This window comes from Equus przewalskii, chromosome 26, assembly GCF_037783145.1.
Source record: "Equus przewalskii isolate Varuska chromosome 26, EquPr2, whole genome shotgun sequence".
NCBI lineage: Eukaryota > Metazoa > Chordata > Mammalia > Perissodactyla > Equidae > Equus > Equus przewalskii.
In genome coordinates, this window is record NC_091856.1 from 37259315 (window position 1) to 37327101 (window position 67787).

The window sequence follows — 67787 nt, forward strand, 5'->3', positions numbered from 1 at the left end:
CGGGGCTCACCGTCAGAGCTGACGGACATCCCGACCAGAGGGACAGGGCTGGACTCAGGGCCCACGGTCAGGTGGGGACAGCACCATATTCAGGGGAAGGGCAGAGCCCTCCCCACCTGCCCCCTCCATCCTTCCCCAGCTCCCGCCCCCCAGCCTGTCCCCCTCACCGTCAGAGGCAGGTCGTTGGCCTTCGCATGGAGACGACACCCCAGCCCTGGCCCCCCGCTTTAGGGCTTGGTGCCTCTTCCATCCCCAGCAGTGAGAGGCAGGCCGGGGGCAGTCTGCTGGCCTCCAGCCCCGTCCCGTCCCGCTGGCTGGCCTGGGGAGCCCTGGGGCAGCTGACTGAGACTGGATGCCAGCTGGGCCAGAGGAGAGGTGGCCTGAGGAAGAGCACTGACAGGCCTGGCCTGCCCACGTCTGACCCTGGGCTCCAGCACCTGCGCCAAACTCTGGCTCTCGCTCGTAATGTGGGCCAGGGACTGGGGGTGTCCCCTCGCTCTTTTGGGCCCTGTGTTCCTGTCTGTCCAGTGGCTGGGTGAGGCCATCTCCGGGGACCCATCGGAGACCCGGGGTACCAGCTGATGATATAGGAAGGCTGGCAGGCCTGTTAGGGGGCCAGGCTCTGCGGCTGGAGCTTAGACGCATGAGCCATGGGCACGAGAGGCCGTCCATGGGGACTGCTGGCTCAGGGGCCCAGCTCCTCTGGGAAGGTGAGGGGCCCATAGAGAACGGGCCCCACCCCCAGGGGCCTCCAGCTCCAGCTCCTCCTGGGGCTTTCTCTCCCTGCTCTGTCCGACAGCACCGCCCTGACCCTCTGTCATTCGCTCTGTCCTTCTGTGTCCCAGGCCAGACTCCCTCTGGGGAAGAGAAGGATCACGCAGGGCCTCATTCTGCCCCTCCCAGACCCTCCCCCAAGCCTTGTGACCCAGGAGCTCCGGGCAGTACATCCAGATGGTGATTTCCTATTGGGCCCTGAGCCTGGGCCACATGTCACCAGCTCCACATGCCCTGGCCAGCAGCCCCCAGAGCCCTGGCCAGCCAGCAGTCCTTTGCCTTCCTTCCCTGTCTCCCTGGGGAGTTTGTGGTCCTGGCATCGCCCACTGCGGAGACCTGGGAATCGGGCCCAGACACCACACCTCATCTATTTTTAAGCACAAGCCCATGAAAGATTCACAGGCTGCTTTATTTACAGGTGGCGGGATGGCCTCTGTGCCTTGTGGCACACCCACCACGAGGTCAGAAAACATGTAGGCTGGGCCAGCTCTGCCTGAGGGCCCCAGGGCAGCCTAGCCCGCACGCAGGCGCCGCCCCTCCGTGCAGGGCCTGACTCTCCTCGCTGCTTCCCTTCCTCCTGTGCAGCCTCCACATCAGCCTCCTGGAGATGCCCCAGAGCGGGCAGAGGCCTCATGGGGGGCTCCTCCCCCGCGCTCCCTGACCAGCTTTGCAATCAGCTGCTCCCCGTCCACACCAGCCATGATCCTTCAGCATTGCTGAGACATTCTCCCCTCCCAGGCTTTCATCCTGGTATTTGTCTCTCCAGGGCCGGTTCGAAGGGAGAGGAATCCTCCTTCTCCTGATGCGAGAGACAAAGTCAGGAGCAGGCCTGGGGCTGGCATTCTTTCATCTCAGCCACACTTGGTGAGATAAGCATCCCATTTGACAGATGAGGAAACCGAGGCTCAGGTGCCTTGGGCAACTTGGAGTTTGAAGCCAGATCACTGGACCTCAAAGGCTGGTTGCCCGTCTCTGCCCCTAATGCCACGTGCCAGGGAGGAGTCACACAGTTCTGCTTTGTCTCAGCTTCCAGAAACGGGGAGTCTTGGCCCTTCCCTCCAGACACCCAATCTAGCCCCAGAAACATGAAGACCACAGAGCCCCACTCCGACCCCGGCCGTGGGAGGCCACGGGTGGACAGGCAGGTGGGCTGGTCAGCCTCTGCCTGCTCTGCCGCCAGAGCCAGTGTGCCCTGTGCCACCAGCTCCCAGCGCCCAGTGACATTTCCCTCCCCTTGGCTGTGGGCTCCTGCGGGCCTCAGGAGGTGGTGCCAGCTCAGCCTTGGTTGTGTCACCTGGTGTCACATGCTGTCTGGCTGGGTCCCGGCAAATGCGCAGGAGGGCCCTCAGCTATTGTCCAGCAGGGATGGGACTGACTCAGCATCAACCCCACCCGGCACCTTCCCTGGGTAGCTGTGGGGACTCGGGGCCCTGAGAGGTCAGCCAGGACGCCGGCACCTCCCCGCCCAGCAAACCAGCACCTCCCTTCTTCCCCCGGGCCCTTGGGAGGAGCCGCGTAGGACCCGTCCCAGTCCCTACTTAGTTGAGAATCACTGATTTTAGAGAAAAATCTCTTCTCTCAGTATCTCCAACCCAGAAGACTTTCTGAGCTTTCACGTTCCAGAAACAGAGAGTCTTCACTAGCTTTCCAAACAGGATATTACCATAAAATAGTAAATATTTGTTTTCACACCCGTGGAGACTGACGCCTGTCCACGAGCTGCTCGCCAGCCCCCAGCCGCCCCCCTCCTCCCTCTTGGAGGAGGAAAAGCACACATTTTCTTCCAACGCTTCCCCAAGAGGAGGCCGGAACTGGGAAAGAGGTGGAATGAGGTCACAGCCTCCCCATCTGCCTGAGGACGCAACAGTGTCGTCCTGAACCACGGTCCCTGGGAGCAGGAGGGCAGGGCAGCCCGCCCAGCACCAGGCAACCTTCCCACGGCAGCAGGTGGGGGATCCAGTGACCGAGGTCAGCCTCCTCCCCTGTCCCTTGCTGACTGGTGACTCTCACCTCTGGGAGCCCCACTTCCCCATCTGCAAAATGGGGAGGCATTTGCTCTTGAGAGGTGCCAGTCGTTGTTCCCAGAGCTGGTCACACAGTGAATGGAACAGGCCAGTCCCAGTTGAGTGGCCGTTCCAGGCTGGGGGAGAGGACAGCGGACACACAGCCTGCAAAGGTGTGACAACGTGGGAGGAAGAGCGAGGAAGAATGTGAGGCAGGCGAAAGGATGTGAGTGATGGGTGAGGCTCCTTGGAAAGGGAGGGCAGCCGGGAGCGAAAGGACCAGAGCCCAAAGGCAAAGCAGCCCTTTCTGCCCAGCACTCAGGTTGTGAGGACTGGTCTCCACTCATCCCATAAGGACCCTCTCAGGACCTCGGGCTGAAAACATCGCCGACCCGGCTCTGAGAAGCCCGCCAGCCCGGTGACCCGCCTGCACCCGCCTCTCTGCCTGGCTCCCTCCAGCAGCACTGGCTGTAGGGCATCCACCTGCCCCCACCAACGTTCTCTCCCGGAACCTTGCTGTCTCCACCCACAGCAGCACAAGCGCCCAGTCTCCTGGGGACTCTGGGGAGACCCCTGCAGAGGGGTGGCAACATCCTGTTCAAGGAGTAGAAAGAGCTGGTCTATTTAAACTGATGCAAGAAGATGGCCAGACGGACTTGGAAAAGACTGGACTGGGGAATGCTCTGATAGCTTTCATTGTAAAACGCCCGCTGGTGTAATGCAATGAATGATGCTCCACTTTCCGGAAAACCTGACAACACCTGTGATTGGGCTACTAAGCCATGCAGAGAAACCTCACCTCCCTCAGGGCCAGAGGGCCCCATTCGTCTCGGGAACGAAGTTTTTGTATTTATCAGCAAAAACAGAGCAGTTTTGGGTGGCGTCAGTGAAGTATTTCAGTAACAGGTCACCTCTGCATCTGTAAAAACGGAGAGGCCAGTAACGTCACTCTTAACGCCCTTAGGAGCTCCAGACATAGGTGGGCATTTGTAAATTGCAGCAAGCACAGGACCCCTGCCCACCAGGTGGAGGACTTGCTCAGAGAGAAAACTTGGTTTTACACCCTGGCTCTGCTTTGAGACCTGAGAGCTGCCCCCCCAGGGGATGATCTGGAACACCAGACCTCCTCCCCACCAGGCCAAGCACACCCCTGCCCTGATAGGCTGCTGGCCCACGCGCTGAGCTGATGTGAACACAGTCGCCTGATATCTGCCGCTGGCCCCACTCCAAGACCAGGGACATGCTGCTCCTGGCACCCCCCAGCCACGCCCAGAAACACGCCCCATTCCTTCCGTCCCCACCCCAGGAGTCCAGTGCACCCACTAGGCCCCGCAGGGCAAGGTGGCTCGAGGGCCAGTTGGATCTCCCCGCAATTGCCCGAGGGGACCCGAAGGGACAGGCTGCCGGTCCAGGTCGCTCGGGCGCGGTTCCATGGCCCCTTTCTGTGGTGACTGGGCTGGCACGGGCGGCCGCGTCCTCGGGCTGCCGTCGGAGCTGTGGTCTGGGCTGAAGGGTGGCGGCCACGGCGGGGGGACGGCCGGAGGTGGGGGACATGGGCCGGGGCGAGGAGGCCCAGATTAGGGGGGCGGTGCCAGAGCCCAGGCGACCTGCCAGTGAGGATGCACGGGCTGGAGAGGGGCGCGGCGCCAGAGGCTAAGGGACCTGGCGGCGGGGGGAGGAGTGTCGCGGGGCGGGGCGGGTGACACGGGGCGGGGCGGGGCGGCGCCGGCGCGGGGAGACCGGCGGCCGCGGTGGGCCAGACGCGGGGCGGGGCGCGCCGCACCTAGCCTCTTCCTTGGCGCGAGCTCCTCGCTCCACCCCGGCCGCCCCGCCCCGCCCCTCCGCCCTCGCAATAAGGGGCGCGGGCGGGGCCGGGCGGGGAGGAGGGGGAGCTGCCGCCAGTCGGAGTTCGGCGGGGAGCCCCAGGCCCGCGCCGTCGGGGCGCGTCCGGGCCATGGAGCTCTGGCCGTGGCTGACCGCGGCGCTGCTGCTGCTGCTGCTGCTCGTGCAGCTCAACCGCGCGGCCAAGTTCTACACGAAGATCACGCTGTACTGCGTGCTCTGCTTCGTGGTCTCCGCGGTGGCCTCGGTCGTCTGCCTGCTGCGCCACGGTGGCCGGACGGTGGAGAACATGAGGCAAGGCAGCGGGGCAGGGTGGGGGAGCGCCTGGCGGGGGTCGGGGGGGCGCCCAGGCTTGGGGAGAGCGCCCGCGGGGAAAGCGCCTGGCAGGGGTCGCGGGGAGCGCCCGGGTCGGGGTGGGGGGGCGCGCGGAGGGAAGGGGCCTGGCGGGGGGCGGGGGCGCCAGGCGCCGGGCCGTTGTGGGGGGGGGGGCGGAGAAGCGCCTGGCTGGGGTTCGGGCAGCGCCCGGGTTCGGGGGTGCGCGCGGGGTGGGGAGCGCCCGGCCGCCGCCCGCTTCCGCTTCCCTAACTTTTGTTTCTCCTCTCCCTCTTTCCTGCCTCTCCCGGCTCGGGCGGGCGCGCGAGGGGGGAGCGGAACTGAGTGCGCGGCTGGGTTGGGCAGAGGTCCCCGGGAGCCGGCGTCACAATGTCCCTGCGCCCTTGCCAGGAGGCCCCGGCCCAGGGACAGACCCTCAGGGATTTAAGCTGGTCTCGGCCTCTGGCGCCGCCGCGTCCCTGCGCCCAGCGGAGGGCGTGCCGGGTGGCGGATGGCCTAGCGGCTTTCCGAGAGGAAGGGGACTCGGCCGAGCTGGGAGAGGCTCAGTCCTGCTTCACTCTGGGGAAACCGAGGCCGGGAGGGTGGGGCTTGCCCCAGGGCCGGCCCTGCCGGAGCACCGCCCCCCCCGGGCCGGGCGCGCTGGGGCGTGGGGCGTCCCTCTCTGCTCTCCAGCCCCCCTCCCGCCCACGCGCCAGGTGATGGATGCACCTGTGTTCAGGCGCGCGGGCAGGTTCCCCCTTCCCTTTCCGCCGTCTTCTCGGGAGGGTGGGGAGACTCCGTGCTCCGGAAGGTTGGTGGGTTGCCCGATGGGGGAAAGAAGTGGGTGGTGGCTGGAATGTTCCTCGGGGTGCCTCCCGGCGTGGCAGAGCTCTGCGTTCTTAGGCCGGGCGGGGGTGGTAAAGGGGGGGTCAGGCTGGCCTGACCAGAGGGTTGGGGACCTCTCCGAGTCAGAGGCTGGGGGGCGTGGCTGCCTGAGAGGGGGCTCCTTCTTACCCTTTCTCCTAGTTTTGGACCTCCTGGGGGCTGTTGCTAACATTTCTCTCTGTGGGTTTTGCAATGGCCTCTTGGCTGTGGCCTGGTGTGGGGATGTTGTAGTCCCTGAGGCCCCACCATGCATGTGGTTCAGGGCAGCGGGTGAGGGTTCCTGGTTTTCCACCATCTCTGTCCTTGCCCGGCCCAGCTGGCTGATGCTGCTCGGACTGGCCCACACTTCATGGGTCCTCCAGGCCCTGCCTTTGGGGTTCGTGGCTTCCTGTGGCACCAGGAGTCGGTGTGAGTGAGGACTCAGATTGGAGGGCCTGGTAGGCACTGGATAGGTCTATGGTGCCCCCCCATCCCCCCAATGGCCCAGGCCAGCTCCCCGGGGAGCAAAGACCCAGGGGCAGCTAGGTGGTGTCCTTCTGGCAGTCTTGTTAATGGAGTGCCCCCTGGGGAGGAGAGGGCCTGTTTCCAGAAATAGGGAGTCTTCAGGGCTGGGTCCCGGCTGCCCAAGGATAGGGATGCCTGAGTCTAAGTACATCTCGGAAGGCCTGGCCTGAGATGAAGGCCCAGGGACTCCCTGCAGGCAGGAGCCTTCCTCAGCCAAGCAGGGGGAGGTGGTGGTGGGTTCAGGGAGCAGCAGGCCAGGAGGCTCCTTGGAGGGGCTTCTGTCCTCCCAGAGCCAAGCAGGAGGGTGGCATGTCTAGTTCTACGGCAGTAGGCAGCCCTGGGCCTGGCTGTCTTGAGCTGCAGGCGAGTTTCAGCGGGCGTGAAAGGAGGCCACCCTGCCCCTCCCCAGGTGGCCTCCTTACAAGTTGCTTCCTTGTCTTTTAAAAGGCCCAACTTGTTCTTCAAGTGTTGCCTCCTGGACTTCAAAGCTGTTTCCCAGGGGTCAACTCAGAAGGTCCCAGCTGCCCTTCTGCCTTTCGGACAGGTGGCTGGACCTGGCAGGCTGGTCACACTGGCTCCTGCCGGCCTTGGTCCTCTGGCCTCTGCCGGCCTGGGCTTGCTCTTCTCAGCCCAGAGCCGGACTCAGCTGCCAGCCTCACCCCAGATTCTGGCCAACAAAGCTGTCTTCTGAACCCTGGAGGCCCTGAGGGTGCTCAGAGGGCAGCTGCCTGCTCCCCTCCCCTCCCCGGGGCAGCCCCCAGACTCAGGCTCCGAGAAGGGACTGCTCTGGATGTAACAGCAGGAGCTCTGTTCTCCCCAGGGAGAAGGTGGGCCTGGGGGTCCAGGGGCCCACAGCTTCCTTCCCCTGCACTGCCAGATCCCACAGGGGTGGGTCACAGCGATGCCTCCCAGCCATGGCTAAGAATGGGGTTAGGGACGGCAGAGTCGAGGTGGGGCGCACTGTGAACATGTGAGTTCCCTGAAGGGCGTGGCCGTGGGGGACGCTCAGAAATGCAGAGAATGCAGAGGCACTGCATCACTCCAGTCCCGAGGTGCAGGGACAGGACCCAGCGGGACCGGGGTGACCGTGTGGGAGGAGGTTGAGCGGACAGGCTCCCTGGCCCCTTGTTTGAGGCCCACCCTGGGCCAGGATATGCCAAGTTGGACCAGTGTGTCCTGGGATGACTGAGCACCCTGGCTGCCCACCTGCTCCCCTCTCCAGTCCCACCCTGACTTCCGGAAGGACTCTGCTTGCCATCCTTTGCCTATGATGCTGTTGTCTCCACTTCCGTCTCCTGCGCACCTACTGTGCGCTGCAGATGCCTCAACCTTGGGAACAGGAATTATTATGTGTCCTGTTTTGCAGATGAAGAGGCTGAGGTTCAGAGAAGCAGCTTGAAACTAAGGCTTCCAAGGGCGGGAGGAGGGTCCTAGAGCTGGGACCTGGCACAGCTCGGATGCAGACCTACTGAGAGCGAGTGCAGAGCGCATGCTTTTCCTTTTTCCTCTGTGCCCACCGGCACCGGGGGCTGGAGCAGCACCGTGGTCACCTCAGGCGGCAGAGCAGGCCTTGGGCAAGCCTTGAGCCCTGGGAGGAGCAGCCCTGCTCTCCCCCTCCCCTGCTTTCCCATCTTCCCCCTGAGCAGTGGCCCCTCCCCTTGGGGCTCTGGGCTAGCACCCAAAGAGGCTTTTGCCGTCTAGACCCGGCTTCTGAGTATGTAGGAAACGGTGATGGGAACAGAAGAGCTGAGGCCGACTCTGTTCTACCCAGGCTGGGGGCCTGATACCAAGGACCCTCCCAGGCTGTCAGTGCCCTGTGCGCAGGGCTAGGGTAGGGTGGCAGGCCACGTTTCCTCATCCCAGGAGGCAGATGCCCTTATTACCCCGTTTGATAGAGGAAGGTGAAGCCCAGGGAAGCCATGTGTATTAGAATTCGGTTTGGCTGCAGGGTTAGGAAACCGTAATAATAGCGGCTTAACCAACAGAGTTAACTTTTTCATGCACCAAAGGAGACCAGAGCTGGGGGGCCCAGGGCCACAGAAAGCTTTTTGCTCCTTGTCCTGTGGCCCCATCATTCTCAGGGTCCAGCGTGCCACCGTTGTGGCAGGGCCTCTGAGGGTTGGACTGCGTGCTTCCGCATCCGTCCTAAAGGCCGGGACCCAGATGGCCAAGCTCTTAGCCGCAGGGGAGGCGGGGCAGAGAGGCACCCCATCTGTGTAGCCCGTGCCCATGTGAAACATCGAGGAGGGAAGACTGGGCATTGTTTCGGCCACAGAGACGGGGGATTTGATGCTGCTCAGGGTTTGAATCTGGAACGGCCCAGCCTCTTAGCCAGAGCTGCCTCCACTCGTGGCCCTGGGGGATGCGTGGATGCAGACACACTGCCGCTGGGGCGCCCCACAGCCCAGAGGGGCTGGCCTGGGGCCCTGGTCTTGAAAGAAAGTCTTCCTTGCTTTGCTTGGGGTGGAATGGTGAGGGGCAGACGCGCTCCCCTGGGTGTGTTTTGCACACCCGGAGGCCCGGAAACCAGAGCTCCAGCGAGCCCGGGAGTAAAGCTCATTAGTGTCCTCATGTTCACCCAACTCCTGCAGTCCCTTCCTAACCCCTCTGGCCACCTTTACAGGCTGGAGGCCCTCCCTCCCCTCGCCCCCGCCCCGCCCCCTCCTGTGCTCCCACTCATATGACACTTGTTGGAAACTTGTTGGACAACGCCCGTGCCCTGACAGGTGGCCTCGCTGGGCCTGAGCAGATCGATGGCTCTTGTGCTGCCTTCCTGGCAGGACTGCCCTAAGGGAGCCCTACCAAGCCCCTCGCTCCCGGGACGAATCCTGTGGGATCTGTCTGAGGACTGGCACGCCTCGGCCGAAACAGCTGTCCCAGTCTCCTAGGAGCCACCTAGCGGGAGTCCAGGTGCTAAGGGCAAAGGTCAGCAGGTGGCCCAGGCTGCGCTTTGAGCTGCCTCCCTGCTGCCTGGAGCAGGTGTGGCTGGAGGAGGGGTGGGCGGGTCTAGGGGCCTCTTGGTTTCATTTACTCTGGATTCTTCTCTGCTGCTTGTGTCATCGTCATCACGTCTGCTGTTTATGGAGGGCACTGGGGTCCCGCAGGTTTCATGGGGCGTCCCAGCCTCGTCACACTTAGTCCCTCTACAGCCTTTCCATTTCACAGGCAGAAACGGAAGCTCAGGGAGGTCAAGTGTGTTGCCCAAGGTCGCAGCATGAGAAGAGAGCTGGGATTCAATCCAGGCAGTGTGACCCAGAGCAAGGGAGGAGCCCAGACGTCCTCAGCCAGCTGCCAGGAGCATCTGTGACGTTTATGGTGCTCACTTCTAGGCCGGGGGTCCCCACCTGGAGTTAAGTGGAGGGCTCCTGAGAACGGCCCAGGAAGGGCCGGTACACCTGCTCTGCTGGAGGAGGCACGCGGAAGGGGTCTGCTCCCAGGCCGCCTGCCTTGCCATGGAAAGCTGGCACCAGTCACCCACCTGGCAGCTGGCAGCAGTGCTTCCAGAGCGCCAGGCGGGGCACCCAACCCGGCCGTGGGCCACTGGGGCTTCAGGTGACCTTGGCTCCACCCCTCCTGGCTTCCCCCAGGTGGTGGGGTCATGCAGTGGGGGCTGCAGGATGTAAGATAGTGGCCAGAGCTGTGTGACCTTGTCCCAGGATCAGCGCTGGTGACACCTGCCCCCAGCTTTGGGGCCCTGGCTGCTATGGGGGAAAGGAGGGGCAGCCCTTGCCCCCTGTGACTGGGGCGAGGGCACTTCGGTCAGGTGTGGGGTTGGGGCGCGGGAGGGCTGGCACTCAGGCCCAGGCCTGGGCTGGGTAGCGGGCAGCCAGGCATGAGGGCTGCTTTGAGCTTCCAGCTGGGGGAGGAGGACAGAGCGGCTTCCAGCCCTGCTGGGGCTCGGCTGGGGCTTCTGGAGTCCCCGGGGGAGGGGAGGAGGCCTCAGAATGAGCTCCTGGCGTCTTGCGGTTCTGAACCCCTATACCCCCCGAGCCCTCTCTCGGCCTCCACCATGCCCTCTGCCTGGCATTTTTCACACGTTTTTCAAAAGCCAGGTGAGAGGTGGGCTCCAGCCCATCCTGGCTTCCCTGCTGTGTGACCTTGGGCAAGTCACTTAACTCTGCTGAGCCTCACTTCCTCATCTGTAGGGTGGGTATAATTCGTGCGTGGACCAGCGTGGTTGTTGTCGGAACAGAAGGCAGTGGTTCATGTGCATCCCTTGATGCATGGTAAGCATTCAGCAGATGTCAGGGGTGGGGGCAGGGGCGGGGGATTCCCTCCTGCCTCTGCTGTTAGAAGCGCGCTCTGCTCTGCCGGGGCAAGGACCGACCGGCTTTCTCTGCCCGGGCACCGGGTGCCTGGTGGTGCACGCTGGGTGCCCGGATATGTCTGCTGGCTGCAGGAACCCCTGCAAAGCTGGGTTTACTTCCTTCCTCTTTGAGAAAACACTGTCAGAATGATAGTAGTCATGTGTCTGTTAGTGACGAGGAGACGTTCTGAGAAGTGTGTGGTTAGGCAATTCCGTGGGCGTGCGAACATCATAGGGTCTGCTCACTCAGACCCGGATGGGACAGTCTGCTGCACACCTCGGCTCCATGGTCCTAATGTTACGGGGCCTCCACTGTAGACGCAGTCCGTCGTTGACTGAAGTGTTACGTGGCATGTGACCCATAAAACAGAAACCAGGTTAAGAGGCAAAGCGTTTATTTGGGATCAAAGAGTTGCAACTCAGGGAGCACAGATTCAAGTGGGAACCCAAATAGGGTCCCGATTGCAGAAGAAGGGCTCAGGGTTTTTATGGGGAGAGAGGAGGGGGAGGAGGTGGGTTGTATTAAAGAAGAATTCATTGGTGCTGGATGAGGCGAGGCTGGGTTTGCACTTCTTAGATTGGCCTGAGGATCGATCATCAGGCAGAAGGCCAGCCCTGTCCTTCGTTGATTGGGTAGCAGTGTGGTCGTCAGCAGAGTCCACTTCCGTCTGTCCTTGCAGACAGTACTCTCGTCCTTACTGACTTCTTAGAATGTTGGTGGTTTGGTACAGTTTGGAAGATAAAGAAAACAAGACATAAGGCACTTGCTCTGAGATGGCTCCTCCCGCTCTGTTTTGATATGGATCCACTCAGGTCATCTTCTGCATTTTCTCCTGTTGATCAAGGTCTTTCTCTGAAAGCATCACTCATCAAACTCTGGAGAGCATTGCTGACCGACTATTGGAAGGCATTGCTGTTCAGCCATCAAAGCCCCGCTGGTCCCTTGTGGCCAGGAAGGCCCATTCCTGTATGTCGTGTCCCGTGTCGGAGGGAATGTGCCTTCCTCAGGAGCCTTCAGGCCCCATTTGAGCAACAAGGGCACCAGGGCAGAGAAAGGCTCTGCGTCCAGTTCTTTCAAGGGCCAGTATCTTCTGCCGTTCCGTGAAGTCTCACCAGCCTTAGGAGTCATTTCAAAGTGCCAAGCGCTCGTTATGTAAGAGGTGTGGTTAGGACATCGAGCTGTGCAGTGGGGACAAAGGTTTACAACAATGAGAATTCCTGTACAGACAAAGCGCTAAGTCCCAAGTGGAGATAGACCTGCACCAGGAGGCGATGCCTGAGGGCAGCCAGCTGAAGAGATCCCTGCAGCTGATGGTTCGGCTTGTGCTCAGATGCCGTCTAGTTCCGTCTCTGCCTTGCCGGAGGTGTTCCCCTGAGTTCAACAAGAGGTATTTACAACAGTGGCCCATGTTCCCTCTTAAAGCTCTGGCGGTGTGGGTGACTAGGCAAGATCTTCTGGACACTTAGCATGAGGAATGAGGGAAGAAATGGTGGAGAGATGGTGGTTAAATGTATAAGGTCTTCTCTATGTTCCTGCATGGAAGGGGGCTTCTGATGACAGACCCAAAAGTCAGGACGAGTTCCCCCTTTTGTAATAGATTGGGAGACATGGATGAGAGTATTGTCTTTCCAAGAAAGAGGAAGAAATAAGGTAAGAAGCAACAGCGAGAGAAAGGTGTTCAGGCCTGGGCCTGTCATCTTGGGAGCGCTGCCTGCCTCGGACGTCGGCTGCTTCTCTTCCCAGGCAGTTGGAAGTGGAGGCCTCCGGCGTTTGCACAGGACAGGATGGCAGGTGCGGCCTACTTGAGCTGGGAGATGTATCTCCGAGCGTCAGTGCCTGCTAGTCCTGCAGCTGTGTCAGTGGTCAGGAGCGCCTGGTCAGGTCCTTTGCAGTGGGGCTCGAGGGCTGTCTTTCCCGGATGATGCTTCCAGAATACCGGTCACCAGGCTCTTGACTGTGACCAACAGCACCCTTTAGAGTGGAATCTGACAGGGGTGCTTCAACCTGTTGATGAGGGGCCTGAATATTAGAGACTCACAGTGGCTGGTGGTACTCAGATAAGACAAGAAGGGACCAGCAGAAGGGTGTGCACCAACAGACGCTGATCTGCCGGTAACCGTCCCACGTGAGCTCAGTTCATGTTTTCCAAAGAGGACGTCGCAAGCAGTCAGCATGACTAAAGGCAATACCCGAGGCCAGGGGAGCCCAGTCCACAGGTGTATAACAAAACCTCAAAGACAGTGCACAGGACTAGAATCCAGCGTCTACAAAGGTGCAACGTAATGTTTCTCTCCACAATGACCCTCATTGTTTGCCAAAGATGATCACAGTAATACTAATTTGTTTATGTTAAAAACATGGTCTGATTCTTTATATAAGTGAAAATAAGAATACTCACTGAGAGTTTCTGAATTCTGGAGGGATCAGGTAGGGAGAAAAAGGAAATGATTCGTTTTTGTTCACAAAGGTATATCTTAACAAATTGATGATAGCTTAAGAGGAAAGATTTTCTTAAAATCCCGGTCAGTTTTGTGATCTGAAATTTCATCAGAAAACTATTGTGGAGTAGGTGTCAGAGTCCTTTCCATGAATCTCTCAGAAGATGAAACATTTTTGCAAAAGCATCAGAGTAAAACAAAAACTATCTATAGATGACAAAAGACGTAAAGTGGCATGGTTAAATATCTGATAATAATGCAATTGACAAGGAAATTTGGTTATTTCTGTAACACATATTTTAAGATAATGAGTAGAATTATACCAGGATATATGAGATTTTTAGGAATTTCATATAATTTTTAGAACACTTATATTAATATTTACCCATGCAGTATAACCTAAGAAGGTTTACCATCATTTATTTGACTATGCTGCCCATGCAACTTAACATACGAAATGCCTAATTCGTTTAGTATTTCCCTCTTTATGGGAAGAGAGAATTCTTTGAGAAGTCCCTGGGTCCCACTGGAAATTCTCAAAGTTACTTTCAGGTCAAAAGAAAGATTTTATTTAGGATTTGAATCTTGGGGAAGTTTGTCAAAAATATCAAAATGTTTTAAAACGCTTAGCCAGATAGGGTCATAGGTCGCGTGAAACAAGGCTTCACTTCCATTTATCCAAAGTGGCAGCAGAAGATGGGAAAGAGAGGCAATCATGGAAAGTCAAACAGTTAAGAAAAAAACCCTAGCTCTTTTAATAGAGACCTCAGCTTTTTGAACCTAGAAAATTATTTTTACAAAACATAAGATTTCTGCCTTTTAGGTAGACTTACTCAAGTAAAGAAGGAAATCTTTCATAATCTCCTTATCAAGAGCAGACTAAAAGCCCAAAAAATTATCCTTTTAAGAGAGGGAAAACCGGGGCTGGCCCGGTGGCGCAGCGGTTAAGTTTGCACGTTTCACTTCGTCAGCCCGGGGTTCGCTGGTTCGGATCCCGGGTGCGGACATGGCACCGCTTGGCAGGCCATGCTGTGGTAGGCATCTCACATTATAAAGTAGAGGAAGATGGTCACGGATGTTAGCTCAGGGCCAGTCTTCCTCAGCAAAAAGACGAGGATTGGCCGCAGATGTTAGCTCAGGGCTAATCTTCCTCCAAAAAAAAAAAGAGAAAACCAAATTCTAATTTTTGCACTAGCTTCCTTTCGATATTAAAGCCCATTTACTTAATTAAGTTCATTTCAGTCTTGGCCAACTTGACCAGGCACAGGCCTCTTTCTTCAGTTTTCCTCTTTCCTCTTCCACAGACCTTCTGTAACTTTCTCTTTAACTTTCGGAATTTGTCTGATGCCTTCCCTCCTTCCTAGTATTTTAGGACAATTTACTTTCTTTTTTTTCCTTCTTCTCCCCAAAGCCGCCGGTACACAGCTGTATATTCTAGTTGTGGGTCCTTCTGGTTCTGCTCTGTGGGGCGCTGCCCCAGTGTTGCCTAATGAGCAGTGCCATGTCCGCGCCCAGGATCCAAACCAGCGAAACCCTAGGCCGCCGAAGCAGAGCCCACAAACTTAAATCATTCAGCTATGGGGCTGGCCCCAGGACAATTTACTTTTTTAACAAAACAAACAAACAAAAATATCTCCACTTCTTATCCCTCCTTTGATGAAGACACACGTCTTACTTTCCTTGTATACGAGATGGGTCCCTTATTCTTCTACCTTAGCATCCTGTGGATTGGCAGACTTATAAGTACTGTCTAGAAACGTGCTTTCTCATAGGAAATTTCTCAGCACGGCACAAAACATGTTTATTAATAAATCCAGTATTATTCTAGTTTGTTTGTAATAAGAAGCCAAAGGTAGGGGCCGGCCTGGTGGCACAGCGATTAAGTGAGCACGTTCCGCTTCAGCAGCCTGGCGTTCACCTGTTCGGATCCCGGGGGCAGACATGGCACCACTTGGCAAGCCATGCAGTGGTAGATGTCCCACATATAAAGTGGAGGAAGATGGTCACGGATGTTAGCTCAGGGCCAGTCTTCCTCAGCAAAAAAAAAGAGGAGGATCAGCAGCAGATGTTAGCTCAGGGCTAATCTTCCTAAAAAAAAAGAAGCCAAAGGTAGGTAAATCTATGTTTAGTAATTAATGTCTAATATTTTATCTTATGTGGAAATGACCTAGATACTCAATAAATTTCCATCATTTAATTTAACAAAATTCTAAGGTTTCAAGTTATCAAAAGGTTTTGAAGTTACCTTTAAGTATATATACCATAACACAAAAGTATTATTAAAAAGTTCACCCCAAAACTTTTATCTTTCTTGGCTCTATTTACTTTACTTGTTCTCAGTAAGGCTGCTTAGATTGCCTCCAAAAGCTTCATGAGATATTAGGCAAAGTTAGCCATCAGTTTTTTCCTCCCAAAGCCCCAGCACGTAGTTGTGTGTCCTAGCTCCTTCTGGTCCTTCTGTGTGGGACGCGCCTCAGCACGGCCTGATGACCAGTGCATAGGTCCACACCCAGCAAACCCCGGGCCACCGAAGTGGAGTGTGTGCACTTAACCACTCACCCACAAGGCCGGCCCCTAATTTTTATTATATTTAGAAATTATTTAAGTACTTTCTTTAAGCCAATTAATAGAGTTCTTTTAGAAATTATACCATCCAGAGGTAGCAAAATATCACATATATATAATATTCATATGTAGAGACACACACCTAGAGACCCCATAGCTATTGTTTTAAAATTACTGTGATGGGGGCTGGCCCCGTGGCCGAGTGGTTAAGTTCGTGCACTCCGCTGCAGGTGGCCCAGTGTTTCGTTGGTTCGAATCCTGGGTGCGGACATAGCACTGCTCATCAAACCACGCTGAGGCAGCATCCCACATGCCACAACTAGAAGGACCCACAACGAAGAATATACAACTATGTACCGGGGGGCTTTGGGGAGAAAAAGGAAAAAAATAAAATCTTTAAAAAAAATTACTGTGATGCATCAGGTACAGTAATACAGAGTTCACTCGTCATGAAAGACTGGTCGGATCCAGATTTTGTTTCTGACAGATTGAATAAATTAAGCTTACCTGCTTAGATGTCTAAAGCTTTTTTCTACTGATATTTGTGGAGAAGACACTTCAGATGCTAGATTTTGGATAAGGGAACTTCTATAGCTGTTTTTCTCTTTTTTCCTTCAGTCTTAGGAATTGGTGAAGGTCTGGATAATAGTTCCCGGAGAGGTTACAGGCTTTTTGAGATAGATAGGGGAGGTTTTGGGGATTGGTGAAAGCTGCAGTTCCAGTTTTGCAAAGATTTGGAAGATAAGGATAGTCGCTCTCAATTCCTCAGAAAGTCAGTCAGTTACAGATTAAGTTGTAACTTAAATGACGTCATAGTTCATCTGCCTGTTCAACCGCATCGTCCCTAATTTGCTTCTTTCCCTCTGGGCAATAGTTTTACTTTACCTTAGGGGAAAAGACCTATAAAAAACAATCCCCGTCAGGCTCTGAATATCGGCTTCCCATTTGGCCAAATTTCTAATCATAAGTTACTAAATTCTTTCAGATATCTTGTCAGGTTTTAGCCGGGACAAATAGTAAATATGCCTGGCAGTATGAAGCAATTTAAATAATTTTTAATTTTAGTTTACCTTTGACTGTTTAAGGGAATCACATAGCAATTTCTCCGGAAATCTCTCAGAGTCTCATTAACTCTGGGAGGAGCCCATGTGGGGGCTCTCCTTCAAATGTAGATATGGGGGTGTCTGTAAAGCCATTAACAGACTTTTAAGTATCTCTTATATCTTAATTTTTCGTTAGTTTTTTACAACAAAACTTTCAGTCATGCTATTTTGGGATTTTGAAGGCTTTACTTTAAGGTGAACTTCTTAAATGATCTCATCTCGTTGAAATGTGCCTTCTGATGGCCAGTGTGATTCCCCTGAGGCTGGCTGCAGTTTGATGGGGCCACACCTGCCTATGGAGTTCAGCCCGTGTTTCTGTCCAGCCATCTCTGACTGCAAGTGGGGTGCAGCCACGTTTCTGTCTGACCGTATTTTGCAGTACCCAAACCAGTGGTTCCCAAGCCAAGCTCTCAGGACACCAGACAAGCTTAGTAAGATTTTGCTGTTACTTGTAAATATTTACAGCTTCCCAGACCATGGCTTTTAAGCAGGTGTTCTGGAAGGTGGTGCACTCGACTCTTTAGAGATTGAAGATTGCATTTAACTTGGTCCATGGTTCTCAAATCTAGCGTGCAACAAGACAAGTTTTGGAAGCTCAAAGGAGCCCCAAAGTGGCTGCTGTAATTTGAAATCATCTTTAGTATTATCGGTCCGCTTTTGTAAACAAAAGTTTACAAGAGGAAGGACCACGGTCCTTAAATATAAAACCAGCTGGAGTTCCCAGGGGAGGAGCTTCTTGGAAAACTCTCAGGTTAAGAAAAGCGTGCAAATAAAAATGACATTAGGAAAATCTCTTACTTTGGTTAGGACTCACTAACCAAGGAAAACTGCTGAGGAAGGCCCCTCCTGCAGCAATGGCCGTTGTGCTGGCACTGAGACAGTGGTGTCATGGGCGGTTGATTCGACCAAAAAAGGCACTGACCTCAACCAAAAGGAGGGAGGTCTGAGCCCGAGAGGTCACATGAGCAGAGGAGTCAGCCGTCCATGGAAGTGGGGAGCACACAAGCGGGCTCGTGTTGGTACCGAGTCCGTTTCCAGAGGACGCCAGTGTGCAAAGGCGAGAGCATTTCAGATCCCACTTCTGACACCGTATGTCACCCTACAAAAACAGAAACCAGTTCAAGAGGCAAAGCGTTTATTTGGGGTCAAAGAATTAGAATTTGGAGAGCACAGGTTCAGGTAGAAACCCAAACAGTGTCCTGATTACAGGAGAGGGGCCCAGGGCATTTATGGGAAAAAGGGAGGCGGAGGTGAGTTGTGTTAAAGAAGAGTTCATTGGTGCTCATGAGTGAGGCTGGCTTTGTACTTCTTAGAATGGCCTGAGGTTTGATCATCAGGCAAAAAGTCTAGACTTGTAGTTTATTGATTGATTATCAATCTGGTCATCAGCAAAGTCCAGGGCCATCCATTCTTATAGACAAGATATTATTCTTGTTCTGTTGACTTCTTGGAATGTTGGCAGTTTGGTCCAATTTGGAAGATAAAGAAAACGAGACATGAAAGCAGTCCCTCTGAAATGGCAGCGCTGGCTCTATTTTAAATGGGTCCACTTGTGTCATCTTTCACAATATTTTCTCACCACTTTTACAGAAAACCTTGAAAACACGGGACATTAGGAGAAGGAAAAGTGGGTACCCGCGTGTACGCCACCTGCAGAGAATGATCCGTCCCCTTGAGGACATAGCTGTTGCCTTTTTCCACTCCCGGGGTGCACCTCTCTCTCACAGCTCATTGTAATCACACCGGCTGCTGTATTTCTTAGTTTGTATGAGTGCAATTATTTGCAAAAATGCAGAGAGTGTGCTGCCATGGGGGCCTCTGATCCCTGCAGCTCCTGGGGCAGCCGGGGCTGCCTCTCTGTCCCTCCCAGAGCCTTTGGTCCTGGTAGCACTGTCTCTGCCAGGCCACCTGGACTCTGGGGCAGGAGAGGCCAGAGAAGAAGTGTGGAGAGGACCCCTGCTCAGCTCTGCCTACTGGCTGAGGTGTGTACACAGTATCTTTCGTAGTTTAAAAACAACAACAGGATGCAATCAACCCTTACATTAGATACAGAAAGAAAACAGAGGAAAGTCCTGGGGACAGATGCTGGGGATGGCTGCACAGCAAAATGTGAATGTACCTAATGCCACTGAACACTTGAAAATGATAGAATGATAAATTTTATGTTGCATATATTTCACCAGAATTTAAAAAAAGAAAGAAAGAAAAACCAGAGCCAGAAAATGCCACCACCAGAGAGAATCACTGTCCCTTTCCAGATGCAGCTGAGGCTTTTTGCTCTGCAGCCAGATACAGAAACACGAGCCATAGGTGGTCACTGCTAGAAGTCACAGGAGTGTCCCTCGCAGTCAGTGACACAGATCTTGGTTGTCATTTTCCTCTGCTGCAGCAGGGTGTGAAATGAACCCGAATATACTTCTCTTCTACTAACTGGAGGGTATTTAGGCGTTCTCAGATTTTTGTAATTCAGACAACACGTGAGTACTGCCACCATCCTTGGAACTGCCTTAGGATACATTCCTCAAAGAGGACTGCGAGACAAAGGGACTGGGTTTCTTAAGTGTTTGTGTTTTTTAAGTAATTAATTTTGAGGAAGATTAGCCCTGAGCAAACATCTGCTGCCAAACCTCCTCTTTTTGCTGAGGAAGACTGGCCCTGAGCTAACATCCATGCCCATCTTCCTCTACTTTATACGTGGGATGCCTACCACAGCATGGCGTGCCAAGCAGTGCTATGTCCGCCCCCGGGATCTGAACCGGCGAACCCCAGGCCGCTGAAGCGGAACGTGCTCGCTTAACCGCTGCACCACCGGGCCAGCCCCTCTTAGTCGTTTTTGCCAGGTGCTGCCAACCTGCCTTCCAGAAGCATCTGTGTCTGTGCTCTCATTTTGGCCTGCAGTCCTTGGAGCTGTTCCATTCTCTGGGCCAACACCTCCTGTTGTCACTCTTTTTAATTTGTGCCAAGCTGAAGATGAAAACGGTTTCTTGTTTCAATTTGCATTTCTTTGATGGCTAGTGAGATTGAATTTTTTGATGTCAATTGGACAATTACGTTTCCTTTTTGTGAATTGCCTGCTTATGGCCTCTCCGTGTCTGCTGCAGTCCTCACAGTGACCCAGGAAGCTGTCTTTTGCTGATGAGAAAACTGAGATTCCCAGAGGTGAAACAGCCAGTCGGTTCTCCCAGCGAGGGTCCGGGGCCTGCCAGCCTGGCCGGCCCCTGAGTGGGAGGGGACACGTGGCCAGGGCTGGCCCCAGCTGGCAGATCTGAGGAGGGAGCAGCTTCCAGATCTGGGGACAGATCGCTGGTCTAACCGTGACAGCAGCCCAGAGTTAGCCACTGCGCCTCCCCGAGCCTCAGTTTCCCCGTCTGCAACATGGGATAATGATACTTCCCAGGACGCAGGTTCTGTGAGAGGTGCGGCTGGATAGGAATCTGATTTTCTGACACAAACAGACGAATCCTCTAGGCCTCCACTCATGTGAGGGCCCTCGAGGGATCACATCCATCGGGACAGGCTGTGGGATGGTGGGGGGGGTGGTGAGTCTTTAATGGGGACAGGGTTTCGGGCTGGGAAAACGTTCTGTGGATGGATGGTGGGGGTGATTGCGCAACAACTCGAAAGCACTTCCTGCTTCAGTGCACAGAAGTGTGCGCTTGAAAATGGTTAAGATGGTAAACTTTATATTATGTGTATTTAACTGCAATTCAAAGAACCCGAGTCTGGCTTTGAGTCAAGGCTCTGGCCCTGAGTCTGCTCTCTTGAGAGCCGGCTCTGGGATCCAATGGCCTGGGGGTGTCGGGAGGGCGGGTGCACAAATCCTCTGGGAGAAGGGGGGCAGTTCTGAGTCTGAGATGGCCCTCGGGCGGCACATCTGCACCCACCCACTGGGGATGGGAGGACCCAGGGGTCCTGCAGGGAGCTGCGGAGCACTGAGCGCACACCTCAGATCCGTCACCTCGTGGGCTGACCCCTCCTGGCACCTGTTCTGTCCCAGATGTGGGCAGAGCATCCCCGCAGAGCAGGGGGTGGAGGCCACGCTTCCTCCCTCTGCTCTCCGTGCCCAGGCAGTGCCTACAGTCCCTACGGACAGTTAGAGCGCGAAGCCACAGTGCCCCTGGACACAGCTCGTTGTGCCCATCGCGTGCTGCTTGGACGAGGCCCCTCAAGGGCACGGGTGCTCCGGGGCAGCCACCTGCCAGGAACAGGGGCTCGGAGGCCGTGGGCTTCCAAGTCAGGAGTCCCGGGCCCTCACACATCCTGGCTCCACTCCCTTCCCTCCGTGAGACCCTGGGCAAGCCATGAGCCTCTGCAGGCCGCGTCTCGATCTGGGACCAGGGTACACTCACTGCTCTGTGGGATCAGGCGAGGAGTGACAGCAGCCTCGTCGCCGTGCTGCCTGGCCGTGCTGGTCTCGTCGGCGGGGCTCTCCCATCATTCTGGAAGCAACCTTTGGCTCCTTGCAAAAGTCTCCCTTTGGTACCAACCCTTTCTTCCCAGTGTGGCACTGCCTTAGGGGATGGTCACTTCTGACCGGGTCTCCTCCCCAAGCTGTGTGGGTGGGCGCCCAGCCTCCTCTGCAGGGGCGCACCGACCTCTCTCTCTCTGTGTCGGGTCCGTCAGTTGCCGTCACAACTGAGCAGCAGACCCAGCTGGGCCCCCCACTTGGCTGAGCTAGCAGGGGTGTGAGGGAGGGCCCGGGATAAGGACAGGCCCCTGGAATGTGGATGTGGAAGGCGCCCTCCCCCTTGCCAGGCGTCCGGGCCCTGGAGGCTTTGCTCCTTCTGTTCCTGATTTTCCCGCCGGCCGCAGGCTGGGGTGGCAGGAAGCAGGGCAGCAGTCCCCATCTCCTTGAGGGACAGGATCTGAAGGCTCCTGGAGGGGAAGAAAGCTCAGGGTCACACAGCCAGCCCACAAGAGGGTGGGTGTGGGCTCCATCTGCTGCGGGGCTCTCTGTTGTGTTGCTGTCTCTGGTTCCTCCCCAGGCCTTCAGGCCGGGGCCGCAGGGCAGTGGGACCTCTGCTCACTGGTGCCATCTTCCCTCTTAGCATCATCAGTTGGTTTGTTCGGTCCTTCAAGTACGCATACGGCCTTCGCTTTGAGATAAAGGGCCGCGGGAAGCTGGAAGTCGACCACCCCTGTGTCATCATTTCTAACCACCAGAGCATCCTGGACATGATGGGTAGGCTGGGCCAAGAGGGTCTGGTGGGAGGGCTGGCCCTTCCCAGCCACGGGCTGGGCCCGGGACACCGGCCTGGTCCCCGGGGAGGGGGCATGGGGGCTGCTTCAGGGAGGTAGAGGCTGGGCCAGGCCAGGGGGCCCTGTGCCCCCCTCCAGCCACAGGTAATGAGGGACCAGGTCACATGTGCCTGGCGCTGGGCATAGGGCTCTGCGGCTCCCCGACAGCCGGGAGCTCTCTTAGAGCACCCTCCCTTTACGGGTGGGAAACCGAGGCTTGGAGGCCAAGTGACTTGCCCAGGTGGCCAGCGGGAAGGCGTGACTTGGCCAGGCCTGTTGGTGGTCAAGGTGCAGGGCTGGCTCCCTCTTTGGGGAGGTGGCCACCCGGCTCTGAGCCACCTGCTCGCTCTCTCTCTCACTCCGTCTGGTGTCCGGTGGCTGCCCACAGGCCTCATGGAGATCCTGCCCCCGCGCTGCATTCAGATCGCCAAGCGGGAGCTGCTCTTCCTGGGGCCCCTGGGCCTGATCATGTACCTCGGGGGCGTCGTCTTCATCAACCGGCAGCGCTCCAGTACCGCCATGACCGTGATGGCTGATGTGGGCGAGCACTTGGTCCGGGAGGATGTAAGTGCCCGGGGCGTGGGCCTCCAGGGAGGGTGGGACGGCAGGTGTCAGAGCAGACCTGACGCGCACCTTGCTTTTGGCGTCACCCCCGCACGCCCGCAAACCGCATGCAGGAGAGTCAGGCCTCAGCTGTTAGCGGGGTCTCGGCTGAGAAGTTGGGGCGGGGGTGAGGGGGGCGCCCCACGGGTGGCCTCAGGGCTGTGGGGTGTATCCCTGTGGCAGCTGCCTCCTCTCTCCTGCAGCTCAAAGTGTGGATCTACCCTGAGGGCACGCGGAATGACAATGGAGACCTGCTACCTTTCAAGAAAGGCGCCTTCCACCTGGCAATCCAGGCCCAGGTGCGCAGGCCTCACCCTCCTGGGGCAGCAGGGGGTGGGGAAGCAGGTCCACGTCGGCCTGAGGCTGAAGGTGACCCTCCTGGCCAGGCAGGGGCTGCTGGCGCTCACGGCCCACCTGCCATGGGGCAGGGTCCCTGGTCCCTGACCTGCTCGGAGGGCAGTCCTTTGGGCCCCTTCCCGCCCTAAGCGTTAAGGCTGGCGCCTGATGAGGCCCAGCGGCCAGCGGGCAAACTCAGCTCAACGCAGCACGTGCAGCTCCAGCACCCCCTTTCCAAGTGGCCAGGGGAGAGGCCCCCCCCCCGAGGGAGCCCAGGGCTGGGTTAGAAGGCGGAGGCAGCAGGCTGCTGGCTGAGCCCTCTCGGGAAGGCTATGCTCAGGGCCTGTTCAGTCCCCCGGCACCCCTGGCTGGGCGGGAGTGGGCAGTGGGCTGAACCAGCAGTGCCCACGGCTGGGGGTGGGGTGGGGGCGGAGACGGGCCTGGGGAGAGTGGACTGTGAGCTCCACCGAGGGACATTGTACATATCTGGTCCTCGGCCTCCAGGGGTGCAGTTGTCCTAGAGATGTCCTGGGGTCTGGGGGTGATAGCAGGAGAGGCAGGGGGCACACCCGTCCAGGGGCAGGGTCTCCTGGTGGGTGAAGGGCACCCTGTCCCGCCCCTGGTACTGTGCTGGGAAGTTGGTGTAGGGGAAAGCCATCGTCGGGGTCAGGGGACTGGACTTGCATCCTGCAGATGGAGCTTGAGTGGCAGCTGGGCAGGGATCTGCTTTGCGCCTGTCCTCCACCTGTGACATGTGGCCTCTGGCGCCCCCTGGTGCCTGGCCCTGAGCAAGACCTGGGGAGCCCTCCCTCCAGAGGCTCCCAGTTGATGCCATGGGGGTATGGGCGCTGGCAAGCTGCGTGGAGGAGCCTGGAGCCGGGGGCGGGAGCCTGGGCTCTGATCCCAGGCCTGCCCAGCCCACACAAGGCTCTCCCATGCTCTGGGCCTGCGGCCACTCTGGCCAGGAGGTGGAAGGCACTCCTGCCAAGCGCCTGGGGCTAATGCCACTTTCCCCTGCCGGTCGCATGGGGAAGGGGTCATGGGAGAGGAGAGGGGAGATACAGGTGCCTCTTGGGGGGCTGGGGCAGTGGCGGCCTCAGCCAGCAGACGACATCATTTCCTGTCCTCTCCCCGCCCCCTCCTCCCCATCTCCCACCAGCACCTGCCAGACTGTAGCCTGCCTGGGCTCTGAGCCCCTGCCCCCAGTCCTCTGCTGGTCCCGGGGTTCATGATTGCCCTCAGGTGCCCTTTACAACGCTGGAGTCACCACTGGACTGTCTTCCAGGAATCCCAGCGGGCCCTGCCCCTCCCCTGGCTCTGCCCCGGCCTCCTCCCAATGGAGGAAAGCTTGGGAAGGGAGGGGTGGGCGGCAAAACCTCAGTCACCTCCTCCAGCTGAACTGGACAGCGCCCTCTCCCCTGGGCAGTCCTGAGGACCCAGCGGGGGACACAGACATGAATCAGATGGACATGGGCCAGCCCAGGAAGGCTTCCTGGAGGAGGGGATGCTTGAGTGAAGATGTGCAGGATGAGTTTCAGGAACTCTGGGCCCCTCAGGGCATGAACGGTGTTCCAGGCCCAGGGATCAGCGTAGGGAAGGGCCCTGAGGCAGGACAGTGTGCCCGTCCTGGGACCTCTCCGGGTGCTGTGGGCAGCCCCAAGGTGGGGGCAGGCGGGTGACCAGGCAGGGCTCCCCCCACGAGCTTGCCCTTGGGGATGAGGGTGGGCTGGGGCGGGCTCTGGGTCCTCAGGCTGCCCGCGTCCTCCTGTCTGCAGGTGCCCATCATCCCCGTGGTGTACTCCAGCTTCTCCTCCTTCTACAACTCCAGGACGAAGCTCTTCACCTCAGGTAGCGCCCCCACCACCTGCGCGCACACACGGGACTGGCGGTCCTTGGTCACTGCAACACCAGGCCCCCCATAGAATGGTTCCCATTTCTGGGAGGTTGCTGCCACTCAGCGACCATGGGAGGAAGGAAAGGAGGAAGGAAGGAATCCAGTCCCAGCCAGGGCCTGTGAGGTGGGTGCTAGTGAGCCCATTTCCCAGATGAAGAAACTGAGGGTCCCAGAGGCCTGGGGGACTTGAGGCTGGCGCTTCCTGTGCCGAGGGTGGGCTTCTGAGCCAGTGCATCCAGGCCTGAGTCCCAGGGGAGCAGCCTCCCAGGTACCCCCAGGCCCACCAGCCATGCAGCTCGGGGCCTCTCCCCTTCCCCCTAGACCCTGCACGTGGCACTTGGTGCCCAGGTGGGAAGGTGGGGTCCAAGGTTGAAGGACAGCAGGGGAGGAGCCAAGCTGTCTCCCCCACATCCGAGACCCCGCAGCTGCCTAGACCTCCCTGGAGGATGGAAGTGGAATGGCGGGTGAGGGCTGCCTGGAGGGACATTTTCTGGGGGAGGAGGCGTTCTGTGCCTTGGGTGGTGCTTATAGGGCATACACAGTCGTTCAGGCTCACCAAGTACAGGCTTAGGAGCTGTGTGAGTAATTGTGTCAATTATTCTCAATTAAAAGCAAACCCTCTGAGACCAGGTTCCCAGGGAAGAACCCAGCCCAACCTGGGCCCAGGGGAGGGGCCCTAGGGAGAGGGGAGGGGCCCAGGGAGAGGGGAGGTCGTGCATAGGGGCCAGGGCAGCAGGCACAGGTGGGCCTCCAGCCCCCCAGACTGTTGATGCCACTCGACCCCCCAACAGGAACGGTCAAGGTAGAGGTGCTGGATGCCATCCCCACCAGAGGCCTCACTGTCACTGACGTCCCCAAGCTCATGGACACCTGCCACCAGGCCATGAGGACCACGTTCTTCCGCATATCCAAGATGCCCCAGGAGAATGGGGATGCCGTGGGGCCTGGCGCCCAGCCAGCCCAGTAGCCAAGGCCTAGAGTAGGACAGGACCTGAAGGTGGGGTGGGCAGGGGCAGGACCTGGTTAGAGAAGGGACAGAGGGACCCCCTCCACTGCGCCGTCCTGGCTGCCAAATAGCACTGTGTCTGGTTCCTACCGCTCCCCTGGCTTTCATTCGGACCCCAGAAACAGGAGCCTCTTCCTGTCCTCGACCCCGCATCCGGGGCCCCTGACATCCTCACAAGAGAGTCAGTTGGCACCTCCCCAGGCTTTGAGGGCAGGGCCTCGGCCACCTGTGCCTCTAGGGTCCAGGTGTAGGAGCAGGCCTGGGGCCCCGGCTGGGCTGGCAGGGCTGAGCGGTGTGGCCTCGGGACAGTGACTGGAGCTGAGGCCTGCCACCCTCCTGCCTGGGCCTGTGGGGCGCAGAGCAGCTTCCGGGGGCCCAGCCATGGCCTGCATCAGGGTCTCTGGGAGAGGCGGGGCTCTTGGGGGGCCAGGATGCCAGGCTCCATGCAACCTGGGCCTCAGGGAGCCGGAAAGCAGGGTCTGCCGCTCCTGCCAGCCTTGGGGAGCAGGTCTGCTGAATGGGGACCGCTCGGTTGTCGTTCTTTATAAATAAGCTCTTGGAAGCACCTGGTGAGTTGTGGTCACTCAGGGTGGGCAGCGCTGCCTCGGGCTTCCGTCCTGGGTCACAGGGCGGTGAGGGTGGCACAGCCTGGGCAGCGCGGAGGTCTTTGAGACTGCCCTCGCCTCCTCCTGTGCAGGGGCACAGTGTGGGGGCCCCCAGCCCCCTCCCCGCAGTGTTCCCTCCCAGGGGCTCAGCCCACCGTCATCCTATAATACTTTTGTCAGTTGACGAAGATGTCCACCTAATTGAGGGTGGCAGCCATGCCCGGGGTCTGGCGGGCACTGGGGAAGGAGGCGGGGGATTTGTTCTTTGGCTACTGGCCGGGGGTGGAGCCAACTTGTCATCAGGAGGAAGCCGTCTCTGAGGCCTGGGTCACCTTCACAGAATCCACCTGCTCCTGGCTCTTCTGGAAAGGGGGGATGAAGACCCCACCTAGGAGGGCCCAGTGTGGCTAGAGGCTCCCTCCCTGCCCTCCCACCAGTCAGCACGTGGCGGTGGGCCTGTGGGAGGCCCCTGTGAGCTTCGCAATACCCGCCACGATCCACCCATGGACACAGCACCTCCTCAAGTCTCATTTTATTCTGATAAAGATCCGGGGTGGTACCCCCCCACTGCCCAGTGAGCGTACCTTCCCTCAGCCATGGGCCCACCAGGCTCCGAGAGCCAGCGGGGGTGCAGGGGTCTGGCTGGGCTGGGCTGTGCTCACAGACCGGGGTGCTGGCCGGGCTGGGGCTGGATTCACACAGAGGAGGACCCCTCGCCCCACCCGGCCCTGGGTGCCTCCTGGTTAAGGAGGGTGGGGCCCCTCTCCTGTCTTGGCTTGCAGTGCCCCACCGGCCATGCCCAGTACAGTGGGGAGGGTGGGGTGAGGAGACAGTCCATGGGCTCCAGGGCCTTGGTCCGGCCTGTCACAGCTCCTTCTTGCAGGAACCTATGGGTGAATGGGGTGCTGAGGTCAGAGGTCACTGCTCCCCCACTCCCTTTCGGCCCAGCCAGATCTGCCCCCTCAGCCTGTGGCTGCCCCGCCCACCCTCCGCCCTCTCTGGGCACCCACTGGCCCCTGCCCCAGGCGTCTCAGGCAACTGGGGCAGCTCTGTGGGTGGGGAGGCGGGCATGGGGTCCGCAGCACTCACAAGACCCCAGCTGCTCTTCCAGGAAGGAGATCTGCTCGCTCAGGGAGTCGATGCGGTCCAGCTGCTGGAAGGAGTGGGCCAGGAGGCTGCCGGGGTCCGGGAGCCCGTGCTCCAGGGCCCGCGAGGCCAGGCTGTGCAGTGGGGCCAGCACCAGCTGCAGCTTCTGCGGGGCAGGCAGAGGACCTGGGTGGGAAGGGCCTGTGCGGCCCCGGGCCAGCCCCTCACCCTTGGCTCCCCAAGGCTTTAAGGAAAACCACCGTGGCCAGTGAGGGCTCTGCTGACCCCCAGACCCGGCTCTAGCTGCGCAGCCCAGGACGTCCACCAGAGGGAGCTGCCGCACCAGGAGAGCCAGAGGTGGGTGGGCACAGATGGACGTCACGCAGGCCAACCTGGCCGACGGTCGGCGAGGCCTGGGGTCCCGGGTGAGAGGAGCTAGGAGGGGTGAACTGGAGCTTCCGAGGGCTCGCCAGGCCAGCGGCCCCATGGAAAAGCCACAGGAGCACTCTGTCCCCACAAGGACAAAGGTCGGGGCTGGGCTGGGTATGGGTTTAGGCTCTCTGTGCAGCCTGAGGGGGTGGGGCCAAGTTCAGCCCCTCCTGTCCTGGGGGTCCCAGTCATCATCTCACTGCCCCCGCCTGGCATGGAGCTCAGGCCCAGGATCCCTGGGCTGTCAGTATTAAGGAAGCTTCTGCCCAGGGTACCGCCACTGCACCCTACAACCACCTAAGGGTCAACCCATGCCGCAGGAGACAAGGGAGGGTATGGGCCTCCACTGTGGGGAAGGGCTAGCCCCGGCCCCGGGTGCCCAGCTGAAAGCCTCACCTGCTCCAGCACGTCCACCCTTGACCGAAGCCTCTGCACCTCCTCCTTCACCTCACTGTCCACTCCTGGGGACATCCAGGTGCCACATCAGGGAGGCCCGCTCCTCACCCCACATCCAGGCTAGCCTCTTCTCCCGACACGGGGGCCTCCCAGCCTCTGCTCCAGATGTGGGGCACAACCTGGCAACTGGGGTTCAAACCCCGGCTGTCGTGGACTGGACTGTCATGGCGAGCCCCCTCCCCCCATTCTGGGCCCCAGCTGTCCACCAAGGCCGGCCCAGAGGTCTGGGAGGCAGCCCTGTCATCTCAGCGCACCCTGGGACGTGGCTCTGGGCGGACAGAGCCCCACCTCCACCTGCCCCTGGGTGCCGGGGTTCCCACCGCATGGAGAGTGGTCTGAGCCAGGGTCCGAGCCGCTCTTGGTGCCGGGCTGCCGACGGCGCATTATTACTCACGGTACGAGTTTGAAGTGTCACAGCGCGTACCAAAAGTAATAATGTCCCGTCGCCAGCGGAGGTGCGGCGTCTCCAGGCTGCCGGGGCGGGACCCGGATGGGACCCCGGAGGGGACCGTCTTCCAGTCTGTTGGCTGAGATGAGGTGTCCCCAGCGATCCCCCCACAGTGCCCATGAGAAACTAGCCCCTGCCCGTCTTCTGGGAAAGAACCCGCTTGTGCCCAGGTGAGAGAGCTGGCCTGCAGCCCGGGGCTGGTTCCCTCTGGTGCCCCTGCCACACAGAGCACTGAGCCGTGGGGTGATGCCCAGCCCTCCCAGCCCATCCCCCCCAGCGCAGCAGCAAAAGGTGGGGGAAGCAGGAGTCTACCTGTTGTGGGGTGCGGGTGGGGGACCCTGGCAGTCCCTCTCTTGGGCAGGCAGATTGCCCCATCCGCTGAGGGGCTGTGCCCCTCCCAACACTGGCACCAATAACTCCCTGCGGTGTTGACACAGCGCTGGGGACAGCCGCCCCGTCCAGCACTGCATTCATCCACGTCTGCAGGAAGAGGGGTGTCAGGCAGGGGGCGGTGCACACAGCGAGCCCCCTCCAGGCCCACCCATTAGAGGGCCATGCAGGGAGGTGCCCAAAGGACCCTCCCCCTCTGGGAGGGGGACCCCGCCTCACCTGTCTGGCAGGTGTCGCCCCGCCATCCTGCAGGGCAGTGGCAGCGGCCTGGCTGGACACAGACCCCTCCGTTCTGGCATGGAGGCTGGCATACTGCTGTGGGTGGGGGAGACCTGTCACCAACTCAGGAGGGTCCCCAGGGCCCTGCAGGGGTGGCAGCTGGGAAGGAGTGCCGTGCAGCCAGGAGAGGCTCCACTCAGGTTTTGAGAGAAGAGCCGCAGGCGCTCTGCCGGCGTCTGAGCACGGGATGGACTGCTGCCTAACTGGGCCGGTATCTGAAGGAACACCAGTGCTCTGGGCCCCCGGGCGGCCACAGCCCTCACCTGCTCCGCAGGCCCCGGGGAGCCCACTGGTCCTCTTCCAGCCGGGGCAGCAGGCGTAGCGAGGCCTGGCGGGGGCCGGCCCAGGACTGCGGCGGTAGGCGGTCCTATAGATGGTCCTGGGGGTGGGTGGGGGACAGCTTAGAAAGTCCCGACCCCCACGGGGTGGCCTCACTGGGTGCTACCTGAGCCCAGGCCAGCCTTTCCCCAGACACGCCAAGTGAGGCACCCCCTGCCTCCACATCTGCCCACCTCCAGGGCTGGCTTGGTCCCCATGTCCTCCAGAAACCTCGAGGAGCCAGCACCCCCAGAGTGGACAATGTCACCCCAGGGACAGCACCTCGGGGTCACCACACAAGCCAGCCCCCTGCCCGGTGCTGCGGTGTTGAGCAGGACCCCGAGGCTTGGTGGGAAACCCCGGCTGTGCCCGGCACGGAGCAGAAGTGGCCCTCAGCCCTGCCACCCTGGTTGAGCCTCCCGCTCCAGGGGCAAGGGGTCCCCCAGCGGGCCATCTGCAGAACCGGGCTGATCTCCCCATCCTTCACCCCACCGTGCCCTCCCGGGGTGCTGGGCCCTGGATGCCGAGGTGGCCCCTGGACCAGCGCTGCTCAGACCACCATTCTGGAGCCACCGAAGTGTCCGAAACCTGGCCTCGTGCGCCCTCTCTGAGCAGGCGGACAGGGCTCAGACCGGGGCCTCAGCAGCCCCTCCTCGGCCGCCCTCCATCGCTCAGTGAAATGCGGTGCCCACCCCAGGCTGAGCTGCCCGAGCACAGGAACAACGGCCCTTCCCAGCCTGGGCCCCACCTGCACTGTCCCCCTGCCCCCACTTTCTCAGCGGCAGGTGGGGGGTGTCCCAGCAGGGACGGCTTCCAGAACTGTACAGAAAATAAAATCTTTTGAAGCCACATTCCCACGGCTGAGTCCTGGGGGGTGGGGGGGGGTGTCTCCATCTATGACCGTCAGGGGCTGTCGTGGGGAGAGCAGTGCCCACTGGAGCCCCGAGGGCGGGACCAGGATGACGGAGGCAGGTTTCGGGGAGGCAGGCCTCATCTCAAGTGGCCTAGAACTCACAGCCAGCAATGGTGGGGGCGAGCGCCCCAAAAGTGGAGGGGAGCAGACAGGATGGGCGATCCCTCACAGATGCAGGTGGGGAGCAGGCACACTGGATGCCCTGGGAGGGAGCGGGGTGGGGACCAAGGGCTGAGTGGACTAGCTAACATCCTGAGACAGGACTGCCCAAGTTAAAACGGGCATCACTCTCTGCAACGCCCTGGACACGGTGCCGGGAGTCCCCGCACCCCTGCGCTCGGCTTCCCGTCTCGGGGTGAACCACCCTCCCGGGTTCATGTGCAGCAGACGGAGGCCCTGCGGCGGTGGGGGCTCACCGGTATGTGCTGCAGGCTCGGTGCCCGTCGCAGGTGGTGAGAAAGGGCTGGTACACGCGTTGCACAAAGGACTCGGACACGGGGCCCCTGGGAACCCCGATGGCACACACCCTGCGGCTGCGGAGGTGAGGGTGGCCAGAGAGTCAGCAGGGCCTCCCCAAGCTGGGACCCTTCCAGCCCCAGGACCCAAGGGGGCCAAGAACCTGGGGAGGGGGCTTGCCAGTGTCACCATAGGAAGGACCCTTAGCAAGAGCCACAAGAAAAGAGCCACAGCTCCCCCAAGTATTGAGGGCTGCCCCAGGGAGGGGCTGAGGGCTCCTGGCCACCCACCCGCCCTGCCAGGCTCACCCAGGCCGGTAGATATGCTGGGTGCCGCCCACTGCCAGCACCAGGAACCACACCAGAAGCAGCTCCCGGGAGCCCCACATGGCCTGTGTCTCCAGGTGGGACGGCCTTCTCCTCAGGGTGCCCTGGAGTACAAGGCATGACCCCATGAGTCCCTCCACAGATCCCCCCTTGAGCCCATACCCTGGTGGAGACGGTCCCTTTGGCTCCGTGACACCCACCCAGCTCAACCACTTTGCCAGGACCTCCCTCCACAGCCTCCCACCAGCTGGAGAGCCCCCACGGCGGATGCCAGCTCTCCCCTCCTCCAGCCCGCCTCGACACGTGAGGCCGGCCCCTCGCCAGCTACAAACAGCCGGCCCAGGGACCACAGGGGGGGAGAACAAAGCCAGCCCCCTTGCTTGGGGCGAGAGGCGTCTACGCCCTGCTGCGCTTGGTCTGGGTGAACCCTGAAGGCATCTGCAGCTCAGGAAAGCTCACTTGAGAAGGTGGGGGCCCAGGGCGAGCACCTGGACCCATTCTCCCTCTGCTGGCTGGGTTTAGTGCTCTCCTTGTCATGGCAGGGCAGGGGTGCGCTGGTACCCCAATCTCAGTTCACAAATGGGGTGTTAGTGGGCAGAACTGGAGCCCAGCCCAGCTGGCTTGGCCCTTCTTGCCTTCAGTGTTCTCAAATACCAAATGGGTAGCCAGCCGTGGGGGCGGCACTGGAGCCCATCAGGGATGTGGGCACTGGGCATGCAGGAGCCATTACGGTCCTGCTCAGAGTAGGGCAGGGCCTGCATTTCGGAGGGGGTCACTCCAACACTGGGGACCGAACCGGTCTGGAATACCATGCAGACAGCCTCCAGGGCTCCCAGGACAGCAGCCCCACTGGGCGCCCACCTGGCAGGGGAACCAGAGCAGCCCCCCGCATGCCAGTGGAGCCAATTGCCATCCCTCTCCTGGCTGTGATGGGAGCCAGGGAGGCCAAGAGAAGATTCCCAGGAATGTGAGAAACCCCAGCCCAGAATTAATGGTCTGCAACATGCCGAGGGGATGGGGGGTGGGGGCCTGTACAGTCTACGGGGGGAGCTGCTGTCCATATGTGCAGACAGGAGCTGGGGAGCTCCTTGCCCTCAGGCTCTGGGTGCCCCACTTGAGGTCCCCAAGGGGCTGGGTTCCCCCAGTCCTGCAGGGTCCCCAGCAGGAAAGGGCGCAGGAAGAAGCTGAACTGGGGGGAGGGGACGGAGTCAGGATAAGTTCACTCCCTTCTCAGGAACTCAGTTTCCTCAAAGACACCTCTAGGGCCTCGGAGGCCCCTCCTCCAGCCCTGACGGTCAGTCCCATAAACAGTGAGCACTGGGAGCAGTTACTGAGCCCCCGATGCCAGCCAAGCCCAAGCCCAAGCCCAAGGGCAGTGATGCCGTGCCCGGTGCACAGGGCCACTTGGCTGGGACTTCAGTCCATGCTCCTGCCACTGCACCACACAGCCCTGGGGAGGGCGGGAAAGGGCTGGAAGAGGGTCTTTCCTGCACCCCCTGTCCTCCGTTGGGGGCACAAAGGGGCGGGCGGGGGGCAGCTGAGCAGGCAGAGGCTGTAGGGGGCGGCTGAGGTGTTGGGACTTAGTCTGGGGGAAGTAGGGGTGTTTCTCAGCTGTTTCTGGACAGGGGGATGCCCTGCTAGTCACAGCTAGCTTGGGAAGATGAACTTTGGGGCTGGACCCTAGGGGAGCACACTGTTGTGGTGTGACCTGGCAGTCCAGGCACGAATTGAAATGGTGGGGATGGTGGCCCTGGGGAGTGCAGAGCTGGGCGGGCTGGCTGGCTGGCTGGCTGGCTGGGCTGGCTGGGCTGGCAGGGGCATGTCAGGGTTCCATAGAACCATCCTGCAGACGTGGCTGCCATGCCACAAATACCCATCCCAGAACCTCCCCTACTTACTGAGAGCCATTTAGAAAGGGAATCTGCTTTAAAAAGGAGACACTCGATTTTTGAAAGTCATGCTTTTCCCCTAGGCCAGAGGAAGCCGATGGCGCTGCCCAGCCTGTGCTGGTCTGGCAGAATTTCATTTCCCTTTGGTGTGACAGCCCTGCCCAGGCCAGGGAGCCAGGGTAGGGGTGACCACGTTGCCTCCAGGTTGATAAGCAATAACGTCCCGTCCCCTCATGAGCCCTGGGCGGTCAGCATGAACCCTGCTCACCACCGTCCCTCCCACCTGCCCCGCGCTGCATCCCCGGAGCCAGCCCCCGGAGAGGTTGGGACCGCAGAGGGAGGAGCCTGACTCCATCGCGGGGCCATGACCCTGGGTCCCCCCTCCACCCGGAGGGGTGCTCTGGACGTTAAGACCCACGGGGAGCAGAGGCGGAGTGAGACGACAAAAGTGACTCACTGGGGATGCGCCTTCTCCACCGCCCACCCCACGCCTCCCCTTCCCCCTGCACGGCAGGCTCCGTGGGGGGTGGGAGTGAGGGTGGAGTATGACACCCCCCCAGCAGACGGCCTGGTTGGACTGGGCTGCCGGGTCCGGGGCCCTAAGTCAGGCCCTGGAGGACCCGAAGAGCCCGGATGAGGGGGTGAGGGGCTGTGGCACCCCCCACCCCGACCCCCGCGCGGCCCGGCCCAGGTCATCCGTCACCAGCAGGGGGCGTCCTTTCCCAAGGCCGCTGGGCCCATTCTCCGGACCCAGCCGGCGGATCCGGGGCACGGGCTGGGGGGTCGGGGCCCCGCGCAGCAGTGCCCGCGCCCCCGGCCCGCTCACCTCTCGGCTCCCCGCGGTTGTTCTGCGTCGCCCCCCAGCTCCGCGCGCGGCGAGCCCCGACCTCCCCACCCCCCGCCCAATGGCGAGCGGCCCCCCGCCCTCGGCGGCCCCCAGCCCTCGGCGCTCCCCGCGCCGCCGGCCCGGCGCCCGGTCCCTCCGCACTCACCGCCGGTCCGGGGCGCGCACGCGCCGCCGCCGCCGCCACCGCGCCGAGGGGCCCGGGCCCCGCCCGCCGCCCCGGTCCCGGCCACGCCCCACCTGGCCCGGCCCCGCCCCCGCCCCGGGGTGGGCTGCGAGCCACCCCCGACCCACCGACCCCATTGCGCAGATGGGGAAACTGAGGCCCCGCGGCGGACGGCTCCCCCAGGGCACGGCCGTGAGTCAGCTAGAACCCGGGGCTCCTGACGCACAACCCGCTTCTGAATGCCACTGCCGCCCCTCCCGAGGCCGCAGGGCGCGTGGCCGCAGGGGACGCAGGACCGAGACCGTTGCCAGGTGCCCGGAGGCTGCGTTGGGGAAGCCCACACTGGCCAGGGGTGGCTAGTTCTCGAACGCCCCCAGGTTGAGCCCCAGCCCCTGAGGATGGCCATCACAACCGCGTGGCCGGCTCACGAGGCACGAGGGGCTGGCTAAACTGAACGCTGCCTTGCAGCCGTGCGTCGGGCGCACATCAGGGGCCCCGAGGCCGCGAGACCCCCTACTCCCACGAGATCACAGGGTGGGCTGTGGAAAAGCCGGCGGGGTCCTAGGTGTGACGCCAAGCCTCCCTCCCAACCAGGGTGCCAGGTTAGGGGGCCTGCGAGGATCTCACCTGGCTCCCCCTTCCTTCAGGACAGTCTGGGCCACCCTGAGTGCTCCTCAGGCCTCTGGGAGTCCCCCCAAACCCATGGTCACCACTGGGGGCTTCTGGGCTGGTCACTTCTCTCCTCTCCGGGCTCCATTTCCGCATTTGTCACCTGACCCTACATGGCAGAGTGCCCAGGAGCAGCAGTGCCCACCAGGAGACAGCGGTGGGCACAGCGGGAACCAGGTGCAGGCCACCAGGGAGGTCTCGGTCATTTCTGTGCCACAGTTATTACAGCCATCACCGTGTGTGAGGGGCTGGGCCTGATGCCTTGGCAGTTTCTGCCCTCAAACCCGAGCCGGGGTCCTGGTCACCTGAGTGCATGTGCGTGTGTGTAAAGCTGCCCAGGTGTGGCCAGGGCCCCTGCTCCTGCCCAGGGCACCCAGGCTTCCTGCGGGACTCACCTAGAGAAGGGGGCTCCGTCATCCCCTGGACCCTGGTGGCAGCTGCTCTTCTGGGCAGTGGGGGCCACCTGTGCCTCCACTGAGCTGGGGCCTGCGGGTCAGAGATGTGGTGTGGGTTAGCACATGGCCTTGGTCACCCTCAAGTCCAGGTGCTGGGAAGGGGCCAAGCTTGATGCCACTGTGGGACCTCAGCCTACACTTGGCCTACAGACCCTCCCCCCACCATGGCCCAAGCCCAGTGGGCCTCCCAGATCGGCCATGGGGCAGACATGGTTTCCCGTCTGTCGGATGGGACCATTGCCTCCTGCCCTGGGCTCCCCAGAGATGGAGACAGAGACGGGGATGGAGAGGGTGCTGTGCGTGCAGCTGAAGGGCCCTCCTCAGAGCCCGGGTGCCAAGGAGGGTCCTGCAGATTCGTGGGGAAGGGGAGGGCCTTCTGACAGAGCTAGCAGCTGTGGGGCATCTGGCTTGGGCCTACTTTGGTGCTTGGGACCTGAAGGAAGGGAGGGGTCCCAGGTGCCTGGACAGGAGCCCCCAGAATGAGGCCTCCCTTCCTGCCATCCAGTAGCCACTGCCCTGGACCAGAGGGCCCTGGACGCCCCTAGCAGATGGTCTGAGGGTGGCTGGGGCAGCTGCCGCTGGAATCCTGTAATTGTGAAGGGGTCCTGCCCTGGGAGACTTTGGGTCTCGCCACCTCCCATACCCCAGCAGGGCAGCCCTCACCCAGCCTCAGGCAGTGAACAGTTAAGAGCCGAGCCTGGGGGACTCGAACGGAGAGCGTCCCCACCCTGTCTTCTGCCCCTAGCCTGTCCCTGAAGCTGCGGTCACTTGACCCTGTGACCTGCCTGTGCCTGTGGCCTCTCTTGGCTGAGCAGAAAGGGGGAGCCTGGGGGACTGGGTCAGCTGCTCCTCCCTCTGCTGCTTGCTTGGACGGAGGCCTCACCTGCCCCTTCCATCTGACAAATGGGCGCGCGTTCCTCGGACAGACTGCTGGTGTGGCCTGAGACAGCAGCGGGGCCAGGGCCAGTGAGTGCCCCATTCTGGCTTGGGAGCCTTGGGTGGGGCCTTGGGCTGCTCTGGGTGGGGCTGGAGAGGGAGAACAGGGGCTCCCCTGGGGTCCCAAGTGGCCGAACAAGTGCCCACACCGCACTGCTCCAAGTGGTCCCTCTGCCTGAGGACCCCCCAACCCCGAAGCCAGCCCAGGGTGGGGTGGGGGCTTCTCCAGGTCCCATGTTCAGAGTCCCCAATGTGCACAGCTCATCCCGGCTGCAGTTTAGCTTTGGGGTTCCTCCCGCTGGGGCCCCTTCCTGACCCCCTTGGGAGTGCTTGCCCACCCTGCGGGGATGCCCTTGGGCCCCCGGGCCTCAGAGAGGAGGAGTGAGCCAAGCGACTTTGCCGTTGACCCCAGGGGCTTCTCCAGGAAAGCAGGGTGGGCTGAGAAGGAGGGGTGCAAGAGAAGATGCCAGCTGCGTTTGGCTCCCCGCTTCCAGGGGTCACAGCAGCTGCCCGGCCGCCCCAGGGTAAGTGTTGGCATCAGGCAGGCCAGACTCCATCCAGACTGGGCAACCGCCAGTGACTGCCCTTGGTTAGGGGTCCTGAGTGTCCTCCATGCAGCGGGGTTGGTACCAATAGGGAGGAAAATGAGATGGTGGCTGCAGAGCAGAGGCCAGAGCTGGCACAGGCCCGTACTCAGCTACTGGAGCTGCAGTCAGCGGGAGCCCAGGGGCACTCACCCGGCTCTGCCCGCTCCCTGCCCCTCCAAGGCCACCCTTGCCATACCTGATGCTGCCCAGGCCCGGGCTTGGCCATGGCCACCACCGCTGCCTCCTCAGGCCGGGGGTGGACCCTACCCCTCGCTGGCCGTCCCCAGGCACCTCCCGCAGCTGCCCGCTGGCCCGTCCGCTGGAGCCTCTGGCTCGGCCGTGCGGGACAGCGTCTCGGGGCAAGGAGGCTCCTCCCGGGGCGAGGAAGGGCGGCTTTTTATGCTCCCTCCCGTGTAAATCGGGACTGGGATGGGCCCTTCCCGGCCGGACTTCCTGTGTGTGTTCTCTGCTGATAACGGGGATCTGTCAGGGAACAAACAGGAGGCCGAGGGGCGGGTGGGGGGCCATCGAGGGAGGGGCCTGGCTGAGCTGTGGGCAGGGTGGGGGGGCTGTCCCCCAGGACTTCAGAGTCTAGCCCTGAAGCAGCCAGAGACCAGGCTCGGGCCCAGCTGGTGGCCATGGGACCTGGCTCGTCCCACTGTGTGATGGAGGAGGTGGTCGGGCCCAGGGTCCCGGTGCCGTGGGTCCACCAGGCTGCTGGGACCACAGGCCGCCTTAGTGCAGCTGCACAGAAGGGACCGTTTGTTCTGTGAGCCTGGCCTCTCCCCCAGGGCACGTACACACCCAGATGTCTGTGCCCTGGCAGGCTGGAGGGTCCCTTGCAGAGGGGGGCCACCAGAAGAGACCCAGGGATGGGCAAGGCAGGCTGGGGAATCCCAGAACAGCATTTTCTCTGGGTCCCTGGGGCCCAGAGTGGTGGTGGGGGGGTGACAGGGAGGGGCAGACATCAGACTGGAGATGATCTTCGCTAGGAACCGAGCTGTCTCCCCTGGAAAGGGCTGCCCCATGGGGCAGCGAGCCCCTACTCCTGGAGGTGTGCCAGCAGGGGCGAAAGCCCCCAGCTTACGTCACAGGGCCACTCTCTGCAGGGTGCAGAGCATCTTCCCTGGCGCTCTTCCCTCCCTTGGCCTCCAGCAGGCTGAGGGGTGTGGGCGGTGGGGATGGAGGAATGCAGGAGCCTTTAGGTGGCCAAAGGGGATGCTTCCTCAGATTGGCCGGGTGGTCCAGGCCCCAGCCGCCAGGTGTGACCCTCAGTTTCCTCATTTAGATGGTGCTGTGGGTCTGCAAACCGAGCATCAGTTGCTGTGATGGTGGGTGGGTGGGCACACATGGGGAGCCAGGCAGCTGCTGAGGACAAACCTGGACGGCCGAGGGCTCCCGAATGAGCAGGGCCACGCCAAACCCCAGGTGTCCTCAGGTACGAACCTCGCTCTGGAGTCACCCCCACTGGCCCATAGCTGGAACACCCTCATCTCTCTGGCCTTGAGCACCTCCGATGGCCCTTACCTCCCTCCGCCCCCCACAGCTGGACTTCCCGACCCGGAGGGAGGCCCAGCTGCCTGGGAAATTCCCAGCCGGCCGGAGTGCTGTGAGCAGGAGGGAAGTCTTGCCTGTGCTCGTAGGCGGGTCTCAAAAGTCAGCAGGGACCACCTTCCCCTCCCAACCCCCACGGCTGGGGAAGGGGCTGCCGCAGGCACGGAGCCGTGGTCAGGGCCCAGGGGCTTTCTTCTCTGGGCCTCAGTTTCCCCCTCTGTTCCATGGGGACAGAGAGGTTCCAACCATCAGGGTTGTTGTGACAGTGAGGAAGCTCCTGGCACTCAGGCGCTGTTGGTCTGAGCAGAAGGGGCCCAGGGGACCTCTTTCCAGGGGTGCCCCCTGTCCTGAGGCTGAAGCTGGCAGGCGAGGCGCCATCCCCCATCTCTTCCCCACCAGCCCACGGTGGTCACACCCTCAGCACCCCCTTGCCTTGCTCGACCCCCTCACTTTCCCACCTGACAGCCCATCTGTCCAGAAGGGCCAGGGCTTGCTGAGTGCACATGCCAGAATGTATGCTGAGTGCACACACCAGAATGTAGGGGCCAAGTTGGGCTTTGCCCCCCAATCCCAGGAGGTGCCCCCTGTGCCCACATCACTCAGACCCCAAGCCCAGGGTCTGCTCCATGCTCCTGGGCAGAAGAACCAGGCAACATCAGGGCTGGCTGGATCCAGCCCCTTTTGTGTACAGATGGGGAAGCTGAGGCCCAGAGAGGGAAGACTCGCCCAGGTGAGCAGTGAGGCAACTCAGAGCTGCGATGATGGATCAGGACAGGAGCAGCCCCCGCTTGTTCTCCTTTTCTTTTCTCCATGAACCCCCCAATTCCTCCTTATGCCCCTCTCAACCGGGCAAGCCCCCAGTTGTCAGACCTACCCCTGCCAAGGGACGGGCTGAGACTGGGAATAGCTGATTAGCCAAATATGTGAATGGGTTAACGGGTCATCACTCCCTCTAAAGCACAGGCATTAGGGAACTTTCTGGAAAGATGCCCCAGAACACAGAGGCGAATCAGAAAGTGGAATTACAGGCACAGAGAGGAAAAAAAGCAGAATCCTGGGTCCTCCAGACATTAGTTTTCTAGCGCTGGCTCCTGGGGGCCACCCGGGGTGGGGCCCTGGCCCTGCCTGCTGCCCACTTGTTCTGGGGGTCCCCCACTGCTCTGTGACCCCTCCCGACAAGCTCTGCCATGCCCCCAGCCCCTCCCTGGGCAGAGACCAGAGCAATCCAAGGAAAGGGGGCCTTGGTCAGGGCCCCAGGGTGCCAGCCTCACCCTGTCCAGCCAACTGGAACCCCACTGCAGCCTCCACTCTCAGGTCCCCAGAGCCTTGGGCGCAGATGTGGGTGGTGGGCTGGGGTCCTGCCCTGACGTGGGGCCTGTCAGGGACCTGGAGAGGCTGCCCAGGTGGCAAGGATTGGGTACGAGCGGAGGACAGAGACGGCTGCTGTCTGATGCCCTCTCAGACTCCAGGAGGGTCCTAGGGGCCTGGAGAGGGGTGAGGGGTGCTTCCCACCCCATGGGCCCCCCAGGGTGCTGCGGTGAGTGGATTTTACTCTGTGCTCCAGGCTGGAGGGGGCTCACCACGGGGCAGACCAGGACCAGCCCCCACCAAAGGAAGCCCCTTCTACCCCCTCCAGTGGCATCTGTGCAGGACCATCAAACACCACCCTCCCACAGAGAATCATTTTTGGAAGGAATCGGTGGTGCCTCTGACCCAGGCCTGTGTCCCCAGAGGGCACGGTGGCCCCAGAGGGCACGGCGGCCCTGTCCACACCTGGGTGGCTCAGAGACCTGGGCCTGGAGCCTCACCAGCTTTGGGTGTGGCATCCATAGCGGAGGCCCAGGCTGCGATGGGGAAGCCAGTCCCAGCTTTGCTTCCATTGCTGGAGGCTGTACCCACAGTGGGCCTCAGTTTCCCCATCTGCCCCACGGTGAATGGGGTGAGATGGTTGCAGCTGCCTCCCGGCCTGCTGTGGACATTCTGAAGTTGATTGGAAAGGGGTTCTCGCCTTACCTTCCCAGAGCATGCTGGTCAGGCGGTGGGGAGTGGCAGAGGTCAGCCAGGGCCTCTGGGTCCTCCTGGGACCCCTCACTGCCGAGCTCTTGGCCTCTGAGGCCCCAGGAGAGAGTGGACCAAGCCCGCAGCAGAGGCCAGCTCGGGCATCTCAGGCGGCGTGAGGCCGAGGGGCACCAGGCGTGGCGTGTGAGCGGCTGCGGGAAGGAAAGACCGGAGCGCAGAGCAGGGGAGAGATGGGGCTTCCTGTTTATCCCCCCGAGCGGCCGGCCAGCCGGCCAGCCTCAGGGACAGGATGGCTCTGTCGGCCACAGCCGGGCCCAGCTTCGTGCCAGATGCAGCTGAACCTTCATTAAGGGATGTGCCTGGCCTAGTGACCCGTCCCCAGTGGGGGCTGGAAGGAAGGTGGCCAGGCACAGGTGCCCTGGGCCAGGTGAGCTCTTGACACCCGAGTTGGGCCAGGTCCCAGAGGGTACGAGAGGTTCCATGGGGAGAATGGGGTCTGTCCAGGCAGCCTGTGGTCTTCAGCTCTCCTCCGTCTGTCACCACCCCCAGAATCCTGCCTCGCGTGTCTGCTAGAAGTCTCCTCTGCTGGGCCACATGCACAGTGCTTGCGTAACACCCTTGAGCTGAGAATTTCCATTTTCGAATGATGCACCTGAGGCTCATGGGGGAAGATGCTCGTCCCGGGTTGGCCAGTGGAAGCCTTGGACGTGGAGCCCGGGGTGCCTGTGCAGCGTCCCTCAGGGGACCCTTGGCCTCTTCTCACTGCCCCCTGGCCTTGCCTGGGACCACCTGCACCAGCGTGACAACCTTTCTGCTGCCCGTCCACTGCTGCTCAGGCCGGAGGCAGGACCCACAACCTCTCCCCCATCCTTGGTTCCCAGCCAATCTCCACGGGCTCTGCCTCCAGAACACGTCCCTCCTGCCACTGCCACAACCTGACCCAGGCCACCACGCCTCCTGCCTGGGCGGCCTCCTCCTTGGCCTGATGGGCATCCCTGCCCCCAGCCCGGTTCTCGGGGAGCTTTGTGAAGGCTCCCCACAGCACTCAGGATAGAGTCCAATCCCACACTCCCGGCCCGACCCTGAGCACGAGCCCCCGGGAGCGAAGTGGGCCCTCATCTCTCTACACCGCTGCCTGCCCCCTGCGGGACAGAGCCAGCCCCTAGCAGGGGTGTGAAGGGCGCCGAGGGGCTGTGCAGCCCCCCACCCAGAGGTGGCTTGAACGTGCATCGCAGCCTGACTTTGTAGAGACATGCATGGCCGTGAGCACGCAGCCCTTCGAACGTTCACACGTCCAGCACGCCCGTGTAACCAGTGCCCCGGCCATAGAGAGGGCCCGGCTGTCATCCACCCTGGGGACCGAGCCGCTGACTCTCGCAGTGTGGTTTTGCTGCTTTGAGGTTTAGATCCCCAGCATCTCTGGGTGCCCACGCCGTGGGTGGCCTCTCCTGCTCCAGGGCACGCCTGGGGGATTGGTCTGTGCTGTTGTGATTTGTGGCTGTTGCTTGTCCATCCTCTCGATGTCCCATGTTCTGCAGGAGAACAGACCACGCCTTACACACACACCGTTGCTGGCTTCGCGTCTCACCAGCAGGATGCTGTGAACTTCTCCGTGGGGCCTTGTGGCAGGTGCACCTGTGAACGCGTTTCTGTTGAGGGCCTACACCTGGGACTTTCCGGGGGGAATCGCTGGTCCCAGGAGAGGCACAAAGCCGGTGACCACTCAGCCGTTCTCCAGTCCCCCCACCAGCAGCACAAGAGCGCTCCGGCCACCCCACATCCTCGGCAGCACTCGCTATTGTCCGTTTTTTCATTTGAGCCGCTGGTGGTTTTGCAGTAGTATCACTCTATTGTTATTTCTTTAACATAGGGAGATGAAGAAAATCTCGTTTTGAAGAACAAATTTCCTCCTTGGGGAAAGACTCACTTTATAGGGCAGACACCTGGGTTGGGGTGACAGCTGGGTGTGGGGACTCGGGCAGCGGGGCAGCTCCGAGGGCCCAGCTCCGGGCTTCCTCTCCACTGGCGGTCTGTGGGCTGCAGCAGAGGGGACGTGTCAGGGCACCGGGCATGTCTGGGTGGAGGAGAGAGGCCGCCCACTGGGGAGGGAGCTCGGGGGTGCCCTGGTGTGATTGCTCTGCGGGCGTGCTGTGTGTCCTGGGCTCCCAGGAACCTCCATGAAATGCTTGTCTCAGAGCTGTCGGCCAGCGGGTCAAGGTGCTGACTACAGCCGTGAGGTGGACACTGGGTCCTGTGTGGAAGCTCACAGGGTGGGTACTGGTGGTCAGGGTCCACCTATACTGGAGCCTTGCTGAGCAGGGAGAGCCCCATCACAGAGCCCGAGACCCCCTGGGTGCTGTGGCCAGGCCCTTGAGGGTCACCCTCGGAGTCCTCAGCCCCAGGGCGGGGGCTTCATCTGGAAGGCGGACTCCTCCAGGCCAAGGAAGCGGCCTCCAGCTCCGAGGAGCTCCCCCCTCGTGGGGGCTGGAGAAGGGGCCTTTGCCCTCCCCGCCGGCTCCCTGGACGGAAGCCCCACGCACAGTCAGGCTGCAAGTTGCCAAGCCCAATGGATGGGGCAGCTGTTAACATGGGGGGAAAAACACTTTATCGCCCGGGACGGAAAGGGAAGTTCCCGTGAATTGGGGGGGATGGGGGGCAGTCAGTGGAGGTGGGCGACCATTCAGCTGCCCACCCCACCGGCCCCTGTTTGGGCCATCCTGTCCCCTCCCCACCTGCCCACCCAGGGAGAGCTGGGAGCCCAGTGCTGAAGCCTCTGTGGGAAGAAAATAACGAGACAGCCAGGGCCTCCTCATGGGGCTGCTGCGCCCGCCCTGAGAGGTGACGCCACCACCTGACCCCGTTTATGGAGGAGGAATGACTTCCCAGGGTCACAGAGACTGTCTCTGGCAGAGCCTGACCCAGAACACAGAGCCATAGCGCTCTTGGCCTCTGCGAGGGGCAGTGGGCAGGGGCGCGGTGTCCCCCAGGCAGGACCCCGTCCAGCGGTCAGCGGAGGTGGGAAGGCTGCTGGGAGGGGCGTGGGCAAAGGCTTCTCTGCCTCAGTGTCCCCACATGTCAGATCAGGGAGTGGGGGCTCTGGGGAGGATCCGGGGGTCTCTAAACTCCATCGTGGTGGAGAGTTGGTGTCCAGGCCTTTCCCAGGGAGGTGGGGGCACAGGGGGGCAGGCAGCCCCACCTGATTCTCTAAGGGGCCTGGGACCCGCCGCCTTCAGAGCCCCACACGGGGCCCCGCGGTTCCCAGCGCTCACGGTCTGCACTGCTCAGCTCCGAAGTTGCCTGTTAGTATCATTATTTTTTAATATCCTTAAAAATGTAAAGAGAGAAAGGGAAAAAAAGAAGCCAGCATCTGCTGCCCGGTCAGAAATCTCTGTTTCCTCTCAGCCAGGAAACAGGAAGTGAGTGCGCAGGGAGATTGGGAGCCCTGGCTGCCGAGAACAATAGAAAGCCCCCCGGAGGGAAGGGGAACTGCGTCAGGGGCCGGGTGGGGTGAGCCTGACCTCTCCCCGCTCTGCGAGGCCGAGGCATAAATTTAGTCTCAGTCCTTTTCCTGATGAAAAGCTCAAATGGCCCATTGTTTGGGGAGGGGGAGCAAGGCCCACCTTGGTCCCTGCAAGTCAGGGTCCCCGGGTCTTGGGACCACCTAGCCATGCCCTCCTTTCCCCTATGGGTAAACTGAGGCCCAGAGAGAGGAAGAACCTGGCCTGAGGGACGTGGGGTCTGGGAGTGGGGCACCCGAGGCCATCAGGCTAAGGCTGCAGGCGGGGGACAGAGAAAGAGACTCCCCCCGCCACAGGCCCAGGAGACCAGGAGAAAGGCTTCCTCTCGCACCCCTGCCTGCTTGGCCCCAGCTCCCTGGCCTGCAGCACTGAGGCCAGGCCGGGCAGCTCCTCCGCTCCACCCCATCTCCCTCCCAGCATCGCTAAGGCAGGGCTCCAGGAGGCAGGAGAGCCATCAAGCAGGCCCTTTGCAGCAAACCTCAAGCAGGGCTCCGGGAGGGCCTGTGGCTCAGCAAGAACCAAGGGCCAGCTGGTGGTCTCCTGTTTTCCATCGAAGAGCTTTCCTGAGATGCAGTTCACACACCCCACGGCCCACCGTGGCGAGTACCATGCCCTGGGCTTTAGAGCAGCCACAGCGTGGAGTGGCCATCATTGCAGCAACTTTAGGACATGGTTGTCAGCTCGAAAGAAACCCGTCCCTGTTAGCTGTCTCTCCCCACAACCCTCACACCCCAACCCCCAGCCCTAGGCAGCCACCAGCCTGCTTTCTGTCTCTGTGGATTCGCCTGTTCTCGATGGCATGCAAGGGGACGGCTGCAACACGTGGCCTCTTGTGTCTGGCTTCTTTGATTTAGCAGATGTCTGTGAGGTTGATGCATGTTGTAGTGTGTGCCAGAATTTCATTCCTTTTTCTAGCTGAATGCTATTCCGTTGTATGGCTACACCACGTCTTGTTTATCTGGTCCCAGATAAGGGACTTGTGGGTTGTTTCTGCCGTTTGGCTGTTGTGAGTTGTGCTGCTGTGAACATGTGCGCAAGGTTTTGTGTGGTCATAGATGGTCATGGTTCTCTCCGGTATGTACCTGGGAGTGGGGTTACGGGGTCACGGGGAAACTCTGTGCTTACCCAGTGACTGTTTTCCGTGATGCTGTCCCATTTTACCTCCCAAGCTGGTGGTTTCTGATCACATTCCCCCTGCCAAGCCCAGGAAAGCTGGAGGGGCCATTCCCCATCCCACCAGGACCCCGTGATGGCACAGGAAGTGCACATGTGGCAGCCGGAGTGTGTGGCCTGCTCTGGGCCAGGCTCAGAGCTGAACCAAGACCCCATGAGGCTCTCACGGGACATCATGCAGCCTGTGGCCATCCCCTCTCTGAAGACTGCAGACCCCACAGGAGCCTGTCTCAAGCCGGGACATGCTGGCCTTGGCCACTGGAGCCCCCGGGAGGGTGCAGGGGGTCCCCAGCACTCCCGGAGTGTTCTCAGGACCGCCCTTCAGAACGTCTCACTCCCTCCTCGGTGCCTGGGAAGCGACTGCAGCCCGGCTCCCAGCCCTGGCCCACAGTCTGGGGACAGTGGGACCAGGACCAGGAAGACACCCCCATCGGCTTGGAGAGAAAGGCAGCACTGGGGTCTGGGCTGGGCTGTGTGTTCGGGGTCCAGGGCTCCAGGGTGATCCTGGGCACACCTCCATCTTCTCTGAGTCCCAGGGTCCTCTGTCTCTAGTGATAATGATCAGGCCTCCCTTGCTAAATCTGACGGCTCCTCCTTGACCCGGACTGTGCCAGGCGCGAACTGAGGCTCGGAGAGGCCAAGTGCCCCCTCCAGGCACCCCCCGCCCCCACCTTCGCACGTGGCAGAGCTGGGATTCAAATCCAGGCCACCCTGAGCCCTCCACACGGCCAGGACTTGCTCACCGCTGCCCCCCTTCCCCCATTCTAGGATCTGAGTGGCCCCTAGTAAGCCAGTGCTTTGCACCCATGTCCTCAGCCTCCCTGCCACTTCAAGCTTGGCCTTCCCTACTTGTACCCGAGTGTGACATGTGGGGTGGCTCTGCACCCTTTCCCGGGCAGGGACGGGATGTGAGGCAGGCCGCTCCCAGGCCCGGCAGTGATTCTGTCCACAGCTTCAGAGCAGGCACCCGGCGTGGGGATCACCCCCAAGCCTGGGGTATGGGTGCTGCTGCCACAGACCACCATCCCGGCCCAAGTGACGCCAGCTAGACTCTCAGCCAGGAAGTCCCTGAGCCCACCCCAGCACCGTCAGGCCCCACCTGGGAATCGCAGCTTCCTGAGCCTACCCCTGCTCTGGACAATGGCCGGAAATGCCTCGCTCAGGCCGTGGGGCCCTGGGAGAGGCAGGAAGGCTGCTCTGCATGAGCACCAGGCCCTCCCCGTGGCCCTGAGAGCCCTGCCAGCCTGTTGCCTCTGGGCTGAACATGGACACCTCCCCATGGAGGCCTGGGCTGGCAAGTGTTCAGGAAGCAGGCCACAGATGGCCGTCTTGCCCAGGGCCCAACCCCCTGCACTCGGGGAGGGACGCCCCACCCCTGCTGCATCCCAGCCAGGAGGCTCCACTGGATTAACGAGGCAGAACGGGCTCAGGAATGTCATCTGTGATGGTGACGATGATGCTGTTGCACTGGGTCTGACTCAAGAGGCCTGGAGTACCTTGACCCCCACCCATTCGGCTCCCCCACCATTTTAAAGGGACAGCATCCAGAAGGAAGAGAGCCACCTCCTCTCCTGGGCTAAGTCCATGGAGATCAGGGGCAGTGGGGCCCCAGCCTCAGGAGCTGTGCTGCGGAAGGACACGGGCGAGGAGGGCGACCAGGTGCCACCCCAGAGCCAGAGAGGATGCTGCCATTCCCCAAGGATGCAGCAGCCAGCAGGCATGTGGCTGGGGCAGGACAGGGAGGTCCCTCTGGGCTGGGGTCACTTATGTATGTCGTATTTTGCCACTCCAAAATGAAAATTGATTTTTTGGTGTGTTGTCAGGCTGTGAAGTAATATGGGCTCTGTTTGTTTTTTTTTTTTAAAGATTGGCTCTGAGCTAACATCTGTTGCCAATCTTCCTCTTCTTCTTCTCCCCAAAGCCCCCCAGTACATAGTTGCATATTCTAGTTGTAGGTCCTTCTGGCTGTGCTGTGTGGGATGACGCCTCAGCGTGGCTTGATGAGCGGTGCTAGGTCTGCGCCCAGGATCCGAACCAGCAAAACCCGGGCTGCCGAAGCGGAGAGCGAGAACTTAACCTCTCAACCATGGGGCCGGCCCCCATGTGCTCCTTTTGGAAGAGCCAGTTGGATCTGACGTGCAAAAGTGTGAAAGAGAACCCATGTGCCTTGGGTAATGCTGCCTGGTGCTCATGGGGGCTCCTGTGTGCTGATGACACCCCACTATTTACAGGGTGAGGACACACGGGTGGGTGCAGTGTGGCTCCTGGCCAAGCCACCATGACAGGACTGGAACAGACACATCCTTGAGATCAACTTGGCTGAGGCCGAAGTTATGTTCCATAGTTGGAATAAGACATGCACAGTTTTTTAATAGATTTTATTTTTTAGAGCAGTTTTATGTTCACAGCAATATTGAGAGGAAGGTACAGAGGTTTCCCATAGACCCCCCTGCACCCCCACACAGGCCTCCCCACTATCGACAGCCCCCCCAGAGGGTGCGTTTGTTATGACCCATGAACCTACATCGACTCGTCATCATGCAGAGTCCATAGCGTACATTAGAGTCCTTCTCGGTGGCGTGCAATCCGTGGGTTTGGACAAACACGTGATTACCTGTGTCCACCGTCATGGCCACATACAGAGCAGTTCACTGCCCTAAGCATCCTCAGACACGCCCTCATGTTAAGTGGACAGTTTCATGATTTGGGAAATGTATTCCCCCATGTAATCCTCACCACAATTGACCAATGGGCCACTTCCATTGCCCCTGACGTACCCCACATGCCCTGGCGGTCACTCTGTCCCCCGCTCACCCTCTGCCTCTCTGGAGACTCACTTTTCTGGAGCCACAGCCCTGCGCGCAGCTCGCTGCCTTCGAGATGGCCCGCGCTGCAGGGGGGTCTGTGACGCGTTCCTGCCTGTGGCTGAGTGGGGTCCCATGGTGTGGGTGCACCACAGTTTATAACAAATGCCTCTGGGAAGAAATGGCCAACCATTTCTTAAAAAGTAAACATGGATTACCAAATGCCACTCCACTCGTAGGGTGCGCACGCGGAGCACTGAAGGCAGGGCCTCAGACAGAGGTGCAGGCCCCCCAGCCTGTGGATGTCCAATCACAGTAAGCAAAAGGGCACCAGCCCATGGCCTTCAGCTGACAGAGAAGCAACATGTGGCCCATCCACACAGTGGAACAGCACTCAGCCATAAGAAGGAATGAAGCCCTGACACACACGATGACACAGATGAGCCTTGGAAATGATGCTGAGCGGAAGAAGCCAGATGCAAAAGGCCACATATTGCATGATTCTGCTCATATGAAGTGTCCAGAATAGCCAAATGCATAGAGACAGAAAGTGGATCAGTGGTTGCCAGGGGCTGGGGGAGGAGAGAACGGGGAGTTATTTTCAGTGGGTGCAGAGTTTCAGTTTGGGAGGATGCGAAAGTCCTGGAGATGGATGGTGGTGGTGGCTACATAACAATGTGAATGTGCTTAATGCCACTGGACTGTGCACTTAAAAATGGTGAAAATGGCAAATTTGTGTTATATATATATATTGTTACCACAATTTAAAAGAATTAGTAACATAATATACCCAAACCCCATTGAATTGCACTCTTTATTTATTTATTTTTTTAAAGATCGGAACTTGAGCTAAAAACTGTTGCCAATCTTTTTTTTTTCTGCTTTATCTCCCCAAATCCCCCCAGTACATAGTTGTATATCTTAGTTGCACGTCCTTCTAGTTGTGTCATGTGGGACGCCACCTCAACGTGGCCTGATGAGCAGTGCCATGTCCGCACGCAGGATTAGAACCGGCGAAACCCTGGGCCGCGGCAGCGGAGCACTAGGACTTAACCACTCAGCCATGGGCTGGCCCCAGAATTGCACTTTGAATGAGTGAATTGTGTGGTATGTGAATTACCTCTGAGCAAAGCCCCCAACACGAGGGCTGCGCAAGCGCCTGTCCCCAGGCCCTGCCACGGCCTGAGGGCATCCAGGGATGGCTCTTACCAACCCCACGAGGGGTCGCATGTTTTAGGGGATCCCAGGGGCCAGTGGGGGTGCCCCAGCCTAGGAGGGCGAGCCTCCAGACCCACGTCCTCTCTCCCACACCTGCGGGGGCCTCAGGAAACAGACATCGGGGACACGGAATGGCCCTGCCTGCAGCCTATGGCCCACCCTGGCACGGGGGCACCCCCTCCTCAGCCACTGACCACTCCTGGAGTTCGGGGGGCGGGAGAGCTCCCTTCCAGGGCGGAGGGCTCACCAGATCTGCAGTGTGGGCCAGAGTCGTGGGCACTGTGGGCAGTGGGGGCACGGCTCATGCTGACAGTCATTTTGGGACAGATGACAGATGGAGCAGCCAGGAGGCAGGTCCGCGGGGACAGCACGCGGGCTGAGCCATGATGCCCGGGACCTCAAGCAGGGAGGTGGGCAGTGTTGGCACCTGAGGGAGCCCGCGTGGGAGGAGCCCCAGCAGCGCTGGCAGTGGCCGTGGTGGGATGGGGACCGGCCGCCCCGCTTCCCTTGCCGAGGGCCAGGGCCGAGGGGGCCGAGCAGGGCTGGAGGGCGGCACACAGGAAGGAAGTCTGCAGCAGCTCCTCGGCCCGCTCAGCCCGTCCGGATTCCCACCCGCGGCGCCTCGAGCTCCCGGGACCCCTGGACGGCGAGCCGGGGGCAGTAGGGGGGCCGCCAGCCGGCCGCGGGCCTCCCGCCCGGGCAGGAAAGGCTGGCCGGAGCCGGGACAAAGGGCGGACGTGCGGCCGGCCATGTGCGCCCTTATCGGGGCCTGCACTCCGGGGCCTGGGGCCGTGGCGGAAACGCTCCCTCCGCCCGCCTTCCTGCCGGGCCAGGGCACTGCGGGGGAGGGGCCGCGCCCAGGGACGGGGGCGCAGCGCCGGTTCTGCACCGTAATCTGAGCAAAGTGGCCACCTGGGTCCCTCTGCCGGCCTCCTTCCCATCTGTCAGATGAGGAAACCGAGGCCTGGAGCAGGCCCGACGGGGTAGTGGCCCAGAGCTCTCCAGTCCACAGAAGGGTCAGCGACCCGGGACCGTGGCTCACTAGGTCCCCACCGGGAATGCGCAGCAGGGAGTGGGAACTGACACGAGCATGGACCGGAGGCCCTGTCACGACCCACCACACTGTGCACTTAGCAGCTGCACACTCTGTTTTATTTATAGAAAGTGTGCCTCCAGGAACAAACCCGAGGAGGTGGCTGCAGGCAGCGGGCCTCCTACAAGGACCTACCATCGGTCAGCTGTAGTGGGGATGGGGAGTTGGGGCCTCATCCCGTGGACCCTTCCCCACCTCTGGGACACAGGTGCTGTGGGCTCCATTCACAGGAGAGGAAACCACGAGGTCCCACAGCCGGAGTGGCCCTGCCATCCCTGCACCCCACCCTCTGTCATCCTGCCTCAACCCAGGCTCCAGCTGCCCCCTGGTGGACACGGAGCCTCGCTGGGTCAGGAGGAGGCTACGGCAGGAGCATGGGGCTGGGCCTCCAGGAGTCCTAGGCTCCCTCCCCCGTACAGGCTTGCAGGACCCTGGGCAGGTGGGAGTAGGGGACCCAGACCAGCCAGGTCAGCGGCCCTTCATGCTTGCCTTCTGGGACCTTCCGCCCATCAGGGGTGGCGTGAAATCCGCCTGAGGACTGCCCGGCTATGAGGAGGGTGCCAGGGCGGGTCTTCAGCCCCAGGCCACAAGGGTGGATCAGCCTCAGGTGGGCCCTGTGCTGGCCACCTGCCTGGAGCAGGTCTCCCAGCTGGGCCCGCATTCGTTCCACTTCAGACAAAAATTACGAGATCCCCCCCTCCCCACCAACGCCTGGAGGACACAAGAGCAGGTAGGGACACTGGGGGACACAGCCAGTCCTCTAGGGCTTGTCAGGGCTAAGGAGACAGCTGTCCCCCCAGCATACTAAACCCAAAGTTGGGGGTGACCATCCCCCAGAGCCAAGCCTGGGGTTCGAGGTGACGTTTGGTGTTGCTCCACTCCCCTCCACACACCAGCCTGGCCGGAGTGGCCCCAGGTCTGAGGCTCTGCCCTGTCAGTTGCAGACTTTGGACAAGTCTCTCTGGACCGCAGGCTTCCCCTCTGTAAAAGGGGCTGGGACCTCTCCTGGGTCCCCCACTGCCTGGCTGAGACCTGGGCCGAAAGGGCTCCTGAGCACTTACGGGTGCTAACTGTCAATGGCCGTTTGCTGATAGTCCCATTCCCCGGATGAAGAGACCGAGGTACGGAGAAGGGAGGGGTTCTCAGTCCTGGTCCCTGGGGAACACTTACTAGTCCCCCATGTGGGCACCTCCCGACCCCAGGGTCAGGGCTGGGCAGTGGGGACTTTGAAAGCTCCCGGGGTGCCAGTGTGAGGCCAGGGCAGAGAGCTCCTGTCTCGGGGGTGCCAGGCAACGGGACCCCGACAAAGTGTAGGGCAGAGACATCAGCTGCAGGGGGACACCCAGAGTCCTCTGCAGGGCCCCCATTTCTGCACAGGGCAGGAGGGGCCAGGGAGGAGGCACGGACCTGAACCCCTATACCCACAGCTTCTCCTTCTGGTGGTTGGCTAGGTGGGTGAGGGGGGACTAGTCAGACATTCCTGATCATGTCATGGGGAAACATGGGAGCCTAGTCATCGTGGGCCCAGCTGTGCCTCAGTTTCCCCCATCAATTGGGGCCAGGCTTGTAGCTTGAGCAGTGCTGGCCCCAGCCCCGTGGGCAGCCCTGCTGAGCTAAAGGATAGGGCATGTGTGGGGGCCAGCACTCAGGTCAGAGCACGCCTGGACCCAGTCTGGCCTGGCCTGGCAGGAAGCCCTGCCGCCTCTGACCGGGGAGGACCGAGAAGTCCCTGGGGGCCTCTCGCCTTTCCCTCTGACCCCACCCATCTGTGCTGCTCAGGGAGTGCTGGGGTGACCTGGGGGGCCCCCTGCCGTCTGTGACCGCTCTGGCCTGGCCCCAGTGCCTCACCCTCCTAAACGTGCCCAGGCCCTGGGGGAGGGTTAGCGGCTTCTGTGACACAGGGCTCCCACCTCCACGAGGGGGGCTCCCTGGGAGCAGGGATCTCAGTACACGGTCACTCTGTGCCCCACAGCCCAGGCACGGAGGCACCAAGGTCCACCTGCCGAGAAGTCAGCACATCGGTCACCCACGCCTGTCCCCTCCAGCCCGGAGGAAGGGCATGGGGCAGGAAAGGCCCTGGGTGCAGCCTCTGAGGACTGCTGATCTGGGGACACGAGGACCTCCTTCCTGGGCACCCAGGCCGGTGAGCCTCAGCCTGTAGCTACGCCCAGCCCTGATGCCCCTCCCCACAGCAGCCCAGCTGGAGATGAGCCGGTGGGGCCAGCCCCCTGCAGTTTACCCACTGCTCACCGGGCGGCAGTGTTTCATACCAGTCCTCTGAAATGGCCAAGGGCTGGTGGGGGCAGCCAGCCTGACCCCAACCATGAATGGGGCTTTGGGCGGGCCTGGGGCTCGTGAGTGTGGGACACATGTGACCTAGTGCACTCCTCTGACAACCTGTGCAACTGTACTGGGCGGCCCTGCACGTTGTTTCTTCCCAGAAGTGCTAAAAACACGTGGCGGTCAAGACCAGGCTCAGTTATGACGCGGCTCCTTCCATCCGTGAGAACCTGCACTTCCCACATGGACGCCCTCCCAGGGAGCTCGCCTGAGAGGCTTCACTCCAAACTTGTTCCGGACGCCTGCCCGTGCTGGGGGTCACTGCCCGAGGTGGCACCGCCTGCAAGTGGCCAGCTGGGCTAGCTGCCCCTTGCTCTGTGACAGCACTCGGCGTCTGCTGCATGTTACATGTGACTCTTGCTGTGGCCTGGCCTGGCCCTAGGGAATACAGTGGGAACAGGAGGGGCAGGAAGCTGGACCGGGCACCTGGGTGATGTGTTCCCTCAGGCCCCCCCGAGCTGACCGGGTGATGACGGGGGGAGCGGGTGTGCGCTGGACGCTTCAGGGTGTGGTGTGCTTCCCGCCTTCCTGGCGTTGCCACTGGAGAGGAGGTCCCAGGGGCACAGGCTCCCGAACCTCGGGGACTCATAGGTGGAAAACCCACAGGGGCGTTCCCACGATGATGGCAAAAGAAGGATCAGTGTCACGGCTGAGCTAAAGAATGACCAGTGCAGAGGGGACAGGGACAAAGGGCGCTGGGAGGCAGGCGTTGGAGAAAAAAGTGGAATCCACAGCGACCGGATGTTTGTGAGCGTCTTGCGAGAGGTCTTGCAGCTCTGTCGTCTGCGGGTCAGCAAATCTTGCTCGAGATTCAGGAGGCGGGGCCATCTGGAGGCTGTCGCTGCTGGTGGCAAGGTCACAGAGGCCCTCGCTGTCTCTGCGGCCAGGCTGACATGTCAGCGGGCAGTGTGGCCGTTGTGGCAGTGACTTCTGGATCCCTGGACCGTGGCTGTGATGTGGTGTGATCTCTCTCTGTCCCCACAGAGCCGAGGGTTCAGTTCAGTGTCTGCCGTAAAATATGCACAACATAAAATTCACTATCTTAACCATTTTCAAGTGCACAGTTCAGCGGATTTAAGCGCATTCTCATTGTTGTGCAGCCGTCCCCACCATCATCTCCTGGACTTTCTCATCTTCCCAAACGGAAGTTCTGTCCCCACTGAACACTCACCCCCTCCCCTCCGCCAGCCCCCGGCACCTCCTGTCTCTGTGGGTCTGACTCCTCTGGGGCCCTCTCTGTGTTAGGGTTCTCAGAGAACCAATAGGATGTATATATATATATATATATATATATATATATAACATACATATTTTTATATTAAATATATTATAAATGTATTACATATATTACTACATACATATTTTAAGAGATTTATTATAAGGACTTGACTCATCCAATTATGGAGGCTGACCAGGGCCGAGATCCACAGGGTGAGCTGGGAGGCATGAGACGCAGGAAGAGTCAAGATTTTATTTCGAGTCCGCAGGCAGGAAGAAGTCAATGCCCTCGTCTGAAGGCAGCCAGGCAGGGGGAATTCCTCTTCACTTTGGGAGGAGGGTCAGCCTTTCTGTTCTATTCAGGTCGTCAACTGATGCGATGAGGCCCACCCACATTAGGGAGGCAAAGCGGCTTTACTCAGTCTAGTGGCTTAAATGTTAATCTCAGCCAAAAAAAAAAAAAAAAAAACCCTTCACAGAAACACCCAGAATAACATTTGACTGAGTATTGGGCACCAGTCAATTAAAACGTAAAATTAACCGTCACACTCACGTAAATGGAATCCTACAGGATTTGTCCTTTGTCCTCCAGGTTCATCCACGTGCTGGCGTGTGTCATAATTTCCTTCCTTTTTAGGGCTGAGTAATATTCTGTTGATGGATGGAGCACCTCTTGTTTACCCGTTCACCCGTCGACGGACACGGGGTGACTTCCACCACTCAGCTACTGTGAATGACGCCGATAGAACACGGGCGTGCACACATGTCTTTCTGTGTTCCTACTTTTGGCTCCTTTGGGTGTGTACTCAGAGGTGGAATTGCTGGATCATGAGTTCAGTGAGCTTTGTCCACGGGATACACCTGTGTGGCCACTGTCCAGAACCAGATTTAGGACATTCCCATCGCTCTAGGAAAAACCTCCCCTCCCAATCGAGATGGAGAATTTACCCTCCCTTTTGAAATACCCAAAAAACAAACCAAAATGAGACAAAATGGGCGAAATGGCTTCGAAGGCACCGGACACCAGGCAATGTGGGACCGTGATCCCTGAGAAATGGGGACGAATGCGGGAAGTCCTCCACCTGCCCCCGCCCACTGCCTTGAGGGAGTTTCCAGGCTGTGGCATGGGGGGGGGACTGAGGCCATCCCCGCAGACCCCCTGAGCGAGAGTCCAGGGGGCCAGGCAGCTAGAGCTCACGAGACAGAGTGTCAGAGGCCCACAGAGAGAGCCCTAGTGATCTGAGGAGGGTCCCCTGGAGGACTCAGTGGAGGACTGGCCAGCACCTGCCTAGGAGTGTACCCCAGGGACAGGTGAAGAACCATCTGGAAGGATTAGAGGGAACGGTGCCCCACCTCGCTGCTGCTGCCATCAGCCAGACGGGGACTCTTAACTCACAGGACATTCGTAAGTCCTCAGGAAAGCCTTGCCCCGTGGTGCCCTGCTCTGGATGCCGCCCCCAGACCATGTAAACCAGGTTCAAAAGGCTCGCGCAGTCCCCGAGGGATGTAACTGCATCCCCTGAACAGGGCTCAGGCAGGCCACAGGAAGGCATGGTCTCCAGCCGCCAGCGGGGTAAACGCACCACGTCTGGCATCCAAGCAAAAATTACCAGGCGTGCCAGGAAGCAGAGGAACGTGCCCCATGATGAGGGCAACAGGCACCCAAACCACCCCCGGCTGACACAGATGGTACAGCGAGTCGGCAAACAAGGACGTGGCTACGGTTCTTGTGAGCTGTGTTCCACGTGTTCAAAGGATAAGTAGAAGCACAGTGAGGGACCACCTCACGTCCGTTAGGATGGCTACTACCGAAAAAATACCGAGAATAAGTGTTGGCAAGGATGTGGAGAAATTGGGACCCTTGTGCATTGCTGGCACGAATGTGAAATGGAGCAGCCGCTATGGAAAATAGTACAGAGTTTCCCCCAAAAATTAAAAATAGAATTAATTAAGATACGATCTAGCAATTCCCCTGCTGGGTATGCACCCAGAAGAACTGAAAGCAGAGTCCTGAAGGGACGTATTTGCACAGTGCGTTATTCACGATAGGCAAGAGGTGGAAACAGCTCAGATGGCCGTGGACGAATGAATGGATAAAGAAGGTGGGGGGTCTGCCCATACCATGGAATATTACTCAGCCTTAAAAAGGAAGGAAATCCTGACACCTGCTACAATGGACGACCCATGAGGACATTATGCTCAGTGAAATAAGTCGGTCGCAAAAGGACAAATCCTGTGTGATCCCATTTATATGAGGGCCCTAGAGGCGTCCGATCCATAGAGACAGGAGCGGGGGTTGATGTTTCGTGGGGACAGAGTTTCAGTCTGGGAAGATGAGAAAGTCCTGGAGATGATGATGGGGACGGCTGCATGACAAAGAGAACGTGCTTAATGCCACTGAAGTGTGCACTTAAAAGTGGTTAAGATGTAAATTTTATGTTATGTGTATTTTACCGCAATTAAAAGTAATAATTTTTTAAAAGTCAAGTACAGACAGGGAAGGCATTAGCCTAGAAAGTTCCCCAGGCCCCCTTCCACATCTGTGTCCCCTCACTCCACACCCTCCCACCCCACAACAACTGTCTGATCTCTGTCACCCTAGATGAGCTTGGCTGCATTTGGACTGGGTGCAAATGGAGTCAGGCAGCATGTTCTCATCTCTGTCTGGCTGCTGCTGCTGCTTCTGCTTCTTCTTCTTCTTCTTCTTTTGGTGAGGAAGATTGTCCCTGAGCTAACATCTGTGCCAGTCTTCCTCTATTTTGTATGTGGGTTGCCATCACAGCATGGCTGATGAGTGCTGTAGGTCTGCACCTGGGATCCAAACTTGCTAACCGGGGCTGCCAAAGCAGAACGTGCAGAAATGTAACCATTGGGCCACGGGACTGGCCCCTCTGTCCGACTTCTGTTACTACCCCACCTTGTTGAAAGCACATGGAAGCCTTGCATATTCCGACGTGTTCAATTTCAAACTTCGGAAAAAACTTTACCCAGTGAGGAGGTAGTCATACTTGATATAGGATGAGCTGATAAACTCCAATAAATTAATGGAGGGAAAGAAACAATCGCGATGGAGAGCTGACGACAGGTCAGGTCAGTGGGAGGAGGCGGGCTGCGAGTGAGAGGATGACCATGGGGACCCACGCAGCTGCTCCTCCGGGCTCTAGCCAAGACCGAATGGGCGAGGACACTTCTACTGTGACCTATGAGGACAGGTTTACGAACAGACCCAAATCCTGCCCTGAGCGTTTTTCAAAAGCAAGATGAGGCCGCAGCATCCACACTGTGTTTCCATCTTGATGCTTTCCGTCCATAAGCATGCACTGTGAGTTACCAGCATGGAGTTTGGTTTTACTAGTCTGCTCCCTTCTCTGTCTGCCCCCGCCCCGCCCCACTACGTGACTGCAGCCACATTTTAAGGGTTTTTCAGTAAACTCTTCTTTTAGAATAGATTTAGACTCCCACAAAGGCGCAAAGAGAGTACAGAGACTTCGCATCACCGCGCACCCATTTTCCCCTGCGAGTAACGTCTTACGTTCGTATCTATGTTAGTCACAATTAGTGACCCAAGATTGATAGATTATCATGAATGAAACTCCAAGCGTCGTTCAGATTTCCTTAATTTTCCCCCAAGTCTTGATCCTGTCTGAGGATCCCATCCAGGACAGCACACGATAGCGATCGTCCCGTCTCCTTGGGCTCCTCTGGGCTGTGGCGGTTTCTCCGACTTTCCTTGCTTGGATGCCCTGGACGGCTCTGAGCGCTGGGCAGGAGCCTTGTGATGCCCCTCCATTGGGATCTGTCTGATGTGGTTCTCGTGACCCCGGTGCTGGGTTTTGGCGGAAGACCACGGAGGTGAGCACCCTCTCGTCACATCGTATCAGGGAGATTTGCTGTGAACATGACATCGCTGATGATGTTGACCTTGATCGCCTGGCTCAGGTGGGCTTCCAGGTTGCACCACCGTAAAGCTGCTCCCCCACCTTCTGTGCTGTCCTCCGTGGAAGGACGCCACCATGCACAGCCACACCTAAGGGGGCCTTAGCTTCACCCCCGGGGCATCTGCATGAGTTATTTGGAGTTCATCGGTGTGAGAGGCTTGTCTGTCATCTCCATTACCGAACCATGCGATCATCTGTTTGCATGAGGTCGGACTCAGGGATACCTACTTTACACTCGGGGTGAGAATCCAATACATTATTTTGTTGCTCCAGCTGTTCCAGCTTTGGCCCCTCGGGGGCTCTCTCGGGTGGGCCTCTGTGTTCCTTTGACACACATCCCATCATTGTGGGATTGTTTCTGGGGGAGTGAAGGACAGCACTTCCTTACTTTCCAGCACCATAGATGCTCCAGGCTCCTTGTGTGCATTTCCTGCCCCCGTCCTAGAATCAGCCGTTTCTCCGAGGAGCCCTGGTTCCGTCACTGGGAGACGGTGTTACAAACCAAGATCTGGGTGCCGGAGTGCTCACTGCTGCTGAGGTGTCGTAGCTTCTGGGTGCTCTCAGCTGACAGAGCCAAGAAACACAGGTGCATATAGGAACCTGTGTGTGTGCACGTGTCTATAGACATTTCTGCATAGAACCATCTGTATTTACATGAAGCTACACAGGAGTTCATACTGATGTCCCCAACGCTAACCCATCACCACATACATCATTCCAGCACCTCCCTCCGCTACCTGTCACTCCCACTCCGGCAGTGACAAGTCTGGCTCCCACCACCCGCCGTGCGCTCACTGAATCGCTGCATTCCAGCATGCACACTGGGCTAACAGTCGCTGCCCTGTGCTCCTGTGGGGACAGTCCCTTCACTGTCACGTTTCTGACACGCATCCTCGTCGTGTGCACCTGCAGATCCTTCCAGTGCTGAGTGGCCGCAGCACAAGAGGCTGATCTATTCTCCTGCTGGTGGACACTGGACCGGCTTCCGTGTTTTGGCTCTTATAAATGAGGCTTCCTGGAACATTCTCATACAAGTCTTATGGTGACTGCGGTGGCGGATTCTAGGACTGGCCCCTCATGACGTCGCTGACCCCTGTAGACCCTCCATCTTGAGCGTGAGTGGGACCTGTGAGTACAGCCAGACAGAACTCCTGTGATCAAGTTACATCAGATGGCAAAAGGAAATCACCCTGGTGACAATGATCTAACCACAGGATCCCTTTAAAAGCAGAGGGTGCTCTCCAGTGACGGGACAGGGGAAGTCAGAGAAGAGCTCTGTGCTGTTGCTGGCTTTGAAGATGGAGCGGCCACGTGCCAAGGAAGGAGGGTGGCCTTTAGGAGGGAGAGACAATGAGCCAGGAAGTGAGCACCTGGGTCCTGCAACACGAAGAACTGGGTCTGGCCGAGAACCTGAGCGAGCGTGGCAGCCGACTCCTCTCTGACCCTCTAGATAAGCCCGGGCCAACCGACCTTTGACTTCAGATTCCAGAACTCACGCCACGGGGACTTCTGACCTCTGGACCCGGGAGCTAATCAGTGGGCGTTGTTTTAAGCCACCGAGCTTACGGCAATTTGTTACACAGCACACATACTGAGACAGCGATGTTTTCATTTCTCTTGAAAAAATACCTGAGAGTCAAATTGCTGGGGTTTAGAGCAGATGCATATTTAACTCACTAAGAAACTCCTACAGAGTTCTCTAAATGGCTATAGCACTGTACACTCCCACACAAAATATCAGAGTTTGAGTTGCTAAGTATCCTGACCAATAGTTGATGCCGTCAGTCTTTGGATTTTAGCCGCTCTAATGGGTGTGTCCTGGTATCTCACTGAGATTTTAATTTGCATTTCCTTGCTGTCTACAGATGTTAGGCACCTTTCTATGGTTATCAGTCGACTGTTTGGACATCTTTTGTGAAATGTCTATTAAAATATTTTGTTTTTAAAAATTAGGTTGTCTGTATTTTTATTGTTTGTTTGCTGGTGCTCTTTACATATTCAGAACAAAAATCTTTTGTCAGAGATTGTGAATTGTTTTCCCCCAGTTTCTGGATTGCCTATTCATTTTCTTAATGGTGTCTTTTGATGAGTGGAAAATTTTGATTTTGATATAAATCAAACTATCAATTTCTTTTCTTGTACGGCTGGTGCTTCTGCGACCTGAAAGAAATCTTTGCCTACCCAGGGTCATGAAGATTTTCTCTTGTGTTTTCTTCCAGAAGGCTCCAGGTTTTAGGTTTAGGCCTATGATCCATCCTGATTTCATTTTTGTGCAAAGAGTGAAATAAAAGTTGAAGTTCAGTTTTTTCTATGTGGAAATTCGGTTGTTCCAGCACCATTTGTTAAGAAGATTTTCTTTGCCTGTTGAATTGACTTAGCACCTTAGCTGAAAACCAGAAGGCCATACGTTTGGGGTCTGTTCCCAGACTCCCTGTTCTGTCTTCCCTGCGCGGGCTCGTCGGTCCTTCTGTCAGCACCACGCCGTCCCAATTCCTCCGGCTCCACGGTCAGTCTTTATTGTGCGGGTCCTTCAACTTTTTTTACTTTGTCAAACTTCCCTCGTCTGTTCCAGACCCTCTGCGATTCCGTTTCAAATTAGAATCACCTTGTCAACAACTTCTTAAATCCTGATGGAATTTTGATAGCATTTGCAATGAATCTGTACACTATTGTGGGGAGAATGGATATCTTAGAAACCCCGAGTTTTCCGGGCTACAGACACTGCCTGACTCTCTCTCCAATGACTTAGACCTCCCCTAGTTTCTCTTGGCAAAGTTTTCTTATTAGATTTGAAAGTCTTCTATATTCTATCATTATTTGATTCCCACGTATTTGATGTTTTCGAAGCTATTGTAAATTTTAAAACATTTTTAAATCTCATTTTCCAACACTTCGGCAATAGCGTATAGAAATGTAACCGATTTTCCTACAATGACCCTTGACCCCTCAGCCTGGCTAAATTTACTCATTAGCTCTAATAGCTGGTAGTGGTTCTGCTTCATCTATGTCATTTCTTCTACTTCTTTTGGGTTTAATTTCCTCTTCTGAAGTCCTGGGCCGGGCCTGGCCGCAGTGCCCTCCTGCCCAGGTGGCCTGGGTCCCCAGGAGGGACAGGTCTGTGCTCGGCCACACGTCCTGACCCTGGACCAGACTCTCTCCAGACGGGGGGTCTTGGGTCCCCTTCTTCCTGCTCTGGTCGGGGGCAGGGGGGTTGGCACTGCCCGGTCTGGAACCCAGGGCTCCCAGGCCCAGCCCCAGACTGTCCTTGGGGCCTCGGGGTACAAAAGAAGTGGTCCATGGCTGGCCCTCACCCACGCCTTGAAGTCCCTGCACCCCACGGCCCCGGCATCCCTCCTGGGTCCTGCAGGACCTGGTGGCCAAACAGGCCCCATGCAGAGCGGCCTGAGGCCACAGGGGGCAGTGCGGCCCCAGGAACGGTGCCTGCGACTGTGCACGCCTTTGAGCCAGCCCTCCTCAAACCACGCAGGGTCTCCCAGGACATCTCTGACCCTCCCCATCTGAGCCCCCTCCCCTCTTGAGCCACCTCTCCATCTGAACACCCTCCCCTCCTGAGCCCCTCCCCTCCTGAGCCCCCTCCCCTCTTGAGCCACCTCTCCATCTGAACACCCTCCCCTCCTGAACTCTTCTCCTCCTGAGCCCCTCCCCTCCTGAGCCCCTTCCCTCCTGAGCTTCTCCCCTCCTGAGCCCCTGGGATCCAGGCCTCTGCCTGGGTGTCAGTGGTTAAGCAGGTGGAGGCCCAGCAGGTGGCGCCAGGAGCTTGGGGGACAGACCCAGGCAGGCGGGTGTGTGGGTGGGAGAAGGTGGACTCTTCTGGAAGAGGCTGGAGACTGGTTCTTCGGGCTGGCGCTGAGACGCAGGAGCTGGTCTGGAGTGTGGGAGCACCTCCAGGCCTCTCTGAGCTCTGTTTTCAAGTCCCAGGGTCATTTATTAATCACTCCTGGCGGGAGGCTGGGGGAGGTTGGGAGGGGCAGGGCCTTGGGACAGGCATTTGCGGGGGATGGCAAGTGAGAGGCAGATACCAACCAGTGGTCCCAAAGAAGCGACAGAGCACTGCTGATCCAGGCAGGTGGGTATAGGCGAGAGGTGGGACCCCACCCAGCCAGGGAGGAGCTAGGGAGGGGAACCAGGAGGAGTCTGGGGGCTTAGGGCTCAGGAGGGGCAGGGTAGAGCAGGTGGGGTCCCCACTCTGCCAGCCCCTATGGGGGACAGGATGGGCCTGGAACTTCAGCAGTGGGGATGGAGATGGGGTGGGGGCTATGCCTGAGGGAGCTGACCCTTCCCCCCCTCCTTCTGGGGCAGGTAGCTGCTCTCCCTTCAAGCTACTGGTCTGCTGTCCAGCAGCCCCGCCCCCCGCCCCGAGTCCTCTCTCTACTCCCCAGGGACTGAACTGTGACCCACACACACACAGTGTGGACCCCACACATGGGCAGCCTGCCTGGGGGCCCAAGGCTGTGCGGAGAGAGCTCGGTTCTGGTGGGGGGTATTTGGGGGTTTGGGGAGCCCTGAGCAGGGAGGGGTCACGAAGGCTAAGGGACATTTCTGTTGTGCCAAGGTGGGTGGGGCAGGGTGTGCCAGCCCCAGTGTCCTCCCACCAGCCCAAACAAATCAGAGCCGCAGCATATGGTCAGCAGGGCCTGCCTTTGCCAAGAAAGAGAGAGCTGGGAATCTGCGGAAGTTCCCTCCCAGGGTCCGTCTCATTCCAGGGCCGGTCCCATCCCAGGGCCTATCCCGTCCTCGGGCCTGTCCCATCCCAGGGTCCATCCCATCCCAGAGCCTGTCCCATCCCGGGGGCCGTCCTGTCCCCAAGGCCTGAGCCATCCCAGGGCAAGTCCCATCCCCAGGGCCCATCCAATCCCAGGGTCTGTCCCATCCCAGAGCCTGTCCCATCCTTGGGGGCCTGTCCTATCTCAGGGTCCATCCCATCCTGGGGCCTGTCCCATCCCAGGGCCTGTCCTGGCCCAGCCTTGGCACTTACTGACCCAGAGCCATGGGTCCTGTGCCGCCGGGGAAACTGAGGTATTGAGCAGGAAGCTGGTCAAGGCAGTGCCCGGGCAAGGACCCCAGTCTCCAGGGTCCCCCCACAGGACACGGGCAACCCCAGGACAGACAGCCTTGAATGAGGCACAGCTCCCTCCATGCCTGCCCAGCTCTCGTAAGCGCATCTCAGTGACCACACAGCTGCCCCCCTGCGTTCTCCGGTGGCCACTCTCCAGCCCTGACACAGACGGCAGAGAGGGTCCTAAACACCCACATCCCGAGTGATGGGGGAGGCAGCCGAGGGGCTCCGTCCCGGTTCTCACTCCCTCTCCCCACCTGTGCCCCTCTCCCCCGCAGGCACAAAGCCAAGGGGAGGAGGGGAGCCTGGGGCTTTGGTCAGGGAGCCTGGGGGGGGCCCCAGTTTCCTCTTCTGTGAAACAGGATGGTAATTCCTGTGTGAGGCTGTACAGGCCCTGCCTCTCCTGGCAAGTACTCTGGTTGGGGGGCTCTCTCGGGGTTCACAGGACAAGGGCTGCAGCCTCCAGGCCCAGGCAGTCCTGCCTCAGGGTCCTCAAGGGGCCGCTGGGCGCCTGGGCTCCCCTGAGTCCAGTGGCAGGCACTGTCCGGGCCAGCGGAGGGCCCAGCCGAGGCAGAGGAAGGTGGGAACGCAGCGAGCAGCAGGTGGTGCCTGATGGATGGCGGTTTGGCCAAGGGAGCAGGAGAGGGAGGGGGAGATGCTTGCATGCAGGTGGGGGGACCACGAGGGCTGCCAGTCCCTGGGCAGGGGCCCCAGGAAGGGGGAGGGCAGCGAGGGGGCAGAGCTCTGTGGCTGGGACGCCACATTGCAGGGGGGCAGGGTAGCTGCCCCACCCGCATCCCCACCCCATGCCCTTCCTGGAATGCTAGGTGAAGACCCCTCAACCTGGATGACACACCCCTTCCCCCCAGGCCCAGTTCCTTCCGTTGGCCTTCAGGAGCCTCCCTGGAGACCACCTAGCCTGACACTTCATTGTACAGGTGGGGAAACCAAGGCCCAGGGCCAAGCCAACCTCCCCACCTCGCCCTCACGAGCAGGCAGCCCTTTTCCTGCTGAGACTCCTGCTTCACCCCCAACACCAGCAGCATCTTCCCCAGACTCCAGGCCGCAGCTTCAGAGCCCCCACCACCTTACACGCACCCCCCACACCCTCCAGCCTCCCCACCCCACCCCTGCTAGTCCAGGAGCCTCTGAATTGCAGATTGGATCTCGTCCACCTCGGCTTAAACCTCTTGTGGCTCCCCATGCCCCCCCACCTCCCGGACAAACCCCAGCCCCGCAGAGGTGGGCGGCTCTCCCTCCGCAGGCCCCGCCCCACCAGCCCCGCCTCCCACAGGCCCTGCCCCCCTCCCTCCCCGCTGCGCCCCCCCCCCCACCCCGCCTCGCCCCGGAGGCTCCTGGAACCCCAGGTCCATCGTCTCCAGCAGCTGCGTGCCCTTCCCACTTGTCACTCCCCCCACACTCTCCGCGCTGGCTCCTCATGTGTCTCTGCTCGGCTTTGGGGTCACATCTTTTGAGCCGCTTCCCTGACCCTGCAGCCCAGGTCAGGCCCCTCCTCTGGGTCCCTGAGTTCCAGAGGCTGACCCTCCATCAGTCCAGGGAGGAGGGCCGAGGGACTCTCAGAGGCTCTGGGGACATATTTTAATGTCTTTTGAAATCAGGAGAAAAAACTGAGTTTTTAAAAAGAACAAGAAAATGCTTTCATAGAAAGTATTAATATATTTGTCTTTAGACCCATGCAGCCATAAAATCTAATCTTCACTATTTTTGTTTTCTCTGGAGGAAGGGGCTCAGGAAGGCAGAGTGCCAGGGCTCCCCAGATCGCTCTAGAGCTGGGTGCCCGAGCTGCCCAGCCCCACAGTGGCCATGCTGGCGCCCTCGCCCGGTACCGACCAGCCTGCCTGCCTAGACCTCCGTGCCTGGGCCCAGGCTCCATGCGGCGTCAGCTGGACACAGCGATGGCTCCGTGCAGGTCCGGCTGCCCCTCTGGGGCCCTCGAGGACGCCAAGGCTACCAGGCACCTCCCTGCCTCCCTCTCCAGCTCCGTCGGCCCTAAAGGCCGTGAGGTGAACCCAGGATTCCATTGCCTTGGCCTTGGGGAGCAGCCCAGCTCCATGGGGGCAGGAGGTCTCTTCAAGCTTCTGTTCCCAGGAGGGCTCTGAAGCAACCCAGAGGCCCATAAACTGGGTGATGAGGATGATTAAACCCCAATAAACCCAGAAAGGAAAAGGGCCCTCAGTGGACGCAGCCGGGGAGTGGCTGGTGCCGGCCTGCAGAAATGCCAGGGGAGGGTTCTGCCGGCCCAGTGGCCTCCATCGGCCCGGCCTAGTGCCTGGGTGAGAGGGTGTGCCCACCCCTGCCTCACCCTGGGGCACTGGGTCAGCCCGTGGGGATGCGTCAGGGCCATGGCCCTGCCAGGCCCAGTGCAGGGGCTGGAGGGTGTGGTGCATCGCATCAGTCTCCCCACATCCCTCTGACATGGGACCCATGAGCACCCCATTGAATAGCTGGGGAGACAGACTCCACCAGTTACACACTGCCCAAGCTTATGGAATCTTCCATACACTTTAACTACTAGGCTGCACTGCCTCTTTCAGGCAGAGCACGGGTGCCCTGGATGGACTCTGATTGGGGCTGGGCCCTGCCTCCTCCAGGGCATCACTGCCCTCAGCCCAGCTGGTGCTGGTGGCAGCATGGGAGACGGGGCTGGGACCCAAGGCCCATCCCAGCCCCCCGACCTCCCAGTGGACTTTCCTTCCATCCAGGTGTGGGCCGAGACAGCGCAGGAGGTGGCCGAGCCCTGCAGGGCTCGGGGCGCGGCCGTTTCACAGGGCTTTCCTATGAGAAAGCGACCCTCAGCCGCACCCTTGTGGGTCACTATCGGACGCCAACTAGGAGCTGGGGAATGTCAACAGTGCAGGCACACCACCTGGCATCTGGTGCCGCCAGACCCCTCCAAGCTGAGAAGCTCCGTGCTATTTATAACACGGCGGGAGAAACTGCGCAAATATTGTCAGCCCCCCGGGCCCCCGCCCCATGACCTCCAGCCGTGTTTGAACTCCCCATGCACAAACAGGCGGCGATAAGGTGCAGAGATTAGAGATCCCCATAAACACAGCTTCTTTTCCCCTAAGCTCGAGATTCCCAGCCTCGGGCCCTGGGAGGCTCAGGGAGCCCTGGTCGGTGGCTGCAGGGGCACAAGATCCCAAGCTGACTGCTGCTGGGGGCCCGGGGCCAGCTCTGTCTTCCCAGCCTGGTGGTCTCCCGCGTCTCCTTGCACACCCCAGCGAAGGCGCCCCACCCACTCCAGGTGGCCCCAGCACCGCAGGCAGGCATCTGCGCGATGAGGCTGGGGTCTGAGGGGCTTCGAGTCAGACTAACTGGGATCACGTGCTGTGCGCACCGACCCTGCCAGCCCGGTTCCTCTTCCTCAAAGCGGGGCCGGCGCCCTCCACCATTTGGGGATACCTGGGAAGTCTCAAAGTGGTAGAGGTGAAGTTCTGGCACCCAGCAGGTACTCAGAAATGGTGGGTCCCACCAGGATGACCAGGCCTCGTGCCTCTACACCAGGCAGCCCCAGCTCCCGCCGCCCCTCTGCCTGCACTCTGGTCTCCCTCCCGCATCGCACTCTAGCTGCTCTGAGTCCCCTTGAAAGTGCAGGACCAGGAGGGGACACAGCACCCAGCAGAGTGGGCCATCACTTTCCAGAAGTGCCTCTGCTAATGCAACCCCAGGTGGTCTCGGTCTAGGGACTGAGGAGGCAGAGACAGAGGAGGACAGTGCGATGAGTCTGAGATCTGCAGAGTGAGGCCGACGCTCTGCTGAAGCCAGGGTCAGTCTGTGCCTGGGGTCGGGAGCCACTCTCTGGGCTCAAGGGTCAGTGCACGGCTTAGGGGGGCGCTCAGTCTGTGCCTGTGTCAGGGCTCAGTCCGTAGCTGGGGTTAGGGCTCAGTCCATGGCTGGGATTAGGGCTCAGTCCATGGCTGGGATTAGGGCTCAGTCCATGGCTGGGATTAGGGCTCAGTCCATGGCTGGGATTAGGGCTCAGCCTGGGCTGGGGTCAGGGCTCAGTCTGGACAGTCTGCAGCGGCTCGTCTGTCCCCAGCGGTTTCACGTCAAGCTGCGGCCGCTGAACCCTGCTTCCTCTTTGGATCAGACAGCTCTTGGCAGGCACCCAGCAGCCGCGTCCCGGGGGAGGCCCTGTTCCCGACAGTCACGTTCCCACGCCTGCCTGGGGGCTGCCAGAGAGCCGTGGGGTGTCGAGGGTGCCTCCCAGGCGACCCGCATCTCACCCTCCCAGCCTCTGCTGGCAGCCCCTCAGAGCTCCTAACCTGTGGGCTCCCTTCTGCAGAGCCTCACACCCTGGTGCCCGCCTTCCTGCCCAGTGAGGGGCAGGGAAGATGGAGCACTTGGGAGACCAGAGAGGCCAAGTGCTTCCCTGGGGGGCCCAGCCTGGCTCATGAACCTCGCCATGGGCCTGCACTGTCCTGGGCCTCACTTTCCCCATATGACAACAAAACAGGGGAGGATCTGCCCAAGGCGCCACTCCAACTTGTCCCGTGTTCCACTGTGGCAAATCTGACAGCCAGGGACTCATGGGGGCCTTGGATGCTCCCTGGGGCTGCCGTCGGCCTGGGTCCCCACCAGCCCTGCGGGGTTGATCCCCGGAGAGGAGTCTGTTTGTCTTGAAAACCACAGGCCCACGCCAGGTTCTGGAGGGTGGGGGAGGCCCACGGGCCGGCCTGACCTCAGATGAAATACATTTGCTCCGGAGTCAGGGTCTGCCACCAGAAGGGTTAGTCTCCGAAGGGGCTG

General features: G+C 59.8%; 2 protein-coding genes and 1 long non-coding RNA gene across 53 annotated transcripts; 1 reads left to right on the forward strand and 2 right to left on the reverse strand.

The window, feature by feature from the left end:
- Positions 1 to 4499: 4499 nt before the first annotated feature.
- AGPAT2 (1-acylglycerol-3-phosphate O-acyltransferase 2) lies at positions 4500 to 26375 on the forward strand. 2 transcript variants are annotated; one of them, XM_070596095.1, is made up of 6 exons: positions 4500 to 4913; positions 21782 to 21915; positions 22360 to 22535; positions 22778 to 22873; positions 24686 to 24758; positions 25596 to 26375. In XM_070596095.1, exons 1-6 carry the CDS (start codon positions 4732 to 4734, stop codon positions 25769 to 25771), a joined length of 837 nt encoding a protein of 278 aa, XP_070452196.1. In that variant the 5' UTR covers positions 4500 to 4731; the 3' UTR covers positions 25772 to 26375. The 2 variants fall into 2 exon arrangements, with proteins under 2 accessions (XP_070452196.1, XP_070452198.1); XM_070596097.1 differs by lacking the exon at positions 4500 to 4913 and adding an exon at positions 11013 to 12014.
- LOC139079681 (uncharacterized) lies at positions 17852 to 21783 on the reverse strand. Its single transcript, XR_011533502.1, has 2 exons — positions 21083 to 21783; positions 17852 to 20250 (listed from the first exon to the last, which is right to left on the reverse strand). It is a non-coding gene; the product is annotated as an uncharacterized lncRNA (long non-coding RNA).
- A 557-nt stretch (positions 26376 to 26932) lies between the features above and the next one.
- On the reverse strand, positions 26933 to 41005 carry EGFL7 (EGF like domain multiple 7). 50 transcript variants are annotated; one of them, XR_011533498.1, is made up of 12 exons: positions 37259 to 37453; positions 36423 to 36565; positions 35480 to 35570; positions 31499 to 31620; positions 31151 to 31267; positions 29767 to 29882; positions 29444 to 29539; positions 29147 to 29314; positions 28811 to 28913; positions 28327 to 28391; positions 27505 to 27667; positions 26933 to 27302 (listed from the first exon to the last, which is right to left on the reverse strand). XR_011533498.1 is itself a non-coding variant. In XM_070596053.1 (11 exons), the coding sequence occupies exons 2-11, from the start codon at positions 36516 to 36518 to the stop codon at positions 27280 to 27282; spliced, it is 1035 nt and encodes a 344-aa protein (XP_070452154.1). In that variant the 5' UTR covers positions 36519 to 36565; positions 37259 to 37453; the 3' UTR covers positions 26933 to 27279. The 50 variants fall into 50 exon arrangements, 41 of the variants coding, with proteins under 41 accessions (XP_070452154.1, XP_070452153.1, XP_070452152.1 ...); XR_011533499.1 differs by lacking the exon at positions 36423 to 36565 and having other exon boundaries at positions 29444 to 29536; XR_011533496.1 differs by lacking the exon at positions 36423 to 36565.
- Positions 41006 to 67787: the final 26782 nt, after the last annotated feature.

What these genes read in the sequence shown, in the direction of transcription:
- EGFL7 (XM_070596051.1), bottom strand. Translation starts at nt 36,518, where the DNA reads ATGGGGCACTCACTGGCCCTGGCCCCGCTGCTGTCTCAGGCCACACCA. An exon ending in GGGCGACACCTGCCAGACAG is followed by an intron (nt 29,315 to 29,443) that starts GTGAGGCGGGGT and finishes CTCTTCCTGCAG; the next exon opens with ACGTGGATGAATGCAGTGCT. An exon ending in GGGTGGACGTGCTGGAGCAG is followed by an intron (nt 27,668 to 28,326) that starts GTGAGGCTTTCA and finishes CCTGCCCCGCAG; the next exon opens with AAGCTGCAGCTGGTGCTGGC.
- AGPAT2 (XM_070596095.1), top strand. Translation starts at nt 4,732, where the DNA reads ATGGAGCTCTGGCCGTGGCTGACCGCGGCGCTGCTGCTGCTGCTGCTG. An exon ending in GAGCATCCTGGACATGATGG is followed by an intron (nt 21,916 to 22,359) that starts GTAGGCTGGGCC and finishes GGCTGCCCACAG; the next exon opens with GCCTCATGGAGATCCTGCCC. An exon ending in AGCACTTGGTCCGGGAGGAT is followed by an intron (nt 22,536 to 22,777) that starts GTAAGTGCCCGG and finishes TCTCTCCTGCAG; the next exon opens with CTCAAAGTGTGGATCTACCC.